At 45.9% G+C, this 72,089-nt stretch overlaps 1 protein-coding gene across 1 annotated transcript; it reads right to left on the bottom strand.

The window, feature by feature from the left end:
• Positions 1-20,370: 20,370 nt before the first annotated feature.
• RNF19B (ring finger protein 19B) lies at positions 20,371-54,216 on the bottom strand. Its single transcript, XM_056556564.1, has 9 exons — positions 53,701-54,216; positions 40,084-40,289; positions 39,685-39,829; positions 36,808-36,970; positions 34,561-34,675; positions 34,346-34,483; positions 32,949-33,171; positions 31,444-31,575; positions 20,371-22,010 (listed from the first exon to the last, which is right to left on the bottom strand). Exons 1-9 carry the CDS (start codon positions 54,192-54,194, stop codon positions 21,617-21,619), a joined length of 2,010 nt encoding a protein of 669 aa, XP_056412539.1. The 5' UTR covers positions 54,195-54,216; the 3' UTR covers positions 20,371-21,616.
• Positions 54,217-72,089: the final 17,873 nt, after the last annotated feature.

A 72,089-nucleotide genomic window follows, 5' to 3' on the forward strand; every position in this document is an offset into this window, starting at 1 on the left:
ATGACTACTACATTTTTTGGTGCAGCGTTAATCCTTGCCTGGATGGGGTACCAGCAAATCTAGCGCGCCATATCTCGGAAACCAAAGCGACACAAGCGCTCATTTTTGAAGCACATACCAACACACATGCGGCACAAACGAATGGTGTATTTGTTTTTAAAATTTAACAACATGGTGTGGAAAGTGGGTGGGGCTTCATAAAAATCTAACGCGCAATATTCCAGGAACCAAATCGGCACAAACGCTCATTTTTCTGGCACAAACAAATTGTGTATTTATATTCATCTTTTGCAAACATGGAGTGCCAACTTCACACAGGTCCAAGCACCAGGTTCTGATTCTCCTTGTCTGAATAAGGGTGCATGCACACCACGTTTTTGCTATACAGTTCCCATATACGATTTCAAGTTAAAATATGGAACCGTATAGAAAACCATATGCATTGACTTAACATTGTAAACCATATGTCAAACGCATCATCTGGTTTAGTCCGTTTTGCGTCTGGTTTTGTCCGTTTTTTTTACCCGCACCCAAAACCACATTTTTTGGTCCGGGGGAAAAACAGTTTTAAACCGTATACATTTTTTTTTTTTTAACATGGGAGTTAGCATTTTTACTTTGCACAGTTCAGCTTTCAGGTGCTCCGGTGGGCTGGAAAAGGTGGATACAGTCCTAGGAGAGAGTATCCTAGGACTGTATCCACCTTTTCCAGCCCACCGGAGCACCTGAAAGCTGAACTTATTTATGCAGGCAAAGTCAGCAACTGCCAGAAGTTTGTGATGAATGGAATCACTGTAACTTCGCTCATCTCTAGTGCTGAAAACAAAATCACACAAAAGTTATCAATGGATATCAAATTTGTCAACCCATGGAGGTCTGGATATGGAGTCACACTCAAAATCCAAGTGGAAAACCACACTACAGGCTGATCCAACTTTGATGTAAAGTCCTTAAAACAAGTCAAAATGAGGCTCAGTGGTGTGTGTGGCCTCCAGGTGCCCGTATGACCTCCCTACAACACCTGGGCATGCTCCTGATGAGCTGGTGGATGGTCTCCTGAGGGATGTCCTCCCAGACCTAGACTAAAGCATCCGCCAACTCCTGGACAGTCTGTGGTGCAACGTGGTGTTGGTGGATGAAGTGAGACATGATGTCCCAGATGTGCTCAATCTGATTCAGGTCTGGGGAACGGGCGGGCCAGTCCATAGCATCAATGCCTTCCTCTTGCAGGAACTGCTGACACACTCCAGCCACATGAGGTCTAGCATTGTCTTGCATTAGAAGGAACCCGGGGCCAAACGCACTAGCATATGGTCTCACAAGGGGTCTGAGGATCTCATATCGGTACCTAATGGCAGTCAGGCTACCTCTGGCAAGCATATGGAGGGCCGTGCGGCCCCCAAAAGAAATGTTACCCCACACCATTACTGACCCACCGCCAAACTCGTCCTGCAGGAGGATGTTGCAGGCAGCAGAATGTTCTCTACAGCGTCCCCAGACTCATCTGTCACATGTGCTCAGTGTGAACCTGCTTTCATCTGTGAAGAACACAGGGCGCCAGTGGCGAATTTGCCAATCTTGGTGCTCTCTGGCAAATGCCAAACATCCTGCATGGTGTTGGGCTGTAAGCACAAACCCCACCTGTGGACATCAGGCCCTCAAACAGTCAGAAACAGACTCCATGAGGGTGGTATGAGTGGACACATGCACATTTGTGGCCTGCTGGAGGTCATTTTGCAGGGCTCTGGCAGTGCTACTCCATGCACAAAGGCAGAGGTAGCTGTCCTGCTGCTGGGTTGTTGCCCTCCTATGGCCTCCTCCACATCTCCTGAAGTACTGGCCTGTCTCCTGGTAGCATCTCCATGCTCTGGACACTATGCTGACAGACACCGCAAACCATCTTGCCACAGCTCACACGGATGTGTCATCCTGGATGAGCTGCACTACCTGAGCCCCTTGTGTGGGTTGTAGACTCCGTCTCATGCTACCACCACTAGAGTGAAAGCACCACCAGCGTTCAAAAGTGACCAAAACATCAGCCAGGAAACATAGGAACTGAGAAGTGGTCTGTGGTCCCCCCCTGCAGAACCACTCCTTTATTGGGGGTGTCTTGCTAATTACCTATAATTTCCACCTGTTGTCTGTTCCATTTTCACAACAGCGTGTGAAATTGATTGTCAGTCAGTGTTGCTTCCTGAGTGGACAGTGTGATTTCACAGAAGTGTGATTGACTTGGAGTTACATTGTGTTGTTTAAGTGTTCCCTTTATTTTTTGGAGCAGTGTACATATCATATACCCTCTGTATACAACCTCTAATTCACTTATGTGTGCTCACCCTATGCACCCCAAATACACCTGTGCACTTGATACCTACCTAGAGTAAATGTGGTGTGTTATGCTTTCTGCCATGCATCTGGAAGACAATACCTAATAAAGCATGAGCAGTATTTTAACATGGTGGCAACCTGCCCATAATATAATGTGCTACTCACTGTTGAGGTATTGATTGCCATCTTCCCTGGTTCTTTTCGCTTTCTTTAGACAAATTATTAGAATGACAACTGACAAAATTTCCACCATCATCACTAAATATCACATTTATCCTACATTCTATACTTCTGTTTAGGTGCTGGTTTTCATTTGCCATTTTTATATGCAAATCCCATTTTATTCAACTGATTTACTATTGTTCTGTCACAACATTGACTTGTTTTTACCCATTTATTCAGCATTTTCTGTTTTCAGGGCATACTGCTTTACTACTTTGAGTTTTCTATGCTAATGCCTTGCCACCTTCCTTATTGAAAGATATACTATATTAATTGACATTATAATTGTTATATAAAATTAAATTACAATGCAAGCGCCCCAAGCCCCCTCAGGAATACCCTTCTCTATGATGAGTCCAAACATCCACATAATTGGCTTCGGTTTTCTCTGTTGTAGGAAACAGCCCCAAATGTATCAGACAATTCAGCAATAGAACTGCCCAGGGTACTTGGGTTATCTGATTGGCTACCAAAAATAAATCCACAGCCATAAAAAGGTTTAAACGTTTTTAGCACTATAATGGGCAGTGAAGATGAAAGATGGTGAAATGCCTGGGATTCTGTGTACTCCGGGGAATATTTATCAAATCCTGTCCAGAGGAAATGTTGCTGAGTTGCCCATAGCAACTTTTCCTCCGGACATGTTTTGATAAATCTTCCCTTCTGAGCCTTTATAAATAAAGCTACTTTCACACTGCCAATTGTGCCCCGTCGAGAACTGCTGTTAAGCTCTCTTTTTTTGTTGTTGCCTTTAACGGGTCCTGATAGATCCCATGATAGTCAATGGGTTCCGTCGGGTGCTGTTGTTTTCAGCGGGAATAGCACTTGCAGTAATTTTTTCCCCGCTACTCTCCCCTGTGTGACAATGGCAGTGTGAAAGTAGCCTAAATCTGGCTTGTTTATGGTCTCTTCACACGTACAGTATTCTGTGCAGATTTGATGTGCAGGATTTTCTGCTGCAGTTCTCAATGTGAACTGAATGACTGAACACAGCTTCAAATCCTGCGCATCAAATCTGCCAAGAATACTGTACGTGTGAAAAGACCCTTAGTGGTTGTGGTTTTTCTTATAATGCTTGATTACATGGCATTTACACTATTGTGTTTTTTTTTTGTTACATAGTTTACCAATCACTGTTATCATGGTACTGTCATTAAAAAAGTGTGTTAAGAATCTGAGAATGAGATATCATCTACTTTTTAAATATATTCTTTTTTTTTTCATCATGAAGGAATGCCATAATGTACGTAGAGTCACAGTTTTGTTAAGAATTTGCTGGGGTTGGCAGGCAGGTGACATAAGAAGACCCAATGTGCTAAACATTAAAGTGGTCAATCATGTTTATTACAGGTTGGTAACCAAGTCTATCGTCTAGTAATATTATTGGGCAAGTGCCAGAGATGTTGGCAACAAAGATAAGTAGAGGGCGGGAGGACTAGAGCGTGAGGAGGAACAGCAAGATGGATACTGAAATTTATTAGGACATGATTAGTCAGTGCAGTGACGGAGAGCAGGAACTTTCTTACCAAATACATTGATAGATTCTAGACTATTAATATCTAACTACTAAGGAAGCCAACAATGCCTAGAACAAACAGCTGTAGAGACTGGTAATTTGTTTTTTCAGGGTGGGAGAAGCAGATGTAGGTTAAAAGAGGTGAACTGGGAAGAGAATGTGCTGGAATTTTAGGATGTTACTTGGCCTCCACATAGAGCAGACCTTTTTGACCCAGTGTCCCATAGTATTAGGGCAAAGGTAGGCAGATGTAGCTGTTTCTAGGAAAGAGAGAGGGTGATTCACGTGGTGTCTGAAGTATGGTTAACCTACTTTCTTAGTTGAGAGCCAAGGTACTGGTTAGTGGGTTGCACATTAGTGCCTAGGAGGAATGAGAATGTGGATGGTTTTCCCACTGTCCAAAATATCCGAGTTATCTGCTGTCTGGAATAACTGGATAACCCGATGCTTGTGGGTAGAAATATGTTTAGCTCACAACCTGGATAGGGAAGCTGCAAGGTTAACATGCTTTACCAAGCACGTTTAAACATTTTATTGCTGGGTCCCTTACTGGTCTGGACTATCTTAGAGTGCCCAAATGGTAGTAAGTCCACCACTCAAACCCCATGAAGTTGTCTGCTGCAAGCACTAGGACCCTGATCCTTGTAGGTTCCTTAGTGATCACATTCAGATTGTAGAGGAGTAAGGGTTGCTAGAAATCATTTATACTGACGATTTCTTAGAAAAAAATTGTAATGGTGGATACACTTGTATCTATGACAGCACTTGGTTAGTTAGCTCTACATTAAAGTGAAGAAGAATAGAATTAATTAGGCACATTGCTACAAGTTTAGATGCACAGTAATTGATGCCGGCTGTCAGCTAGCAGACGGATCAGTAGGATACTTATTATTCCTCCTGTTTCCTTGGACTGAGTGAACACACATAAGCTTCCTGTAAGCATCTACGCATAAGTTTAGTCAATTCTTTTAACAAACCTTTAAATTGTAATATCACAAACCACCAATTTTTTTTCTTTCAGTTAAGTCCAGAAGATACAAATACAGGACAATGGGGGTTTCCAGGACTATTCAATTAAACTGGTTCCAGAAAGTTAAATAGATTTGTAGATTACTTCTATGAAAAAAATCTTAATCCTTTCAGTACTTATGAGCTACTGAATTTGAGTTGTTCTTTTCTGTCTAAGTGCTCCCTGGTGACACCTATCTCAGGAGCTATCCAGAGAAGAAGGAAATCCCCATAGCTAACTTCTACTCTGTGCAGTTCCCGAGACAAGCAGAAATGTCAGCAGAGAGCACTGTTGCCAGACAGAAAAGAACAACTCAACTTAAGCAGCTGATAATTATTGGAAGGATTAAGATTTTTAAATAGAAGTAATTTACAAATCTGTTTAAATGAGCACTGTCAGATACAAAAACTTTTGATATGTTGTAAAGAATGCAAAACAAAAAGATTTTGTAATTGCTTTCATTAGAAAATGTTCAGTATTTCATACTGAAAAAGCCAGTCAAACAACTGCTCCCCCTGCCTGCTTGGGCACATACTAGTCCTTCTGTGTCCATGCGTCATCACCATGTCATGGACACACTTCCTTGATTGACAGCTGTGAGCTCAGGACTCACAGCTGGAGGAAAAATCCTCCCACTGTCAGCTTGTGTCCCGCTACTGTCAGTGAGGACAAGCTGGGAGTTGTAGTTTTGCTAATGCTAGGGGAGATGTGAGCAGACAGCATACTGAGGGAGGGGGTGGAGACCTGCACAGTGTAGCCACGCCCCCTCTCTTTGAGAGGAATTCAGACTAGTGAGCTAAATTAAAAGTGTAATAAAAAAAATGAATAAAGGTGCTAGAGACAAAAATTAGATGTACATGGTCAGGGTTAGGTACTGAGTAATATATTTAAAAAAAAAAAATGTTGTTGGATCTGACGGGTACGCTTTAACTTTCTGGAGCCAGGTGATATATAAAAAAGAGGAGGAAAAAAAATTCCTTTAATACCCCTTTAAAGGTCTATTCTCAAAATAGAACACCAATATCTGATCTGTGCAGTGTGGACACCTGGTACCCCCACTGATCAGCAGAGCTACTGCACCTGAACAGAGCTGGAAGCTTTGGCTTCATTTGTTGTGTAGTGGCTGTTCTGGGTTATTGCAGCTCATTGTCCATTCACTTAAAGTGAATCGGAAACCCCTTAATGCCCACTACTTTGCAGAAGGCATATGCAAATGTGTAAATATGTTAGTTTTTGTGCTATGCCTGTGACAATATCACCACCACAAAATTTTCTAAGCAGCACTTCACAAAATGATCAGTTTCAATAGTGCAGCATAGGCAATCAGAGAGTAATGTGGATGCCTTGTGAATACTTGTAGTTGCTTTCGAGTTTGTAGGTTGTCTTCCTTTATTACTTTTTGCTTACTACTATGACTCTCCTACATTTCCTATGATGCCTCTGGATTGGCAGAGACAGAGAGAACAGAACCTTATCAGTGTACACGCTTTGATCTAAATCCTAAGTGCAACATGTGATAGATCAGAGATTTAGAACTTCTTATATTCTGACTTGATGAATTATCTAAGTCTGTCTGCTAAAAGCCACCATTAGGAGGAACCAAATGCATTTGGATTCATGCAGCTAATAAAATTAGATGAGTCATGCAGTGAGGTCACCCTGGTGGCAACTCCATGAAATTAGTATAACCGTATCACACAGGGTAGTCAGTGTAAAGGGGCACTCATCTTATACCCTATGCAAAGGATAGGGGATAAGATGCCTAATCGTGGGGGTCCCGCCGCTGGGGACTCCCATAATCTTTCACGCAGCACCCTGTTCCAATCAGCCCCCGTGTGACATCACGCGCCGCCCTCTCAATGCAAGGCTATGGGAGGGGGCGTGACAAAGGTGTGGTCACAGGATCCTTCCATGCCATGATGCATGGGCACAAAATAACAAAAGTCTGATCAGCAGGCGCCTATGGGAGCCAATCTCCAAACCATTAACTAGGCCCAAAAGACAAACCTCAGGGGTCAAGACATATGGAAATTCCAAGTGATCTGAGAGAAAACCCAAAACAGGACCACACAGACACACTCCCAAATAGCATGTAAAAGGGTGCCAACCTCAGACTGACATCTAAAGCAGGCATCTGAAGGGGAAACCCCAATTCTTTTCAGCCTAACTGGTGTATAATAGAGACACAGGATGAAACTAATCTGGATTAACAAGTCCCTTGCACTGACAACAGTAGAGTTATAGGTCAGGGCCACCTTCTTCCACATATCCTCTGAGAGCATACGAATATCCGCCACCCCCTTCAAAGAAGCATTATTAAAAAGGACTAGGACCCACCAATTGAAGGAGAATGTATGACTGTGTGAGAGGTTTAACGAGATCAGTGGTGCCCAGGAGCAACTCCACATGATTAAAAACAGGAGTAACTATCAGGGAGCCAAATTGTGCATGTACCGCATGTCTCAACTGCAGATACCTAAAAAAGAAAGCACTACTGGGGACATCAAAGCGGTCCTGATTGTCAGAAAAGGAAGGAAAGGAGAGACCTTCCCCAAACCTGACTCCATGAGAGTTGCAAAATCCAGCAGCCTCCAACCCCTGCAGGTGAAGCAAATGTGAATTCACCTACCAGAGTGCTAAACACCACTGGCCAAACCACATAAGTCGTGCGCAACGGAGTCAGGAGAGAGGCGGATGCAGTGCTCCTATACAGCGTATTAGTGAGAGACTCATAGGAACTTATCAGCGCACCCACTAAGGCTGTAGCCATGTTGGAGAGATCCTGGCTAATCCACCAGGCTGCGTACAGCAACTGCGAAGCAAAGAAATAATCATAGAGATTCAGGGATGCCAACCCACCTTGAGGTTTAGGCGCCTGGAGAATAGCTTGATTGACTCAATCTAGGGGATTTACCCTGCCAATAGCATTTAGGAGGAATAGTAGGGGAGAGATGAAAAGAAATTTAGGAAGATAGATAATTTTAAAGAGTTTAATTCGGCCCAAGAGAGACAAGGGGAGAGAAGACCAGGAGGAAAGCTTAGACTCAATTAGGGAAAGATGAGGTGAAAGATTGAAGGAGTAATAGTCATAAGGAAGCAGAAACCGCAAAACCCATTAACGACCTGTAAAGGAACAGAAAGAATAGGTGGGAGGACCGCATTCAAAGTGAGCGGCGTGAGAGAGGACTTAGTGGGATTGAGCCGAACCAGTCCAGAAAGGCAAACAAAAGGACCTAAGGGAGCCCTCCACATCCGCAAGATAGACTCTGGTATCATCTGCATACATGGACACCATCTCCACCAAAGACCCCCTACTAATACCGTGAATATCACGGGCAGCTCAAATAGCCGCTGCCAATTTTTCAACTGCCAGAGCAAACAGGAGTGGCGAAAGAGGACAGCCCTGTCGAATACCTCTACCAAGGGAGAATGAAGCTGACACATCCAAGTTAGTACGGATTCTAGCCCTAGGTTGGTCATAAAGAACATGAACCCATGAACAGAAAACAGGCCCAAAATGGAAAACCCTCAGCAGAGACCACAAATACTGCCACTCCACCGAATCAAAGGCTATATATCCAAACTGGCCACAAAACCCAGAGTAACATCACCCTCTGCAACTGCAATGTTAAGCTGTAGGCGTCAGACTGGACTGGTCAGGATAAACGAGGGAAGAGACAACTCCATTTAGTCTGTTGGCTAAAATCTTAGCCATAATTGTAATGTCCACGTTAAGCAAGGAAATAGGTTGATAAGAATCAGGTCTACTGGGGTCCTTACCAGGTTTAAGAAGTACCACTATCAATGCCTCTCTCATAGAATCAGGAAGAGCCCATCTCTATAGCAGAATTATACAAACGTAAAAGGAGGGGTATCAATTTCTTCTCCATCCGGTACCATTCCCCAACCATACCATCCAATCCCAGAGTCTTGCCGAGCAGCAGGTCCATGATGCCTTGAGAAACTTCCTCAGCAGAGAACAGATTATCAAGAGCCGAACGCTGGGAGGGAGTAAGGGGAGAGAGGGACAGACTACGTAAAAAGGAAAGTAAGCCGTCAGGGATGGGATAGCAGGAGAGCGAGAAGCATAAAGATCACTATAGAAGTCCCTAGACACCCCGTTAATAGCTACAGGAACAGAAACAAGAGACCCATCCGCACCCCGAAAGCAAGGAATAGAGGCCACTGGGCGACTCTCCCTCACTAGATAAGCAATTTCCTATTTTTATCCCAAATTCAAAGAGGGCTGCCTCCGTATCTACCAGTTTCTTCTGAACTCTGTCTTGCTTAACCACTAATAATGCCCTTAGCCCAAGCACGCTCCCCATCAGGTGAAGGGTCACAAACCACCTCCGCCTCTAATCTACTGACCTCAGACTGCAAGGACCGCTCCTGAGCCAAGTAAATAGCCCTCTGACCTGTCATCCCAGCAATGAAAGCACCCAGAACCACAGCCTTATAGGCATCCCATTGAAGCAAAGGATCAGGATGACTTCCACTATGAGTCCAGTACTCATCATGAGCAACCTCCACCGCCCCAGAAACTGCCTCAAGCGGGAGCCAACAAGGGTGCATCCTCCAGAGCTTAAAAGAAGGACAGGGACCCACAGACAGGGCCGGATTAAGAGCATCATGGGCCTGGTGCTGAAGATTTTGGTGGGCCTAAAGTTGACACGACACAACAGCTGGGTTGCAGCTATTTGTGGGTGGTAGTGCGATGCCATTTACTTACATTATGTGCAAACAGCATGATACACAGAGAGTGACGTAGGTATGTATTTAATTAAGTTGTTGACTAGCTAGGTAGGTAGCTGGGTAGGTTGTAAGCTTGCTGGGTAAATAGTTAGGTAAGTAGGTAGCTAAGTAGCCATGTAGGTAGCTAGCCATGTACGTAGGTAGGTAGATAGGCAGGTAGGTTGCTAGCTATAATGCCTATCAGAGCCGTATTTACACATTGGTGGGCCCAGTGCAAAACTGTAGAGGAATAGTGGTGCAGTTGCCCATAACAACCAATCAGATTGCTTCTTGCCTTTCGAGAAATGAAAGAAGCGATCTGATTGGTTGCTATGGACAACTGAACCACTCTTCCTCTACACAGGTTTTGACAAATCTTCCCCAGAATGTTGATAAATGGGTTTTAAACCCATTCAAGATGCATGTAAAAATGTGTGCATCTTGATCACACAAAAAAATGCAACACATTTTTACATGCACGCTGCAAAGATGCTACATGTAAAAGCTCAAGCTCTTACATTGGTAAAAAGGTTTTGACTCACAGGAGACGTCTTCTCTGATCAGAGTCATCCTCTGTTCTTTTCCATCTGGCTCAAACCATTATGGCAATATCTTCCAGCAATGACTTGTTTCTGCAGAATTGTCAGGCAAACATTTTAGGAGCAGTAGTGCAACCTTGGCACCTCCATAGAAAAACTCCATCTATAGTGCCCAGAAAAGTAACAATGCCCCTTTTGTACCCCCATACAGTAGGTAGGCAGACCACCACATAGTAAATAGACCCCCCCCCCCCCCATTGGGTAAGCAGGTATGAAAAGCCTGGATTATTGATCCCACTGTGCCAATAATTCCGCCATTAAGTAGGCCCTTCCTCCACCTTAATAGTGCCCCCTTTGCAATACCACTTTTCCCCACAAAAGACAGATAGGTAGATCTACACAATGGGGACATTTATCAATGTTGGTGTGAGAGGTAAAACATTGTGATAGCTTTGTGTAAAAATTGTGCACACAAAAAAAAATAAAAACACGAAAGCCGCAACTTTGGCAACTGCGCAGAATTTAGCACTAGAGTTAACCCCTTCCTGATCTATGACGTACCAGTACATTATGGGACAGGTGAGGGGAATATGGTGCAGACCTGCATCGGCAGATTCTCGCTGCTATCAGCTGTGGTAATGGGTAATGATAGCCCCCGGGGGGGGGGGGGGGGGGGGTGCTGTCACTGTAAAACACTGTAAAAAAAATGAAGAAAAATATTTGGTATCAACTCGTGCGTAATTGTCCAAACTATTAAATTATGATGTTTCTGATCCTTGCAATGGATGAGTAAACGAAAAAATTCCAAACGCCAAAATTGCTGATTTTTGGTCACACCATGTCTAAAAAAAAAAAAAAAACGACTAAAAACTGAAGAAAAAGTCACATATGTGCACAAATGTGGCACCATTAAAAACTACAGTTAATGGTGCAATAAATATACCAAAATAAACACACAAAAAAAATACATGCAAAAAAATAAAGTTATAGAGGTCAGAACACGCCATTGAACAATTATTATTATTATTATTATTATTTTTTTCTACCTTAAAAACAAAAAATATCCATGTTTGGTAATTTGCATTAAATTATTGCCCCATAAAATTGCGCAGTTTCATATATTTTTTTTTATTTTGCCATACATATATTTTTTTTTATATGACAAAATAGTGTGGCAATAAAAAGTACAACTTGTCCTACAAAAAAAAGCTCTTGTATAACTTTGTTAGTGAAAAAAAAACTAAAAGTTACAGACTTAGAATGTGAACAAAAAAAATAAATAATAAATTTGCTGGGTCATAAAGGGGTTAACACCAGAAAAATGGTTTACATCCATTTATAAATGTCCCGCATTGTGGCCCTGCTATAAAGATGATATGATATGATATGCACAGAAGCTTGGAAATCACACCCTAGCTTCACATTTAGCTTTTCTATGCTTCCAAATGACATATCTTTTTTTTTTTTTATTATTTTTTTTTTTTTATTGGTTTGTAATAGCTGATCTTTTATAAGCATATATGCCATTCAGGAGCTTGGAAAAGCTAGGGGAGAAATTGTTGCCTAGTTTCTCCTTGCTCCTGAATGACATATCTGATGATAAAAGCTGATCTTTTATAAGCAGATGTGCCATTAAGAAGCGTGGAGGTATATCTGCTTATAGGCATACTGTATGTTTATAATTGATGATTTATGATATGTCATAATAGCTGATCTGTTATAAAACACATGCCTATAAGCAGATATGCCATCCAGGATCATAGAAAAGCTAGGCGAAAATTTTTCACCTAGCTTTTCCAAGTTTCTGAATGGCATATCTGTTTATAGGCATAAATATTTATAATAAAATATATTTTATAAGCAGATATGCCATTTAGGAGCTTGGAAATGCTAGTTGAGAACTTGTTGCCAAGCTTTTCTTTGATCCTGAATGGCATATCTGCTAATAGGCATGAGGTTATAATAGCTGATCTATTATAACATATAATGAATCAGCAATTATAAACATATGCCTATAAGAAGATATATAAGATATTAGTAATAATAGATCAGCTATTATAAACAGATATGTCATTCAGAAGCATGGAAAAGCTAGGTGACAATTTTTTTTAACCTAGCTTTTCCAAGCTCCTGAATGGCTTATTGGCATATATGGTTATAATAGCTGATCTATTATAACTTATAATTCAGCAATTATAAACATATGCCTATAAGCAGATAGGCCATTCAGGAGCATGGAAAAGCTAGATGAAAAATAATCACCTATATTTTCCATGCTCCTGAATGCCGGCATGGTAATAACAGCTGAGCCCATGCTGACATACCTCTCTAGGAGCTTTTCTGGCAGTATCTTCTGTCACAGAAGCGCCACTTCTGGACTCACCGCGATTTCCCAATGACAACGCGATTTCCCAATCGCAGCTTTTAATTTACTGCACGGCAGGGCCCAGGGGAGGAGTATGTACTGCCCGTGCAGTACGGAACGATATGTGGTGGTGCTGCGCACCGCCGCGTGTCATATGACCTGTCACATGGCCTGTAAGTTCTGTATAGCAAAGGGCCGGCCTGCAAGATCTCTTCTTGTGGCGCCGGCCCTTTCATGAGGCGCCGGCCCTTTCATGATAGGATCCCTGTTTAGGGGTGCGGGAAGGGTACTGGGAGCGGCCTATGCAGGGCTGGCACTGGGCCTATTTTCACGTAGGGGCCTGGAGCTGCAGCTCCATCCGCCCCTGCCCACAGAGAGGGTAAGAACAATAGCTAAGTGGTCTGAGATCCCCCTACCGGTGTACAGGATCTCCCTTACCATAGATAGAAGATCCGTTGAGGCAAAGGCTAGGTCTAATCACGGGAAGGCTTTGTAGAGGAGTAGAAGGAGAAAACATTATCAGTCGGATATTTCCACCTCCACACGTGTAAGATTCAACGCCAGGTGGTGAGGATGGAGGATCCTGAATCTACAGCACTGGTGCCAATGGAACAGGAACCTATAAAATCACCTATAAAGAGAACAGGATCAGATGGAAAAGTGAGTAACTTGGCAGTAATAACATCCAATACATCCACACGGAACGGAAGAGGAACATAGACACCAACGTAAAACGGAAAGATCTAAGGGAACAATACAAAATCACAAACCTCCCGAAATGATCACAGACTGAGACACTTCCAGGGGAAGTGATTTAGATACTAGCACTTACCCCCTCGCAATCCAAGCCTGCTTCAATGCCAGCACCTTCTGACCAGTAAAATGCGTCTCCTGCAAACAAATCGAGTGGGGGGAATGACGTTTGACAAAATGAAGGCATAGAGCCCGCTTAAACTTGGAGTTAAGACCCCGGACATTCCAGCTTACAATCTTAAGAGACCCCATCATGGCAGAAATGAAAAGAGAACTCAGGGGAATACATAAAGGGGCAGAAACAATGGAAGTGGGAGGGTTCCAGAGCACACAACTAGCAATCACACAGATAAACAGGACACACATACAAAAATAAAAAGCATGATAACAGCAAATAAAACATGCCCAACAATACCCTGTCTAACACTAAAGGAACCAAGTGTAGACCTATGCTCTAAACGCTAACAGTTAGGAGAACTGGATTGGATTAGCTGAGTAACTGCAAAAACACAACCCATTCTCCCCCCCCCCCCCCCCTGTCCCCCCCCAGCAAGAACGGCCAACTCACCTAAGACCAGAACCCCAAAAAGAGAACCTTAGGGGTTCAGGAACCTACAGAGGCCCTAAACAAAAGAGCACCCTTTCTCCCTAGACTAGCTAAGGCAGGGTAAGGGCAAATAGGTCCCACTGCAAGGATCAGTTCAGTCAGGTGGGCGAGCAGGAGGAGCTGTGAAGCCGGAGATGTGAAGAACTTGGTCGAGGATCCATCCACCACCCTCAAGCGAGCCGGAAACAACATGGCCTACTGGTATCCCTTGGAATGGAGACGCTGCTGGACCTCGTTGAATTGCGTCCTTTGCTTGTAAAGTTCCACAGAGAAGTTGGGATAGAACGCCACTCTGCTGCTGTTGAAGAGAACTTCACCCTTAATCCGCACATCTCTTAGGACAGCATCTCTGTCCTTGAAATTAAGCAGCTTAGCCAGGAAGGGCCTGGGTGGCCCACCCGGGGGGGAGGTCTGGCGGGGACTCTGTGTGCCCATTCTACAGAGAAGTACGGGGTGAATGTATCCGTAGGAAGAATGTCCTTGAGCCAAGTCTCTAGGAAAGCAACTGCATCAGCCCCCTCCGCCTTCTCAGGGAGACCAACCAGTCTGATATTATTTCTTCTCAGGCAGTTCTCCAAGTCATAAGTTCTGTCAACCACCCCCTTCACCTGCCTCTGCAAGGTAGCAGTCTGTTGCAGGATAGGTTGAAGTATGTTATCAATGGTCGAGATACATCGCTCCACTTCAGCGGTGCGTTCCCGGAGTTTTTGAGTCTCTTGCTGGAGGATAACAAAATCCTGTTTCAACTCATTCACCTTGGCACATAGTAATAGCCGCCAGCACTTCAGCAAACTTCAGGGCAATATCAGCAGCATTATACTGCGACCGAGCAGGGCCCTCAAAGAACAGCATAGATGGATCAGGAGACTCCCGTCCAGGGCAGCACTGAGATCTGGAAAATTGACTGAGCACTTTGGCCGCATGAGCTGACACTTTAGAGGCAATAGGAATCTGAACACAGGAGTCTCGCCGGGAGGGGCCACAAGACTGCAGCAAGCAATCATCAGACAACACTTCATCATCAGAGGAATGCCTAGCAGCTTCAGCCGCCACTTTCGTTTTCTTTGCTTTCTTCCGAGAGCCCCCATTGCAGGAAGAAGGAGCAGACAGATAGGTGGAAAGCACACAACAGGGTAGCACAGCCCAAGTCGCTCCGATATAGCTGCACACAGTCCAGCATAAAGGGAAGCAGTCCAGCAACAGGAGTGCACCACAATGCCCAGCAAGCATTACACCCACCACAGCAGGAGCAGCCAGCCAGAACAAAGGGGGGGGGGGGGGGGGGGCTATGGAGGCCCCACAGTATAGAGCACAAGTCCCAGCAAGGCAGATGAGGGCCAGGGGGGGAGGTGTATCAGTCTAATGCAGAGTTAGAAGGGCCCACCTAAGCAGCTCCCCCAGGGGCACACAACCCCGCTTCACCCCCACAGCAGACTGAGGGCAGATAGGCACCGCTCCGGATCCCAGTATGGAGAGGAGAAGAGGGCTGCAGAAGGGGCAACCCCACACACAGCACTGCCTCCGGCAGGAGTCTTCAGAGCAATCGAGGACCAGGGAGGAAGTCAAGCCCAGGAAGGCTGGAATGGCAGCACCCACCGGCGCAATCAGGATCCCAGCTTACCGCCCGCAGCCAACCAGCCCAAGAGAAAGACCAAAGCCTCACCCGACACACCACCAGGCCGGGACAAGACAGGGATTCACGGACAGCACTGCAGCTCTGACAGCCCAATGCAGACACAGCGCGCACCCGCCTGCGGCTGAGACAGGACCAGCCCGGGATTTTCAGGAGACCGGCAGGGGAGTCATGGCTTCCGAGGGTGGTTAATTCAGGGTAATTGTTAGCTGAGGTAGCGGGAGCTCCGGACCACACGTCCGCTCAGCTCTGCATTCAGGCCACGCCCCCCTGGTTGACATGTTTGAACTGGAGATATTAAAAATGATAATTGTGAAAGAGGGTGAACTTATGTCCCTTTTTTTAATAATGGAAAGTAAAAAATAGATGAGAAAAATGGTAAAACTTGTATTAGAAAAACCAAAAAAATTAAGTGTTACTGTCAGTAAGAAAAAACTTTTGGAGGTCTCATACAGTGCTAAGACCCCCCCCAACTGATCTTTAGATATAGCCTGGGGAAGGGCGCAGCAGCAGAGAGATTTTATTGACTATAATGGAGCCTGTCTTCTACAATGATTCATGGGCGCTGGTCACGCAAGCTCTCAGTAGGCACATGCGCTCAAATGACCAGCGCCCATGAATATTCAAATTCATGTGGGTCTGCCTCTTGTGCGCAATTCATCAAAGAAAGAAGCTGACCTTCAGAGGGACACCGCTCCGGGCTGCAGGTACGTATCTTAGTAAGAGACCCCTCATCGGTCTCCTGTTTACCTGCACTACAGCCCAGTGTATTGGGTTTAGTGTGGGTGAACAGGATGACCATTTTCTTTAATTTATTTATGTTCGTAAAGCAATATATTTCATAGTTACATAGTTAGTACGGTTGAAAAAAGACATACGTCCATCAAGTTCAACCAGGGAATTGCAGGGTAGGGGTGTGGCGCGATATTGGGGAAGGGATGGGATTTTATATTTCTTCATAAGCATTAATGTTATTTTGTTCCAGGAATGTATCTAACCCTGTTTTAAAGCTGTTAAATTTTCCTGCTGTGACCAGTTCCTGAGGTAGACTGTTCCATAAGTTCACAGTTCTTATGGTAAAGAAGGCGTGTTGCCCCTTGAGACTAAACCTTTTCTTCTCCAGACGGAGGGAGTGCCCCCTCATCCTTGGGGGGGGGGGGGGGTTTAACCTGAAACAGATTTCTCCATATTTTTTGTATGGGCCATTAATATACTTATATACATTTATCATATCCCCCCTTAAACGTCTCTTCTCAAGACTAAACAATTGTAACTCCTTTAGATGTTCCATGCCCCATATTAGTTTAGTTGCGCGTCTCTGCACCCTTTCCAGCTCCACAGTGTCCCTTTTATGGACTGGTGCCCAAAACTGAACAGCATATTCCAGGTGAGGCTGTACCAATGCTTTATAAAGGGGGAGTATTATGTCCCTGTTCCTCGAGTCCATGCCTCTTTTTATACATGACAATATCCTGCCGGCCTTGGAAGCAGCAGCCTGACATTGCATGCTATTCTGTAGTGTGATCTACAAGTACACCCAGATCCTTCTCTACCAGTGACTCTGCCAGTTTAATCCCCCCTAAGACATACAACGCATGCATGTTATTAGTACCCAGATGCATAACTTTACATTTATCCACATTGAACCTCATTTGCCAAGTGGATGCCCAGACACTTAGTCATCTTGTAACCTATACACATCCTCTATAGACTGTACCGTGCTACAAAGCTTGGCGTCATCTGCAAAGATAGAAACAGAGCTGTTAATGCCATCCTCTATATCATTGATAAATTAAACAGCGGGCCCAGTACTGAACCTTGGGGTACACCACTAATAACCGGGGACCAATCAGTACGAATCATTGACCACCACTCTTTGGGTACGATCCATGAGCCAGTGTTTAATCCAGTTACAAACTAAACTTTCCAAACCCAAAGGCCTTAACTTACCTGTCAGACGTCTGTGAGGGACAGTATCAAACGCTTTAGCAAAATCCAGAAACACTATATCCACAGCCATTCCTCTGTCAAGGCTTCTACTCACATCTTCATAAAAGCAAATTAGATTGGTTTGACAACTTCTATCCTTAGTAAACCCATGCTGGCTATCACTTATAATACTATTATCCCCTATGTATTCCTGTATGTAATCCCTTATAAGTCCTTCAAACAATTTACCCACAATGCACATTAAACTTACCGATCTATAGTTTCCTGGGGAAGACCTAGAGCCCTTTATGAAGATTGGCACCACATTTGCCTTGCGCCAGTCCCTTGGCACAATACCAGACACCAGTGAATCTCTAAATATCATGAACAGGGGTACAGATATTACTGAACTTAGTTCTCTTAAGAACTCTTGGGTGCAATCCATCTGGCCCTGGAGATTTGCTTACATTTATATTACTTAAAAGGCTTATATTACACAGGCTTGTAGCACGGGTGATCCTGATTAAAACGCTTCTTACCTCATTAAAAACTGTGCAGCGGTTCGCCAGATATCTTCATTTTTAGTTATATGGTATTCCCAGGCTTGGGACTCCGTGGGAGGTCCACAGCATCAGCACGGACTCTTACGTCATTTTCGCCGGGCGGTGCGGCTGCCCGGCTCATGAATATTCATGGCTGCCTCATCGCAGTCTTCCTCCTGGTGTAAGTCACGTGGGTTGCGCCACGCGTAAGATAGATAGATATGCAGGAGAATGCCGCTTCTGGGTGTATGGCACGCGGCGCTACCCACGTGACCTACACCAGGAGGAAGACTGCGATGAGGCAGCCATGAATATTCATGAGCCGGGCAGCCGCTCCGCCCGGCGAAAATGACGTAAGCGAGTCCGTGCTGATGCTGCGGACCTCCCACTGAGTCCCAAGCCTGGGAATACCATATAACTAAAAATGAAGATATCTGGCGAACCGCTGCACAGTTTTTAATGAGGTAAGAAGCGTTTTAATCAGGATCACCCGCGCTACAAGGTTAGTGTGGGTGATTCTGATGACAGATTTCCTTTAACTTACCTTGTACCATCTCTACATTAAGCCAGTTCAGTACATTACATGATGTGTTACCAGCACTGACCTGTCCAATGTACGCTCCTTCTTCCATAGTGTATACAGAACTAAAGAACCCATTCAGTAGCTCTGCTTTCTCTATATCGCCTGTGACAACCACCCCATTATCATTATTAAGGGGTCCTACATGCCCTGTCCTTGTTTTTTTTGCAATTATATATCTAAAAAAATATTTAGGGTTAGTTTTGCTTTCTTTGGCCACCTGTCTCTCATTTTGAATTTTTGCTGTTTTTATTACATTTTTACAGATTTTATTAAGCTCCTTGTACTGTTTAAATGTTATAGCTGACCCATCAGATTTGTATTTTTTGAAAGCTTTTTTGTTGTTTATTGCTCTTTTAACATCATGTGTCAGCCATGTAGGATTTAGTTTTAATCGTTTATATTTGTTCCCCTTTGGTATATATTTAGCTGTATAGTTATTTAGAGTTGATTTAAAGATGTCCCATTTACCTTCTGTATCAGTATTTGAGAACACCTCCCCCCAGTCTATGTCCTGTAGTGCAGCCCTCAGCCCAGGGAAGTTTGCCTTTTTAAAGTTATATGTTTTTGCCTTCCCCGCCTGTCTTTGTTTTCTACATTTTAAGTCAAAAGTAACTATATTGTGGTCGCTATTACCAAGGTTTTCCCGCACAGTTACATTACCAACCAGCTCTGCGTTGTTGGAAATGATCAGATCCAACAAGGCATCACTTCTTGTTGGGTCCTCCACAAACTGGCCCATAAAATTATCCTGCAATAAATTTAGGAATTGTCACCCCTTTGTAGTTTTAGCCAGCCCCCGGCCCCAATCTATATCTGGATAGTTAAAATCTCCCATTATTACCACTGTACCTGCCCGAGCGGCCCTCTCTATTTGTTTATACAGCCGACCTTCTATCTCTTCAGTGATATTAGGGGGTCTGTAGATTACACCAAGTATTTTTTCAGTATTTCCCTCCTTTTGTAATTCTACCCACAGTGATTCCACATCCTCAGAATCATCACACATGAACTATGACAAACTCCAATTAGCCAATATAGAATTCCACACTATATAAAATGCAGGGTTATGGCACCCCACTGCAACAGTTCAAGAAAAAAATAACTTTTTAACAACCAGAACACTGACATTTGTGCATGTTTTTCCTCCTACAGTCCAAAATGAGGTCGTAATCTTTAACTGGCATCCCTTGACAATTTGCACACATATATATATATATATGTGGTATATATATATGTGGGGCTGACTGACATAAGTTGTTAAAGTGGGTTTCCAAGATGTTCCATCACAGTGACTAATTTGCCATGTTATGCATGTGAGACAGATCGGATAATCTTTTTCTCACTGGTGGTTAACTTGTGGTTTATAGCCATTCTATTCTTCCTGTAATAGCAACCATCTCTCCATACAATTTTTCCTGGTGGTCATATGAGGCAACTGATCTGGGACAGCATCGAGGAAAGGCAACAGCAACCTGATCTTCCAAAGGGGCAGGCAGTTGATTTAAAGGAGCTGTCCGATGTTCAGGTATGACATGAATAAATACATTCTCAGTAGATTTGTAGTATATGTCATTGCTATTTATTAGCCATTATTTATACATTTATACAAACTCTTAAAAGGTCCTGTTTCTATAGGCCACAAAGCAACATGAAAAAAACTATTTAGATTTTTTCATAAAGTCAGGTTTCTTTAGCAGCATGTGAAATTAATTCAGTTTGTTTCTATGAAGAATCTTATATGAAAAGAGTTTTATGGATAAGGTTCTGATCATTTTTATATTATTTAACATTCAAAATTATTTCAAGTTTACAGAAAGTATATCAAATAGGTTCCAATAACTGTATCTTACTTGCACCTAAATATAAATATTTAAGATGGCAACAATGTACAAGCATATTAATGATCCTAGAAACATTTCTAACATTTGTTACATTATCAAGCTGTTACTATTTTTGATTAGGTTGTAAATCAACATATTTTGTTTCAGGATAAGAAATCTCATACCTCAGAACTTTGATACATAGCAAGTTCTAAGGTAACAATCAGAAATAAAGTGGCTGTATAGAGATCCTTTCCTTTATAGAACCAAGACCACTAAAAACACCATGTGATCAATTTCCCTATAAGTGATGCAATGTTATGTGGAATACGTAAAATGTACTTATCAAGCTTGTCTGTCACCATTATTTCCTGTTAAAGTTATTCACATTGACAGTCATCTTTATGAAACTGCATGGGTTGGCATCTATCATAGGAACTTGTGTTATAAATCAAACAGAGGAGATCCTTGTTACCCAGACAGTATGACATAGATAACTTTTAAAATAAAATCAGGAATTTAGAAGATTTTCTTTATGAATTTTTATTCTTAACAATTCCTTACAAAGGAAAAAAAAAACAGAAAAAAAGAAAACTGATTTACCAAATCCCTTTTAACGTTCCATAGAACCAAATAAATTCTCTATACATCCATTCACAGTCAATAAATTAAAGAAATTTACAGGAGCGATACACAGGCCTTTCACAGTGACAGGCAGAACAGTGGAATATAAAGGTCCAAGACAAAGCATTTGTGGTGTTTGGCAGGGCTGTGCACTGGTTGGCCCTCCATCAACAGCAGAAGAACCATCCCTTAGGCTTCATTCACATCCATATGAACAGCTGCTTGGAGAGCAGTATATTTCTTGACAGAAACAGGATTAGACTCCATCATAGGAGGCATATACCTATGCTTCCATATCTGACAAGAAATACAGAGCTCCCACAGCGACCATTCATATGGAGGTGTTAAGCCTTTTAAGGGGAAAAATTAAAATAGAAAACTGAGAAATCTGAGGTGGGTATAATATCTTCCTTCACACTCTCACCTCTATAAATTCCAGTTTGGAGAGGCCTTCCTCTCGTGTACACAGACCTTCTTGCTGTGCACACATTCGAGGTGGAGGGCTCTCATGCCGCTGTTCAGGAGGAGAAGGTGGAAGGACATGGGGGGAATCATACTCCTCTGATGCCAGGTCAGGCACATCATCAGATTGAGCATCAGAACTTTCCAGGTCACTGCGGATACTCTCAGGTTGTGCTAAAGTGATGTCCCGAGTAGTCACTTGGCCCCTGCAAGCATCATCTTCCTCCCCCTCTACAAGGGGAGCTCCAGTATTCAAAGATTCCTCTGTGCTGCTTTCACTCATCAGCTGGTATCGAGAAGGTTTGGCTTCTATATGAACTTGAATTTCCAGGTTATTAACCTCCCTAAAAAGCAAACAAATGCAAACTTAACATGAGCTAGAGCACACTGCTAGGTATTCCAAACTATTACATAGCATGCCATCTTTCACAGTGTGATGGAAAAATATAATATATATGGAATAAAATAAATGGAAAAAAAAAAAAAAAGTTCATTACTGGTAAAGAGCTCACATGCTCCGATTGACTGAAAAAAACCCAAAATAAAGGTTTCTTTCTGTACTACATCAGCACTTTTGCTTTTGTCTTAAAAAAAAAAAAAAAAAAGGTCACACAAATGGAAAAAAAAATGCTAGCAATAGATAAAACAATGCTTTATTTAAATATATACAAGGTGTCCAACACTAATACTAAGGCTTAACTCAGTGGGAATTCCTTCAAAATACCAGAGCTACTTTCATGTAGCTGTAGACTGCTCCCCTTTATTACCTGATCAGGCTAAAGAGTCATTTGTGCTGCTGCCTTGATCATAGGTACCCTGGACTTTTAAATTATTTCTAGTGTGATTGCAGGATACAAAAAAAAAAAAAAATAAAAAAAAAAGTTTTATATACACACAAATTTTATATCAATAAAAAGTACAGATCACAGCACAAAAAATTAGCCCTCATACCGACGCTTATACGAAAAAAATGAAAAAAAGTTATAGGTCGTCAAAATAAAGGGATTTTAAATGTACTAATTTAGTTAAAACGTTTGCAATTTTTTTTTTAAAGGGGTACAATAGAAAAGTATATAATCATGGGTATCACTTTAATCGTATTGACCCGCAGAATAAAGAACACATGTCATTTTTACCGTAAATTGTAGTGTGAAAACAACTGGTCACGTAAAAAACAAGCCCTCATACTAGTCTGTAGATGAAAATATAAAATAACTATGATTTTTAGAAGATAGCCTTTCGCAGTGGTCTCCAATCTGTGCTCTTCCAGATGTTGCAAAACTACAACTCTCAGCATGCCCATACAGTCCAGGCATACTGTGAGTTTTAGTTCTGTAACATCTGGCCATTCAGATGTTGCAGAACTACAACTCCCAGCATGCCTGGAAAGTCATGCTGAGAGTTGTAGTTTTGAAACAGCTGGAGGAACACAGGTTGGGAAACACTGAGTTAAGTAACAAACTCAGTGTTTTGCAACCAGTGTGCCTTCAGCTGTTGCATAACTGCAACTCCCAGCATGCACAGACAGCCAAAGGTTTGCACTCCCCCCAGTCACACGGGCGGGGGTTTACAGTGAGTTTCTCGCTGCAAGTTTGAGATGCAGCAAATTTTCTGCTGCAGCTCAAACTCCCAGTGGGAAACTTGCTGTAAACCCCCTCCCATGTGAATGTATCCTAAAAACACTACACAAAATAAAAAGTAAAAAACACTACATTTACACATACCCCTACACAGTCCCCTCCCCAATAAAAATGAAAAACGTCTGGTATGGCACAATTTTCAAAACGGAGCCTCCAGCTGTTGCAAAACAACAACTCTCAGTATTGCCGGACATCCATTGACTGTCCAGGCATGCTGGGAGTTTTGCAACAGCTGGAGGCACCTCGTTTGGGTATCACTGGCATAGAATACCGCTATGTCCACCCCTATGCAAATCCCTAATTTAGGCCTCCAATGCGCATGGTGCTCTCTCACTTCGGAGCCCTGTCTTATTTCAAGGTAACAGTTTAGGGCCACATATGGGGTATTTCCGTACTCGGGAGAAATTGCGTAACAAATTTTGGGGGGCTTTTTCTCCTTTTACCCCATATGAAAAGGAAAAGTTGGGGGCTACACCAGCATGTTATTGTAAATGTTTTTTTTTTTTTTTACACTAACTTGCTGGTGTTGTCCCATACTTTTTATTTTCACAAGAAATAAAGGAAAAAAAATGACCCCCAAAATGTGTAACTCAATTTCTCCTGAGTACGCAAATACCCCATATGTGGACATAAAATGCTCTGCGGGCACACAAAAAGGCTCAGGACAGAGCGCACCATGTACATTTCAGGTGATTTGCACAGGGGTAGCTGATCGTTACAGCAGTTCTGACAAACACAAAACAAAACTACAAAAAAAAAAAAGGAAACTACAACCCTTAAAGCGGTACTCCGCCCCTGGCATCTTATCCCCTATCCAAAGGATAGGGGATAAGATGTTAGATTGCCACGGTCCCGCTGCTGGGGACCCCGGGGATCGCCGCTGCGGCACCCCACCATCATTACTGCACAGAGCGAGTTCGCTCTGTGCGTAATGACGGGCGATACAGGGGCCGGAGCAGCGTGATGTCATGGCTCCGCCCCTCATGACATCACGGCCCGTCCCCTTAATGCAAGTCTATGGCAGGGGGCGTGACGACCGCCACGCCCTCTCCCATAGACTTGTATTGACGGGGGCGGGCCGTGACATCACGAGGGGCGGAGCCGTGACGTAACGATGCTCCGGCCCCTGTATTGCCCGTCATTACCTGCAGAGCGATCTCGCTCTGCGCAGTAATGATAGCGGGGTGCTGCAGGAGCGATCCCTGGGGTCCCCAGCAGCGGGACCCCGGCGATCTGACATCTTATCCCCTATCCTTTGGATAGGGGATAAGATGTCTAGGGGCGGAGTACCCCTTTAAGGAATATAACAAGAGGTATAGTGAGCCTTAACACCCCACAGGTGTTTGAAGAATTTTCGTTTAGGTCGGACGTGAAAATGAAAAATTTGCGTTTTTTAATTAAAATGCTGGTGTTTTCCCAAACTTTTCATTTTCACAAGGGGTAATAGGGGGGAAGAGGAAAAAAAAAAAAAAAAAAAAAAAACACAATTTGTAACCCCAGTAAGGAAATACCCCATATGTGGATGCACAGTGCTCTGCTGGCAAACTACAATGCTCAGAAGAGAAGGAGCGCCATTGGGCTTTTGGAGAGAAAATTTGGCTGGAATTGAAGGCCATGTGCATTTACAAAGCCCCCATGGTGCCAGAACAGTGGAACCCCCCCCCCCCCACATGTGACCCCATTTTGGAAACTACGCCCCTCATGTAATGTAATAAGGGGTACAGTGAGTATTTACACCCCACAGGTGTCTGACAGATTTTTGGAACAGTGGTCCATGAAAATGAAACATTTTATTTTTCATTTGCACAGCCTACTGTTCCAAGTCTTTCAAACGCCAGTGGGGTGTAAATGCTCACTGCACCCCTTATTACATTCTGTGAGGGGTGTAGTTTCCAAAATGGGGTCCACTGTTTTGGCACCACGGGGGCTTTGTAAACGCACATGGCCCTCGACTTTCATTCCAAACAAATTCTCTCTCCGAAAGCCCAATGGTGCTCCTTCTCTTCTGAGCATTGTAGTTCACCTGCAGAGCACTTTACATCCACACATGGGGTATTTCCATACTCAGAAGAAATTGGGTTACAAATTTTTTTTTTTGGGGGGGTGGGGGGCATTTTCTCCTATTACCTCTTGTAAAAATGGTATATTTGGGAAAACTGCATTTTAGTGAAGGGGGTTAATAGGTTAATGATGCAGACCAAAAATGAGGTGTCAATAGAGCGTTGTGTGATATTCAGCATATGGTGGGAAAAAATAAATGGGGCATGTTGGATTTTAATATACTGAGCCTTTGTACCCAAGGGAGATGAGCTTACTTCAGAAATGTATGTCTGCTTATTCACCTCTCCCCACTGAACACCTGCATGCTTGGATAAATCAGATATGCATTATTATTGGGAGTTTATTCGGAATAGATAAGGGCTGAAAATTTTTTTGTCCAACAGCTACTCAAAAGTGCACACCCAACTTAACAGAGGAACACTGGCTTCTCAGTGCAGCCTCCACAGAAAATCAGACACATTACAACATTTAGAGGTGAGTCCAAGGGCAAGCGATCTGATGGAGGTTCACAGCACTTGTTGATAAGACAGACTAGGATGAAGTGTATCTTTAGAGAAGGAGCAGTAAATCTACTTTGGGGCAGATGTTGGCAAGCAGCAGTATGTCCACTACGGGCTAGATATTGGGAAGCAGGAAAGGCCAAAAACATACTACTTCTCAGATTGTTATATTCCTACTGTTTGATTTTCAGAAGAGTTTGGAGGTTTCCGGGATTTTAAAATTCAATTTAGCATTATGTTTACAGTACGTAAAATGTGGCGATGCAACTATAAACATGTAGTTAGCAAAAAGCAGTTTCTGCAATTTCAAGCTAGCACCTGCCCCCATGGGCCATAGTGGGTCACCTCCAGAGACTAGAGTAGCCATGCACAAGATAGAGATTGTAGGCACCAGGCAAAAGACAACTTGTACGGTGAAATGTCATCTTTCTTTGCATAGTATTTATTTTGCTTTGCATAAAGTCCGTCCCCCCCCCCCCCCCGCTCTGAAGGATTCCTCGGGCGTCTCTCTTCTTGCTCTCAACCTCAGGAGCGCTTTGTTATAGTTCAAGGGGTCCTGGGTGGGGTCTCCCTTCTGCTCTGTAATATTTACGCCCCTAACAAATTTCAAATCCCGTTTCTCCGTAGGGTCCTGCATAAATACCCCTCTTCTGCTTGGTTGCTGGGGGGGGGGGACTTCAATCAGATTTTTTTCCCCCCATCTATGGATCGCCACTCCCTCGCTGGCTCCCCACTTGCGCCTGGCTACCCTCGTCCGGCAGACTATCCAGGCCTATTGGCTGTATGATTTATGGCGCATAAACCACCCGACGGACCGTTCTTTTCATTTTTATTCCCACCCGCATAGATTATTTCTTCGGTAATCTTCCCATGGTGCGCATGCTCTCTACTGCTTCCCTTGACCCTCTCTCTTGGTCTGACCATTGCCCTATCCTCCTCTCTTTTCCCCCCACTCTCCATACTCAATTAGAATGTGTCACAGGTGTCTGAATGACTCTCTCCTTAAAGCGTTACCTTCCCGGGAGTCGATCCAGGCGTGTATTACTGATTACTTTGCTACCAATGAGGGCTCGGTTGCTTCGCAAGCGGTCCTCTGGGAGGTCCATAAGTCTGTGGTGCATGGTCACTGCATTGCTCTAGGGGCCCGACTTAAACGTGACGTTCTGGCTCACTCCCGGGATTTTCGCGCACTGATTGTCCGCTTAGAGGCTCTCTTGCGCTCTTCCCCCTGTTTCTCCCCTGAGGCGCTTGGTGGCTATGCGCGTTTAGTTGGGTGACCTGGCTCTCCATAGGGTGGAGCGGCAGCTATTCTAAACTAAGCAGCGTTTCTACGAGAAGGGTAATAAATCTCACACTATGTTGGCCAGGCGCCTGCGTAACCATGCTGCTGCCCAATCGCCATGCGCTCTGAAGGATTCTTCTGGAGTCTTGCGCTACCATCCTGCTGACATCTCCCGTCTTTGTCGACTACTCCTCTAACCTTTATTCTCTTCTTTCCCAACTTCCGTCTGGCCTGGGGAAGCGTGCGCTTTTGATTCTCATCTGTCCTGCTGCGGCTTACCTTCTCTGTCGGAGGCCAATCGTGGTGTTCTCAATGCTCCTATTACTGGAGAGGAACTCCTTGAGGTTCTAAAGTCTCTTCCGGCGGGTCGCTCCCTGGGGCCTGATGGTTTCTCTTATCTCTACTATAAGACCTATTCTTCCGTACTTGTACCTAAACTTGTCCCTCTCCAATTCTTTTATGGGGGGTGAGGAGATCCCGCAGTCATTTCTCCACTCATTAATTACCCTCATTACCAAACCGAGCAAAGATCCTCCTGATTGCTCCAGTTACAGGCCGATTGCCCTCCTCAACTCGGACTTGAAGCTATTTTCTAAGGTCTTAGCGGTAAGGCTTAGCTCCTTTCTTCCCTCCCTTATCCATAAGGATCAGGTTGGGTTTATCACCTGTCACCAGGGAGGAGACAACACGAGGAGAGTGGCGAGCCTGGTTGACTTGATCAATCGACGGTCTGACCAGGCGTTGATTCTTAGTCTGGATGCAGAAAAGGCCTTTAATAGGTTGGGGGGGGGGGGGTTACTTTTTGCTACCCTCCAAAAGTTTGGCAGCACTGGCAACTTCCTCGCTGCACTGCGGGGTTTCTATTCCTCTCCTACTGCTTCCCTTAAATGGGCACTGTCACCAACTTTTATTTTTGATATGTTGTAGTACTTATGTACTACAACCTCTCTCTAATATAGTTTTTTTTTTTTTTTTTTTTAATTAACAGTGTATTTTACGTTTGAAAAACAGCCACTAGGGGTCTCCCTCCTAGTAGCCGTCTGCAGCCTGGCGTGACATCACGCCTGAATTCGGACCGATGCCGGCCAAATGATCGGTCATAATTCATTCAGGCTGCGCTCCCTGCCTGTCAATCAGACAGGCGGGAGTGAGCGCCGAGAACAGAAGCAGCGTGCATTGGCTCCCCTGCTCCCTGGCCTCGCACGGCGGCCCTGCCTCCCCGCATCCCGTCGCTGCTGTCCTGCACTTACTTTTCATGCCGGCCCCGTCGCTGCACTGTCCTGGTATGTCGGGGGGGGTAGCGGGTTGGGCAGCAGCCATGTATTGTTTTTAACACAGGGTGCCTCCAGTTTTTTAACACAGGGTGCCTCCAATAGCTGTCAGGGCAAGCTGGGAGTTTTAGTGGGGAAACAGCTGGAGGCACCCTGTATAGGTGAACTAAGGGCGGAAGTTAGAACCAGCAGGCATCAGTGACGTCTGCCTGGTAGTGAGCACACTACCAGGCAGACAAAACTGCATTTTTTATATAGTAAAAAAAAAAAATTAAGGCAGGGAGGGGGGGTTGGGGACAGATGGGAAATAGGCAGGGACAGAGAGGGGAAAAAAAAGGGATGGTGGGAGCTACCCTTTAAACTCCCTCATGCGCCTTCTCCTACTTTCCCTATCTTCAACGGCACTAGAAAGGGTCGTCCGCTGTCCCCCCTGGTGTTTGCATTATGCATTGAACCCCTTGCTGCTATGATCAGGAGGGACCCGGACATCGCTGGCATCCCCATACACGATCAGGAGGTCAAACTTTGCTTATTTGCCGATGATGTTCTCCTTACCCTCTCTCGCCCTTTGCGCTCTCTTCCTAATCTTTATAGGGTCCTTTATGACTACAGTGTTGTATCAGGCTATAAGGTCAATCTCTCTAAATCGGAGGCTCTCCCCCTGAATCTCCCCCCATCAGTCTCCGCTCTAAACTACTCCTTTAAATGGTCTGTCTCTGCTATAAAGTATTTGTGGGTTCACTTTACTAAATACTCCACACTTTACCTTCCCCTTTTCAGCGAACTTAGAGCGCTGATCGAGAAATGGAGGTCGCAGTATATTTCTTTTTTCGGGCAAAATTACGCTTTTACCTAAGTTGTTATATTTTTTTTGAAACGCTTCCGACGCAAGTGCCCCTGTCCGCCCTTCGCTCCTTTCAATCTGCTATCTTTCGCTTTATCTGGGAAGGGAAGAGGCACCGCTTGCCGATGTCAGTCATGATGGCTAGTCAAGCCATGGGGGGGCGGGCTGTTCCTGATGTAGCTAAGTACTATTGGGCTGCTCACCTGCGCTTGGTCTCATGGCTTGGTCCAAGTTGGATGGGAAAACGAAAAAAATAATAATTTTTAACTAAAATGCTGGTGTTACCCTAATAAGCCTCCCAACATTTTTTACCCCATTTCTTCTAAGCAAGAATATACCCCATATGTGGATGTAAAGTGCTCTGCGGGCAACTACAATGCTCAGAAGAGAGGTAGCGCCATTGGGCTTTTGGTGAGAAAATTTGTCCAGAATCAAAGGCCACGTGTGTTTACAAATCCCCCATAGTGCCAGAACAATGGACCCCCCCCCCCCCCCCACATGTGACCGCATTTTGGAAACTACACCCCTCACGTAATGTTAAGTTATTTTCATTTGCTCAGCCCACTGTTCCAAAGATCTGTCAAACACCAGTGGGGTGTAAATACTCACTGCACCCCTTGCAAATTCTTCAAGGGGTGTAGTTTCCAAAATGGGGTAACATGTGGGGGGTCCACTGTTCTGGCACCACGGGGGGGGGATTTGTAAACGCACAAGGCCCCCATTGTCGCTCCTTCCCTTCTGAGCCCTCTAGTGCACCCACAGAGCACTTGACATACATACATGAGATATTTCCTTACTCAAGAGAAATTGGGTTACAAACTTTAGGGCGATTTCTATCCTTTTATCCCTTGTAAAAATTCAAAAACTGGGTCTACAAGAACATGAGAGTGTAAAATAATGAAGATTTTAAATTTTATTCTTCACTTTGCTGCTATACCAGTGAAACACCTAAAGGGTTAACCCACTTACTGAATGTCATTTTGGATACTTTGAGGGGTGCAGTTTTTATAATTTGGTCATTTGTGGGGCATTTCTAATATGAAGGCCCCCTCAAATCCACTTCAAAAGTTAACTGGTCCCTGAAAAATTAAGATTTTGAAAATTTTGTGAAAAATTGCTGCTGAACTTTGAAGCCTGCTAATGTCTTCCAAAAGTAAAAAAAAATGTCAACTTTATGATGCAATCATAAGGTAGACATATTGTATATGTGAATCAATATATCATTTATTTGGGATGTCCATTTTCCTTATAAGCAGAGAGTTTCAAAGTTAAAAAAAATGCTACATTTTCAAATTTTTCATCAACTTTTGGAATTTTTCACCAAGAAATGATGCAAGTATCGACAAAATTTTACCAATAACATAAAGTAGAATATGTCATGAAAAAACAATCTTGGAATCAGAATGAAAAGTAAAAGCATCCCAGAGTTATTAATGCTTAAAGTGACAGTGGTCAGATGTGCAAAAAATGGCCGGGTCCTTAAGGTGAAAATGGGCTGAGTCCTTAAGGGGTTAAAGTGATAAGTAAGGACTGTAAAAGGAACACAGCTAAAGCAGGTTGGGTTTATCTAGCAGATTTATAATTTAGACACAGATAAAGATTATAACCCCAGTTATATATTTGATTATCTGGTTTAAGCATTTCTTCTAAATGATCCATCTGCAAGTAACCAGTGAAGCTGCATAGAGGGGTTGACATACAAGTGCATTACATGGCCGGCCTATCAAACTCAATAGGGACTGTGTAATTCTTCATTTCCCCTGCAGGAAAATTAGCAATTATTGGCAATAACAGCCTTAGCAAATGAGCCCCTCACTGGGAATTGTAATGTCTTGTGCTCTGTGATATAGAGGCTTAGACAGGCCCCCAGGTGACCCGTCATGTGAGTGCTCGATGTAATAATACACAATTAACCTAGCTCAGTGAGCCCATCTGTGAACAAGGACTGCAGTGCCCAGGAGGTACCTACTGTATTATAGCAACAATGCAATGTTTACCATAACAGCAACATAAATCCTATGATTAGAATTACCTACCTTTTATTGTGCACAATTTATGTCCGTTTATCAGCTAAAAGACCTAGCTAGTTGGCACTTTACAAAGACTGAAATGTGGGATTAACATTCGGGTCTGAAAGGTGTTTCTAGGAAGAAACACAATATAAAAAACTGAGGCTTACCTTTCCTGTGGGTTATATGAACTGATGATTGAACCGGCCATTGCCCTGGTGCTTGCACTATCACTTGCGGCTCCAAGGCTGACTGAATCTTTTTGGCAAGTATCTTTCTGTACATCTGCCTGTACTTCCAGCCTGCAAAAAAGTAAGATTAAAAAGGCAGCAAAATCAAACACACATTTACAGCTGTGTTTTGCCTTCCATTTAAGTATGCATTAGGAATATATAGACATAATTAAAGTACATTCACATGTAGAGGATGTGCTGCAGATTTTATTCTGTGTTCAATCTTTTAGTTACATTGAGGTCTGTGGCAGATCCTGTACGTACAAATGTACCCTTAGGCCATGTTCACACGGCAGAAATTCAGAGCGGAATCTGGTGGAAAAATTCTGCTCAGAAATTCAGTTGCAGCAGAGTCCCATTGTTTTCCAAGAGATTCTGTTGCACCATGCACACAGCAGAATTTCTGCGGAATCATCTGTGGCGGAAATCACAATTCCGGCCTCTGCAGAAAGAGCTGACATGGCAATTCTTTCTGCAGAATCAGCACATAAATTTAGAGACAACACATTTATGAGTGGTTCTAGCAGTAGCAAATTCTAATGTGTGCACATAGCCTTAAAGGGGTACTCCGCTGCCCAGTGTTTGGAACAAATTGTTCCGAACGCTGGAGCCGGGAGCTCGTGACGTCATAGCCACGCCCCCTCGCGACCCGTCTCAGACTTCCATTTAGGGGGCAGGGCTATGACGTCACGAGCTCCCGGTGCCGAATCCAGCTTTCGGAACAGTTTGTTCCAAACGCTGAGCAGCGGAGTACCCTTTTAAGGAAAAAAACCTGCGGAATCTGCAGGTATATGGACCTACAGATATTAAAGGGAACCTGTCATGAGATTTTACCATATATAAAAGCATGGAAATGCATTCTATATGGTAAAATCTTCATCACCCTAGGGAGATGTTCCTGGAAGCAGGCATGGTGAGGATATGAAATTATAAAGTGTTTTCCATCAGCCCCATGAGTAGTCCCCTGGGCGGGGAGCTATACTTGCCTAGTCTACTCCGGTTGTAGTCAAGCCCCCTCAGCGTGATTGCTAGCCCGAGCACGTATCATTGCTCTGTTCCATTTGCTTAGAGAGCAGAGCAGTGACAAGGGCTGTCAATCATACTGACTGGTATGGACTAGGTAATTATAGCTCCCTGGTCACTTTGGAGATGCCAAAAAGGCCTTTAGCAGGGTTCACTGGGGTTTCCCCGTAAGTGGCTCCAAAAACAGAAGGTGTGAATCTTTAATTTACATATTTTCTGTGTCAGTTTCACTTCTGGTTTTGACTTAAAAGACCACCTAAGGGACCTTGTGTGAACCCAGCCTAAAAGAAAACTGACTTCCCTATACCAAACAGTCAGAGCTTCATTTTGTTTGGTTATTATAGGCAACAAGGCCAGTTATGATAAACAAGGTCCCATGTATTTTACTAAAAGTGCTAAAAACATACATTAAGAATTACCTGCAGTACTTGGCTCTGCCTCCACTCAGCATGCCACCAGTTAATGTCCCACCAGTTAGAGTACCCCCAGAGAGAGCTGCAAAGCTGGCAGTTTCACTGTAGTTCCCTTGTAGAACACTAAGTCCATCTGTGGGGCTTCCACTGGTGCTTAGTACACTAGTAAGGCCTTCCATACTGCTTTCCCCAATACTTGGGTTTTTCAGTGCTCGCCAAGCATCTGCCACTAAAAACAGAATATAGCAGAGGAAAATAAATCATTTTGACAGGCACTACATAACATGTCTGTTCACAAGTCACTCACTTTAAATGCTTTCTTGGACATTTTGCCACTAAAGATGCCAGATGATGTATTTAAGAGGATTTGTGGCCTGATATGTGGGCTGTTTTAGTAAATATATGCATTTTTCATGAAATAATTCTGGAACATTCTCTTATAGCTTGTGTCATGCTGTTTATTATATTTACTAGAAATGTAGGAGTACAACTGGGTGTGAGCAATGGGAGGAGCCTAACACTATCCAATCAAAGCTGCCGCAGGTCTTTCACACAGTCTGCCATTTACCATATACAGTGGTCTCTCAACATACCATGGTAATCCGTTCCAAACGGACCATCGTTTGTTGAAACCATCGCATGTTGAGGGATCCGTGCAATGTAAAGTATAGGACAGTGGTCTACAACCTGCAGACCTCCGTTAGCTGTCCGGGCATGCTGGGTGTTGTAGTTTTGCAACATCTGGAGGTCCGCAGGTTGTAGACCACTGTTAGAGGAAGTTGTACTCACCTGTGCCCACCGCTCCGGACCGTCACCGCTGCCCTGGATGTCGCCGCGTCCCCGAGGTGTCCCCGACGCTCCGGTATCCGCGCTCTCCATGACACCATCACGTCGATACGCACGCCGCTCCTATTGGATGACAGGACGGCGTGCGCAATGACGATGGAGAGCACAGACGATGCAGAGGATACCGAAGAGGACCCGCCGGAGCCCCGAGGACAGGTACGTGATCGCCAGCAAAGGGCATGGGGCACCGTAAACGGCTATCTGGCGGCAGCTGAAGCAGTCTGCGCTGCCGGATAGCCGTTTATGCGATGGCCCCGACATACAAAAGCATCGTATGTTGATGCTGCCTTCTCTGAGAGGCCATCGCATGTTGAAATTATCGTATGTCGGGGCCATCGTAGGTCGGGGGTCACTGTACTGTATTTGCACAATTATAAGACGAATTCAACCTTGTTGAGCAAACACTGTATTTCTATTCTGACAGAGGAAAGGCACAATATAAGGCTATAAGAAAATATGTTTTAGAATTGTTGTTATCTCATCCAGAATACAAGTGTTTACTAAAACAGATAGGTCAGGAGATGTCACAGGTCCTCATATCTACCCTGCCACCTTACCTGTGATTGGACCATCTTCTTCAAAATCTATTTTGACCCCTTTGCCATTAGCTGTACTAACACCACATCCTCCACCACGACATAATGAAACTGGCACCACTCCATACACATAAGCTAGCATGATGGGAACGCCAATCCCTAAAGAAACACAAAAGTTAATCAGGACACAATTATATAAGGATTTGTATTACTTTTCACCAGCTCCATGTACCTACCAACACTGACTGCTGCCACCACAGGAGATGCTATTACAGATAAGATAACGCCTCCTGTCACAGCCAAATTCTTCTTGTGTTTAGAGGTTTTTTTGTTCTCAAAGCGACCATGAATCTATAGAGAGATCACAGCTAACATGAAATACACAAGTGTCTGTCTGTGAATAAGATTACCAACACCAATAATAGTAAAAATGTGGAGAGAGAGGAGGGAAAAAAAATCTCCCATAAAAAAAAACAAAAAAAAAACACAACACAACAGAAAGTATGACAGTCATGCTAGACATTTATTAAAGGAGTATTCCCATTTGGACATTTATAGCATATCCACAAAAAAACAGAGCAAAGGAGGCGGGGGACTAATCTCAAGGTAGGTGTGGCTCCTAGAGGAAGGACATTCATCTATTCCAGCTAGGAACACTGCTTTAAAATGCATTTTACTATATTTTAACTCAGTATAAAATAATAATTGTTTGTCAGACGTTCAATTTTCCATTAGTGAAAGCTCTGTTCAAAGCCTCCACTGCAGATTCCATCATATGTGATAAGAAATATAGTGCAGCATGCATCACTAATCTTTTTGTCACAACAATGGAAACTGCAAAGGAACCCAACAGGCCACATTATAAATCAAATGGGTCTGTCAGGTGCTGCTGGTGTGACGGATCCAGTATATTGTCAGTTATTTTCATTTTTTTTTATCTTAAAGGACATGTCCGGTGCTCACTTTTCTTATTGTATCCGTTCCGGGCTGCAAAAAAAGAAAAAAAAAAAAAAGAAAATAAGCTTCCTCTTGCCTGCCTACGCTCCCCCGGTACAGGCGTTCGGTCCCTGGGCTGTATTCTTCTTAGTTCCTGTTAGCCCGGCAGGCCACACGGAGCTTCAGCCTATCACTGGCCGAGGCGGGACATCGCTGTGGCCGGTGATAGGTTGAAGCTCCGTGTGACGTGCCGGGCTAACAGGAAGTAAGAAGAATACAGCCCAGGGACCAAACACATGTACCGGAGCACCGGGGGAGCCTAGGCAGGTAAGAGAAAATTTGTTTTCTTTTATTTTTCAGCCCGGAACGGATAAAATAAGAAAAGTGAGAACCGGACATCTCCTTTAATACCGAAACAGAATTAAGGGTGGGTTCACACCACGACTTTGCTATACGGTTTCATTAAAAAAAACGAAAAAAAAAAACGCATGCAACCGTACAGAAAACAGTGATCATAGACTTCCCATTCAAAACCGTATGCACCATAATGTATACGGTTGTCTCCGTTTTTCAAACCATACGGTTCTTTACTTTTTTCTTCCGGACAGAAAACCATGGACTACCACGGTTATTGGTCCGGGTGAAAAACCGTATTAAACCGTACATTTTTTAACATGGGAATCAATGGGAACCGTACAGAACCGTATGGTTCAATACGGTTTTTGACTTAGCACAGTTTTTTTTCTTGGAATTTCAATCAAACAAGTGAAACTTTATTCAGAATAGAGTAAAAAGTTAAAAACTTATACTTTTTCTTAAAATCGGATGCAACCGGACATCATTTTTCAAACCGTATATGTTTTTCAACCGTATACAGATAAAAATTTGTACACACGTTTTGATACAGTTTAATCAGGTTTTGAGGAATCCGTTTTTATTTTTTTTAAATCAAAGACCTGATACAGGAACTGTATTGCAAAAACGTGGTGTGAACCCAGCCCAACAATGTAGGAGTGAACAATTGTCCCAGGAAACATATTAAGTATATTATTCCCGCCAAGTTACACCCCCTGCAAAAGGAAGGTGGCTTCCTGTAACAAATACAGGACTTTTAACTCCTGGTCAGAACATCTACTGCACTTCAGGATAGTTCAAAAGTAGCAGAAAAAAATTTGCTAATGATTTCTTGCACATTGGATTGGAAAATCTGCATCAAATCCACATCACAATAAGCTTGCAGCAGATCTAAACATAAAAAAAAAGTGTGGAATTCACACTGAGAATGCAAGGCAGCCACTTCCACAATGGTCTTTGCAGAAGTAGCGGCCTACCTGGACAGTAATTTGTTGGAAAGATTGAGCCTTATTATTCATTTATTACAGCGTTCTAAGAGAAGCAGGTCTGTTCTTTACTGGAAAAACATCTCTATTATTTGCTTCAGGAAACACATGTAAACCAAATAAAACATTTAAAAAAAAAAAAAGACTGCTTAAAAAGTACACACTTTTTTAAAAATGCACCATAAGAAAAAAAAGAAAACAACTAACCTTTCTGCCCACGTAAACTGGAATTCCTATGACCATGGCAGGAATAGCAATGCCAGCGATCAGAGATATGCCAACGGGAGCACCAATCAGCGTTCCCAATTGCCAAATAATTTTCTTCTTTCTGCTCCATGGCTTTTTACCCCAAAATGTACAACCTGAGGGGCTGAAATATCACATAATGATTTTTAGGATATCAGTAAAAGACTAACGAGGACTACCCAGTAGTCCAAACAGAAATGTTCCCACCCCTGACTAATGAAAGTTGAAAACCTTACAAAAAGGGATGATCTCTTCCCTATATTCCACATTTGATGAGCCCCCCGAGGAAGAAACGGGCCTCAGAAATTTCCCTCCTTTTACCTAGGTGGCACGACTGCTGTACACGGATATCTAAAGGTAGTCACCAAATTAGCTTGGCAGGATTGTCACTGAAAATTCTTCACACTAAAGCATCAGGATACGGATTCAAAGTCCAATGACAAGGGCAAATTCTGATCGCTCTAGTCTTTAGTAATGCTTTCAGGAACTTTAACCCCTTAAGGACAAAGCGTTTTTCTATTTTTTTGCACTTTCGTTTTTTACTCCTTACATTTAAAAAATCATAACCCTTTCAATTTTGCACCTAAAAATCCATATCATGGCTTATTTTTTGCGCCACCAATTCTACTTTGATGTCATTACAGTCATTTTACTAAAAAAAATAAATCATTGTGCGACAAAATGGAAGAAAAAACGCCATTTTGTAAATTTTGGGGGCTTCTGTTTCTGCCCAGTAGGGATTGACCGATTATCGGTTTGGCCGATATTATCAGCCGATATTTACAATTTTCTAAGTTATCGGTATCGGCAATTACCTTGCCGATAATGGGGTCGCTTTAAAATCAATGAACTGCAGCGGCTTTTGCGGGGCCAGAGGCGGCCGCCGCCACCCGCTTCTCTCCCCCTGCCTGCCCCATTGCCTCCCCCATCCCTGGTTTTAGAATCACCTGTTCCCGGGGTCCGTGCTACTTCTGGCTCCTGCGGCGTCCTGCTCCTGTTGCTGTGCGCAATGACGAGTGACGTCCTCAACGCGACGTCACCGCCAGTGGCCCGGCACAGAGTGACAGCTCAGGATGCCGCAGGAGCCAGAAGTAGCGCGGACCCCGGGAACAGGCAATTATAAAACCGGATATGGGGGAGCAGCGGCGGCGGTCTCTGGCCAGAGGAGGCAATCGGGCAGCAGCTGTGGTTGGAATCAGGACAGGCAGGGGGAGAGGTGGGTGGCAGCGGCAGTCTCTGGCCCCGCAAAAGCCGCTGCAGTTCATTGATTTAAAGTGCCCGCATTAAATCATCAGTCTGCAGCAGCTTCTGCAGGGCTAGAAACAGTTTATCAAGGTATACACACACGCACCCTCATTTTACCAAGGATATTTGGTGGGGGGGGTAATAAAATTCACGGAATATCGGTATAAGTTATCGGCTATCGGCCTGAAAGTTCACAGGTTATCGGTATCGGCTCTAAAAATTCAATATTGGTCGATCCCTACTACGCAGTACATTTTTCATTTAAAATGACACCTTCTCTTTATTCTGTAGGTCCATAAGATTAAAATGATACCCTATTTATATAGGTTTGATTTTTTATTACTTTGGAAAAAGGGGCTATAACACTGCACACACTGATCTTTTATACAGATCACTGTAAAGCCATAGCTTTGCATTGATCAGTGTTATTGGCGGTTGATTGCTCAAGCCTGGATTTCAGGCTTGCAGCAATCAATTGCCGTTCGGTAAGGCACCCTTACGTCCTAGCTGATCGGGACATCGCGATTTTATCACGATGTCCCGATCAGCCGGGATGCTTTTACTTTCACTTTTAGACGCGGCAATCAACTTTGATCGCCGCATCTAAAGAGTTGATGCCGGACATCTGCCAGAACGGCGATGTCCGGCATTAGCCATGGGTCCTGGCTGCTGATAGCAGCCGGGACTGTGCGGGTATCACTTCATAACCCTCCCGTGCCGCAGCAATGGGTATACCTGTCGTTCTGAGGCAAGGGGTTAAGGAGTAGCTCCCACGATCCTTTTTTTATTCTCTGTCCCTGCCTATTGCCCAGCTCCCCTCCTGAAAAAGACTAAAGTGCAGGGCAGTCCTAGTGCAGCACTGCTTAGCAGCAGCGGCGCATGAAATTCCACCTCACACCGGGAGCCGGGGTTGGCGTGCGAGGCCAGGGAGCCTGCGTGCATCCTCTTCGTTCAAAGTGCTCTCTCCCGCCTGTCTGATTGACAGGCAGGCAGGGAGCGAGCACAGCCTGACTGAATTCGGACCGATGCCTGGCCGGGATCCGTCTGAATTCATCTGTGACATTACAGCAGGCTGCAGCCAGCCACTAGGAGGGAGACCCCTAGTGGCCGGATTTTAAAATCAAAATAAAAGTGTTTTAATAAAAAAAAAAATTTTTTAAATTAAAGTATATTAGAAATATGTTGTAGTACATCAGTACTACAACATATAAAAAAAAAACAAAAAAGTTCATGACAGTGCCCATTCAATATAAACCACTGCAATTTCAATTTTTTTTTTGGAGGGGGGGGGGGCTATTTAACATATCTGGTAGGAAACAATAACATACTTGTATTATTATCACTTTTAAGCTGCTTTCTGTCTCCTCTCACTACCTCCTTTTGGGCTATGTTTCAAGGCCCGACTATTGTGACATCACTAATCTGAAAGGCAAGGCCAGAATATAACATCATTGCATTGACTACAGCTGTTCTGTAAACTACCCCCTGCTTGGGGAACAAGGGCTTTTATCTCTGAAATTTTGTAACTGATGGCTTTTCTCTTCGATAGAAATAAAACAAGCTTCTGGGCATTTTAGAATGCACCATACTTACCTGAGGTAGTGTAGATCAGAGATCTCCTTCATACAGAGCCAGCAGAATTCACAGCCGCACACTGCACAGGTCATGTGATTACAACTCCCATCATTCATCTTGATGATATAAGCACTACACCTTGGGCATGATTTCATGTCATCGGCTAGGAAACAAAGACATCTGTCAAGATCTCCAGAATAATCCATAACCCCTATTTTTGCTCGTCACCATAATCTACATACAGGGGGAGATTTATCAAATTCCCATAGCAACCAGATAGCTTCTTACACTTTTGAAAAGGCCTCTGAAAAATGAAAGAAGCGATCTGATTGGTTGCTATGGGCAACTCAGCAACAGGTTTTGATAAATATCCCCCACAGTGCTTATATGTGACAAATAAAGCCTAGAAATACATACCAGAACCTGATTCCTGGCCATAGCTGATCCCAGAGGGGTGCTTTCGGCGCACACCAAATAAAGGTGCCCGCTGCTGGCGTGCCATATCACAGGTTTGATTTGGGTGCCACACATGTTTGCAGTGGTAACAAAATTCTGTTTGGCAGCCTTCTCTCTCACAGACTAGCCTGGGGCAGCTGGCACAACCATAGGCAATAACTGCATACCTAAAATACAATAGAAGAGATAGTCAAAACATAGTCCATAATAAGCCCTATTTTGCTTCATTTATCTATACATTCTATACTATACCCAGATGCCCTGATTATATATAAAATATGCTAAAATATTACTAACCCCCCTTGCTCTCCCGCAGCCTCATATCAAGGCAACCAGTCTTTGCTGCATTCCACTTCTTAGAGATATGAATGGGGTGCTAAACCTGGAGGTGCAGGGCAGCAGAGACTGGTCGCCGTAATAACGGAGGCAAGTACAGGTATGGGATTGTTTTTTTTTTGTTTCGTTTTTTTAGCAAGCAGCCTAGGCATATGTATTAAAAATCATCCAGAAAAATGAACCCTTTATATTGGACAACCCCTTTAATGTTATGGATCACACTGTGGGTTCCCAATGAATATAGGCAGTTGCAGACAAGACTGTAGGATATGCAATAAATAATTACAGTTGATAAACACAATGGGAGAGATTTATCAAAACCTGTCCAGAGGAAAAGTTGCCCAGTTGCCCATAGCAACCAATCAGATCGCTTCTTTCATTTTTAAAAAGACCTCTGCAAAATAAAAGAGGCGGTCTAAATGGTTGCTATGGGCAACTTTTCCTTTGCACAGGTTTTGATAAATCTTCCAATATGTTATACAAATCAAAACTTTTATTTCAAGGCAAAGGGACCATGAGAGCCCAAGGGCCAACAAAAGCCACAGTGGCAGTAGCTTCATACATGCTGCTAATGTTGGGCCTTGTATACTTAAGGAAAACTCCTAAATAAACGATCTCTGTGCCGTATGCAAATAAGCAGTCTAAATAGGAGTATGTCAGTCCCCTGCCTAGCAACAAAGGTTGCTCTTGTGCACATACAGCGTTGTCACCCACCCACACAGGGATTAAATACTGGAGGTGTGTATGGAAATCAGTGTGAGGAAGATGGTGGCTGGAACCCAGCACATTGGATTAAGATTTTTCTTTCTGTTTCTAAGTGCCAACAATTAGTCAGCTAGTAGCTGGGCACCACTAGGAGACAGACAGGTCTTTATATCTAACACCACCCTGCACGTGTCTGTCAAAAGGAGATCAGGATGACAGAAAAGCATCTCACCGCGCTACCCCTTTGTTTCTCAACAACACTCTTCCATGACTATAGTCATTGCTTACAGCCAGTAAGGACAATGTCCACAGAAAAAGGTCATGAAATCAAACTTTTAAAGGACTAGCCACTGCTTGGGAAGTCTCTGAGAAAAGGGGGTGCCATTTATCAGTTCTCTATTCAAAAGGTGCTGCTTCAGGAGATCCTCTGACTGGAGACTTTCCTGTCAAGGATCTGTAGCAGCGGTGGACAGTACATGCTGCCCTATGACAGCGCCACTTTGAGAATACGTCAGGCATGTCACTGGGCAACAATTATATTAGAGAAATCCAAAAGCATTTGCTGCATTGTGCCAGATGTAATAGGCAGTGCCCACCATTTTCATAAAGGGTCACTCTTATGACCCTAAGCAATAAATGTGCCCCGTTGTTAATAATATGCTAAATATAAAAGATAGCTATGATATATATATATCAGTGACATATTGCAGCGGACAACATTGGGATGTAAAAGGGGCAAAAACTGATGGAATCCTTTCCAATAACAAAATAATCTAAACATCTAAGGCTAAAGGGAAAATTAGAATGATTTGCTTTCCCGGTGTGTACCTTATTTTAATCTGTAGACTTGGCCAATTCCCTATAGGCAAACTAGGCAGAGTCATAACCAGTGTATTCATAACAGAAGATAAAAAGTACTGAGTTGCAAAAAAGAAAAAGAAAAAATCATGCATTTTCATACTGATTAGAGCTGGGCGGTATGACCAAATATGTGTATCACGGTATTTTTGTAACTTATGGCGGTTCCACGGTATATAACGGTATTTCTTTCACCCCCCTAAAATCATGTGACCTGCCAGCGCTGTTCTGCTCCCCCCCAATTAATGATCAGCCCAGTGGGGTACTACTCACATATGTCAAGCACTGCCCTCCTCCCCTTTGTTGGGGGCCGCTGGCGCTAGAACTTACTGTACGCCAGTGGTCTCCAACCTGCAGACCTCCAGATGTTGCAAAACTACAACTCCCAGCATGCCCGGACAACCAACAGCTGTCCAGGCATGCTGGGAGTTGTAGTTTAGCAACAGCTGGAGGTCCGCAGGTTTGAGACCACTGCTGTACGCTGTATCCCTATGCCCGGGCTGCAAAAGAGCCCACTGTCATGTAAGGAGCCCGCTTCTTACAGGACAGTGGGCTCAGCCTATCACTGGCCGGGGTGGGACATCGCTGACGGCTGTCCGACGTTCCAGTCCCCAGCGTAAGGCCGACGTAGGCAAGTTAAAATTTATTTTCTTTATCTTTTGCAGCCCGGGCATAGGGATACAGCGTACAGCAGTGGTCTCAAACCTGCGGACCTCCAGCTGTTGCAAAACTACAACTCCCAGCATGCCAGGACAGCCGTTGGCTGTCCGGGCATGCTGGGAGTTGTAGTTTTGAAACATCTGGAGGTCCGCAGGTTGGAGACCACTGGCGTATAGTGAGTTCCAGCGCCAGCGGCCCCCAACAAAGAGGAGGAGGGCAGTGCTTGAGTAGTACCCCGCTGGGCTGATAATTAATTGGGGGGGGGGGGGGGGGGGAGCAGAACAGCGCTGGCGGGTCACATATGACTAGTTAGTTCCCCGATGTGGGGACAGTGCAGCTGGGCTGATTCATTCATTCCCGAGGGGGAGGGGCCAAACCGGTATTGTGGTATGGGTTCAAATTCATATCGTGCAGCACAAACATTTCGGTATTCGGTATGAACCGGTATACCGTCCAGCCCCAATACTGATCAGCAAAGTAAGCAAGTGGCCATGTAGAGAAAGTAACAAAAGGCAAAGAAGCGATAAGCTGGTCATACACATTAGGTGCTTGTCCAGTTACCCCACCTACATGTGTCTTCAGTGGGGGCGAGCTGCTTCGAGACGATTCTGCCAAAGGCTTATGTGTTACTTTGGGAGAGTCAGAAAGCCACCGTACACATTGGATTGTCAGCAGGTTGTGATTTTGTATGGCTATTTTTTCTGATCTTAGATAAGCTCAGATAAGGCCATGTATACATGTCTCCTGGTTACTGTGTAGGGATCTGTACTCAATCACTCCCTGCAGACTGTAAAGCTATGGTCACACTAGGTTTCTTTGGGCAACTTTTTGAGAAATAAAAAAAAAAAGGTCATTTAATTCAATGGGAAAACATATTTGTTTCCCTATAGTTTTCAATGTTATGTCCCTAATTGTTACAGTTGTAAAATTAAGTGCTGGGCACAATTTTAAACCGTTTGAGCCAAAATACATCCTTTCATTGCACCTATTTAAGCTTGAGTTTTGGCACAAAAAGTCCAATTTGCAAATAGCAAATATCTTTTGCTTTAGCCAGAACTAAGTGAAAAATCACTCAAGAAAAGCTTTTAAAAAAGTAAAAAAATTATCTCAATTCTCTTGTAAAAGCCATTTCACGTGTTAAAATCTTAGGTTACTCTGTACCTAATCCTGATTATGTACAAAAATTGGGGCAATTTATCAAAACCTGTGCAGAGGAAAAGATGACCAGCTGCCCATAGCAACCAATCAGATCGCTTCTTTCATTTTTCAGAGGCCTTTTCAAAAATTAAAGAAGCAATCTACGGTAATTGGTTGCTATGGACAACTGGTCAGCTATTCCTCTGCACAGGTTTTGATAAATTTGCTGTGCTGGGTCTCTTCATCTAATCACTGCAGGCTGCTCTGTAACCCCCTCCTCTCTGTTTTCATGCTGCAGTCTGATAGGACAGGAGTGAGCACGTCCCACTCTCACTTACAGGACTTTGTCCAAGCCTGTGCTTCAGCTTGGACAAGGATAATGCTGCAGCAGGAGGTTATGTTCTGCATGTAATGTGTACCCCTAGTGGCTTTTTTATAAGCCATGATTTCTATAGAAAGGAGATATTTTCTTATGAAGGAAGGTAATGTTTTGCCAAGATGTACAACATGTAAAAAAAATTTTTGGAATCTGACAGTGCCCATGCACCTACTAAATTAAGATGTATATTTACTTCCGTTTCAGGAATTTTGGCATAAACACAATTGATAGGATTATTCATAGGACATCAAGCACATTATTAGCTATATACATGTATGTAATTATGTAATTGACAAATCTGTTTTTTTTATTTTTCTACCAGTCACCATCAATATACCTGTGGTATAAAAAGCTTGTTTTCCTAGACTATTCCTCCACTATTTCTCTGTTGGCTTACATGATTTGCTCGGACCAGTTGCTCATAAGAGCAGGCACTGTGTTCACCAGAGGTCAGTCTTTTCTGGCACCCCTGACTTCCAGAGAACTACATTATGATCTGTCATCTGAGTAATGATTTCTACCCTCAGCATCACAGAATGCTGGGACTTGTAGTTTTCTGCTCCTGGCATGCCTAAGTGTTAGCATGGGAACTATTAGGCTATGTTCACACGGAAAATCTCTGTGCGGACATTGCCCCTGAATGTGAATGCGCAGTCTCATAGCATGTCTAGTCCGCAGAAAGAATACACATGTCTGTAGACACTAGAATTTGGAAACATCTGGCGTGGAATTTCCGCTATGTGGACAGCGCAGCAGAATCTCATTGAAATCAGTGGGACTCTGTGCTCTATGCTGCTGCAGAATTCTGTGTGGAAATTCTACTGTGTGAACATTGCCTTACTGCTGTGCACCGAGACTGCAGAGAAAATAACAGGATGGTGGAGTGGACTAAGAAATGAATACAGTGGTCCACCAACATACGATCATTTCAACATACAATGCCCTCTCAGAGCCCATCGTGTGTTGAAGGCAGCATCAACATACGATGCTTCTGTGTCGGGGCCATCGCAAAAACAGCTATCCAGCAGCCGCCGGATAGCCGTTTAACATGCCTCCGAAGACCCAGGAGTGGCGAGAATGGAGAAGCCAGACCCTCAGCAGCCGACCTGCAGACTCCGTGGTAACCACCTTGCCAGGCGCAGCTCCCGTGATGACTGTACCATATATAGCTGCAGCAGTGGGGTCTGTAGATGAGTGTGCCAGTTACGTCCCCGCTGTCCACAGTGACAGTGCTCAGGAGTTGGGGGGATGGAGAGACAGCGGAGTCAGTAGCAGAATGTGTCCTCTGTTTCCCCACTGTCCGGAGTGAGAGTGCATGGGGAGCGCTCAGGTGAGCTGCGGCAGCGGGAATAGATTATGCCGTGGGGACAGACACTTTTCTTCAGGAGAGGGTGGGAAGGGGGTGTTGGATGTAACATACAATATAGTTACCTTGCCTGGTCCAGCGGCAGCGCTCGTCAGCCATGGTGCATGTGTTTACTTCCCCTGATGACACACTCTCCCTGCACGGCTGATGACATCCCAAACATACTGAATCCTCAGAACATCGTCATCAGTGTAAGGTAAGTAAACACAGGCACCAGGGCGGACTGGAATGCTGCTGCTGGACCAGGCGTGGCATGTATACTGTAGTTTATTATTTATATTATTTATTATCTTTGCCTTGTGTTTACCTCAATATTGGGGAAAACTGGAATGCTTCCTTAATGCCACAAAAAATAAATGCATTACAGAACAAAAAACAGTATTAAAAAACAAAAACCTTCCTGTAGCAATCTGCAGGTGTGAAGGTTAAATGACATTTCAATTGTAGGTACCTGCTGGTTATTCTTTTATCTTCAGTTCCTTAGTATACAGCAGCTGATAAGGAAAGTTCTCTGTTTATCTAAAGTGACGGAATGTGGATTGTGCGACAACAGACAAATGAGAAGCAGCAGTATTTCTGGACATTATATCATTTGTATATAGAATTTTTTACCAGTTTTCCCGTCTGCAAGCTCCACCTCTAATTTTCAGTTGTCTCTGAGCTAGTGGGTGGACCCTAATGTCTGGTGTCTGCCATACACTGCACACACAGAGGAGAGGATACTGCTTGTCTATATCTCTGTATCACAGGCCCAGTAGTGGCATAGAGGACAATATAGAGCAGCACAGGGCAGTGTATGCTGTAAATATGAATAGAATGTATATGACATTTCCTAGATCTTTCAGCAGGGAAAGTAACATTGGAGGGATACTTTAGGTACCTTTTCTATTTGTTGGCAATGTGGTAGACCACCAAGGCAGAATGGGGAACCACACAAAGTGGGGCAGGTGTACCAGGGATAGCCATAATGGCCTGGCAGCATACTGTAAAAAAAGACCTGCGCCCTCAGGTTCTCGACTAAGGTCTGAGTAGCGTACGTGGTGCAAAAGTGCCTCCGGAAGTGGTGACCCCAGGGTGCCAGAATTCACTTGGGAATAGCGACGCAACTTGAACTTTTTCTCTCACTCTATGGGGCACTCACCCTTTGTATCCCAGCCTTCTGGCCAGGATCAGGGAATTTTTATAGATCCGTTCGGATGTCCAGGCTGTACTTCCCAGCCCATATCCACTTATTTATTGACACTGTGTCCACCTTTGTGATCTTTTTGTGTCACCAAGATTAGATCAGAGTGCGATAGTCCTTCTGGGTGTCCCTCCTGCTGGTCCAGGGGAGGTGTGTGTGGCCATCAGGTTTCCCCACCTCCCTGTCTATCTCCGGGTATCTCTGCTTCAGCAGGCATGCCAACTGGTTTTATCGATTCCTCAGTGGACATCCAGGCAAACGCCTAGTTATACGCCAGGAGCACTTTCGATCCCTAAGTAACTTCGCCGGAATAGGACATTGGGGGAGATTATGAAAACTTGTCCAGAGGAAAAGTTGTCCAGTTGCCCATAGCAACCAATCAGATCTCTTCTTTCATTTTGCAGAGGCCTTGCTAAAAATGAAAGAAGCAATCTGATTGGTTGCTATGGGCAACTTTTCCTCTGCATAAGTTTTGATAAATCTCTCCCTTGGTACCTGAAACCTTGCAGGTGCCTTTTGGCCCAGTGGCGAAGGGTTTGGTTTGTTGAGGGGCCTTTCTAAGTTTACATAGTGCCATTTTCTGATACTACCTTGCCTTTACAAAAACATGCTGCAAACTTTCTTAACAGTGGTGGTGACTTTAAAAAGGGGTCGCTCAGTTTTTAAGAAATATGTAGTTTTTCTTTGTAAAACAAGAAACATGTTGACAGCTGAGCGTTTTTGGTGAAAATGGAAACAAGGATTTACGTTTACTCAGAGGACAAGAGAAAGCTGAAACTCCAAAATGAATCACAGGGGTAGTCCGGCTACAGACCAGAAAACCACCAGAGGGAAATGGATACTTGTTGGGCCGCCAATCAGCAGTACACCCGCGATTAAAGAATGGTCCCAGGAAGATGAAGAACATGTTACCTAGAGTTACACGCATATCCCTTTTTGGAAGGTCAGGGATATGCCCCTCAAAACCCATTGTCTGTAAGATAAATAAAATTAACAATGTTCTTCATCCTCCTGGGACAAGTATCCTTTTTTCCCCTACAGTGGTTTTCTGGTCTCTGGCTGGACTACTCCCTGTGCTTGATTTGCCTGACAGGAAGATTCCAGCAGCAATCGGCATGACCTGGATGAGCAACGCACCTCCTGGAGCCATCATTTCTACATGCAAGGGGTAAAGAATTTCAGGCGAGTTTATAATATATCTCACCTTATACTTCATGTGTCACGTGGTAACAGCACAGACCGCCGACCTGTTTTTTTTTTTTTTTTTTTATCTTCAGATATGATACTCCAGAATGACAATTTTTCATTCTGGCAACATTTTTCTTCATCCACTGACTGACTGTATACAGCATAATAGTGCTTTAAACCACCCAGCAAACTGCACTGTAAAAACTGCATAATGCTGCACTGAGCTGCCTGTGTATATTGTATGAACTGTGCAGCAATGTATGAACTGTAAAGTACAGTATTAACTGGCAGGTGTACAGCACAACATTGCACTAGAGTAACTGGCAGGTGTACAGCACGGTATAGTGCTAGAGTAACCGGCAGGTGTACAGCACGGTATAGCGCTAGAGTAACCGGCAGGTGTACAGCACGGTATAGCACTAGAGTAACTGGCAGGTGTACAGCACGGTATAGCGCTAGAGTAACTGGCAGGTGTACAGCACGGTATAGCACTAGAGTAACTGGCAGGTGTACAGCATGGTATAGCACTAGAGTAACCGGCAGGTGTACAGCACGGTATAGCACTAGAGTAACCGGCAGGTGTACAGCACGGTATAGCACTAGAGTAACCGGCAGGTGTACAGCACGGTATAGCACTAGAGTAACCGGCAGGTGTACAGCACGGTATAGCACTAGAGTAACTGGCAGGTGTACAGCACGGTATAGCGCTAGAGTAACTGTCAGGTGGACAGCACGGTATAGCACTAGAGTAACTGGCAGGTGTACAGCACGGTATAGCACTAGAGTAACTGGCAGGTGTACAGCACAATATAGCGCTAGAGTAACTGGCAGGTGTACAGCACGGTATAGCGCTAGAGTAACTGGCAGGTGTACAGCACGGTATAGCGCTAGAGTAACTGGCAGGTGGACAGCACGGTATAGCACTAGAGTAACTGGCAGGTGTACAGCACAATATAGCGCTAGAGTAACTGGCAGGTGTACAGCACAATATAGCACTAGAGTAACTGGCAGGTGTACAGCACGGTATAGCACTAGAGTAACTGGCAGGTGTACAGCACAATATAGCGCTAGAGTAACTGGCAGGTGGACAGCACGGTATAGCACTAGAGTAACTGGCAGGTGTACAGCACAATATAGCGCTAGAGTAACTGGCAGGTGGACAGCACGGTATAGCACTAGAGTAACTGGCAGGTGGACAGCACGGTATAGCGCTAGAGTAACTGGCAGGTGGACAGCACGGTATAGCGCTAGAGTAACTGGCAGGTGTACAGCACAGTATAGCGCTAGAGTAACTGGCAGGTGGACAGCACGGTATAGCACTAGAGTAACTGGCAGGTGTACAGCACAATATAGCGCTAGAGTAACTGGCAGGTGGACAGCACGGTATAGCACTAGAGTAACTGGCAGGTGTACAGCACGGTATAGCACTAGAGTAACTGGCAGGTGTACAGCACAATATAGCGCTAGAGTAACTGGCAGGTGTACAGCACGGTATAGCGCCAGAGTAACTGGCAGGTGTACAGCACGGTATAGCGCCAGAGTAACTGGCAGGTGGACAGCACGGTATAGCACTAGAGTAACTGGCAGGTGTACAGCACAATATAGTGCTAGAGTAACTGGCAGGTGTACAGCACGGTATAGCGCTAGAGTAACTGGCAGGTGGACAGCACGGTATAGCGCTAGAGTAACTGGCAGGTGTACAGCACAATATAGCGCTAGAGTAACTGGCAGGTGGACAGCACGGTATAGCACTAGAGTAACTGGCAGGTGTACAGCACAATATAGCGCTAGAGTAACTGGCAGGTGGACAGCACGGTATAGCACTAGAGTAACTGGCAGGTGGACATCACGGTATAGCACTAGAGTAACTGGAAGGTGTACAGCACGGTATAGCACTAGAGTAACTGGCAGGTGTACAGCACGGTATAGCACTAGAGTAACTGGAAGGTGTACACCACTAGAGTAACTGGCAGGTGGACAGCACGGTATAGCACTAGAGTAACTGGCAGGTGGACATCACGGTATAGCACTAGAGTAACTGGAAGGTGTACACCACTAGAGTAACTGGCAGGTGGACAGCACGGTATAGCGCTAGAGTAACCGGCAGGTGGACAGCACGGTATAGCACTAGAGTAACTGGCAGGTGGACAGCACTAGAGTAACTGGCAGGTGGACAGCACGGTATAGCACTAGAGTAACTGGCAGGTGTACAGCACGGTATAGCACTAGAGTAACTGGCAGGTGTACAGCACAATATAGCGCTAGAGTAACTGGCAGGTGTACAGCACGGTATAGCGCTAGAGTAACTGGCAGGTGTACAGCACGGTATAGCGCTAGAGTAACTGGCAGGTGGACAGCACGGTATAGCACTAGAGTAACTGGCAGGTGTACAGCACAATATAGCGCTAGAGTAACTGGCAGGTGGACAGCACAATATAGCACTAGAGTAACTGGCAGGTGTACAGCATGGTATAGCACTAGAGTAACTGGCAGGTGTACAGCACAATATAGCGCTAGAGTAACTGGCAGGTGGACAGCACGGTATAGCACTAGAGTAACTGGCAGGTGTACAGCACAATATAGCGCTAGAGTAACTGGCAGATGGACAGCACGGTATAGCACTAGAGTAACTGGCAGGTGGACAGCACGGTATAGCGCTAGAGTAACTGGCAGGTGGACAGCACGGTATAGCGCTAGAGTAACTGGCAGGTGTACAGCACAGTATAGCGCTAGAGTAACTGGCAGGTGGACAGCACGGTATAGCACTAGAGTAACTGGCAGGTGTACAGCACAATATAGCACTAGAGTAACTGGCAGGTGGGCAGCACGGTATAGCACTAGAGTAACTGGCAGGTGTACAGCACAATATAGCACTAGAGTAACTGGCAGGTGTACAGCACGGTATAGCACTAGAGTAACTGGCAGGTGTACAGCACAATATAGCGCTAGAGTAACTGGCAGGTGTACAGCACGGTATAGCGCCAGAGTAACTGGCAGGTGGACAGCACGGTATAGCACTAGAGTAACTGGCAGGTGTACAGCACAATATAGCGCTAGAGTAACTGGCAGGTGTACAGCACGGTATAGCGCTAGAGTAACTGGCAGGTGGACAGCACGGTATAGCGCTAGAGTAACTGGCAGGTGTACAGCACAATATAGCGCTAGAGTAACTGGCAGGTGGACAGCACGGTATAGCACTAGAGTAACTGGCAGGTGTACAGCACAATATAGCGCTAGAGTAACTGGCAGGTGGACAGCACGGTATAGCACTAGAGTAACTGGCAGGTGGACAGCACTAGAGTAATTGGCAGGTGGACAGCACGGTATAGCACTAGAGTAACTGGCAGGTGTACAGCACGGTATAGCGCTAGAGTAACTGGCAGGTGGACAGCACGGTATAGCACTAGAGTAACTGGCAGGTGTACAGCACAATATAGCGCTAGAGTAACTGGCAGGTGGACAGCACGGTATAGCACTAGAGTAACTGGCAGGTGGACAGCACGGTATAGCACTAGAGTAACTGGCAGGTGGAAAGCACGGTATAGCACTAGAGTAACTGGCAGGTGTACAGCACAATATAGCGCTAGAGTAACTGGCAGGTGGACAGCACGGTATAGCACTAGAGTAACTGGCAGGTGGACAGCACTAGAGTAATTGGCAGGTGGACAGCACGGTATAGCACTAGAGTAACTGGCAGGTGGACAGCACGGTATAGCACTAGAGTAACTGGCAGGTGGACAGCACGGTATAGCACTAGAGTAACTGGCAGGTGTACAGCACGGTATAGCACTAGAGTAACTGGCAGGTGTACAGCACAATATAGCGCTAGAGTAACTGGCAGGTGGACAGCACGGTATAGCACTAGAGTAACTGGCAGGTGGAAAGCACGGTATAGCACTAGAGTAACTGGCAGGTGTACAGCACAATATAGCGCTAGAGTAACTGGCAGGTGGACAGCACGGTATAGCGCTAGAGTAACTGGCAGGTGTACAGCACAATATAGCGCTAGAGTAACTGGCAGGTGTACAGCACAATATAGCGCTAGAGTAACTGGCAGGTGGACAGCACGGTATAGCACTAGAGTAACTGGCAGGTGGAAAGCACGGTATAGCACTAGAGTAACTGGCAGGTGTACAGCACAATATAGCGCTAGAGTAACTGGCAGGTGTACAGCACGGTATAGCGCTAGAGTAACTGGCAGGTGGACAGCACGGTATAGCACTAGAGTAACTGGCAGGTGTACAGCACAATATAGCGCTAGAGTAACTGGCAGGTGGACAGCACGGTATAGCACTAGAGTAACTGGCAGGTGGAAAGCACGGTATAGCACTAGAGTAACTGGCAGGTGTACAGCACAATATAGCGCTAGAGTAACTGGCAGGTGGACAGCACGGTATAGCGCTAGAGTAACTGGCAGGTGTACAGCACAATATAGCGCTAGAGTAACTGGCAGGTGTACAGCACAATATAGCGCTAGAGTAACTGGCAGGTGTACAGCACAATATAGCGCTAGAGTAACTGGCAGGTGTACAGCATGGTATAGTATTGTACGGCAGTAAGGGGCTGATGTACAACAATGTACAGTATTTAAGAGGCCAGTGTACAGCACTATGGAGGGAGATTAAAACCTGTCCAGAGAAAAGTTGCTGAGTTGCCAATAGCAACCAGATTGTTTCTTAAATTTTTTAACAAGGCCTCTGAAAAATGAAAGAAGCAATCTGATTGGTTGCTATGGGCAACTCAGCTACTTTTCCTCTGGACAGGTTTTGATAAATCTCCCCTTATATGAATTGTATACTATAAAACTAACTGGCAGATGTACAGCACTACAGTAAGTGAAAGATGTACAACAATGCACAATACAACAGTAAATAACAGGTGTACAACAACATATACACTGTGCTGTACAGTACTGCAGTAAATAAGTGTAAAGCAATATATGAGCTGAACAGTACAACAATATACACGCTGTACTGTATGACAGTAGATAAGGGTACAACAATATACGTGCTGTACAGTATGACAGTAGATAAGGGTACAACAATATACGTGCTGTACAGTATGATAGTAGATAAGGGTACAACAATATACGTGCTGTACAGTATGACAGTAAATACGTGTATAACAATGTATGGGCTGTACAGTATATCAGGTAACAAGACTATGTGCTGTACAGTACAACAATATACGTGCTGTACTGTATGACAGTAAATAAGTGTAACAATGTATGGGCTGTACAGTATGACAATAGATAAGGGTACAACAATATACATGCTGTACTGTATGACAGTAAATAAGTGTAACAATGTATGGGCTGTACAGTATGACAGTAAGTGTACAACAATGTATGGGCTGTACAGTATGACAGTAGATAAGGGTACAACAATATATGCGATGTCCACATTGACAGGCTACAACAATATATGTAATGTACAGTCCAGCAGGAGATAACTGTACACTATATGAGCTGTACAATATGACAGTAAACAAGTGTGCAAACATATGTGCTGTACAGTACCTCAGGTTACAATAATATATGTGCTGTATAGTCAATAAAAGGTGTACCACACTGTATAATACTGCACATATTCACTAGAACCTAGAATAATATTTATGCACCCATTACTAGTGGCATACTTCTATAGGGGCTGTGTACTACTCTGGTCCATGGCACGACCCCCAGGAGAATGCCTGTAAAGCACAGTCTGCACTGACTCTAGTATACAAGTCCCTGTTCACACATGAGAGAGGAGACGCACAGCTCACCCGCAGTCTGGGGCAGGACACCACCTGCAGTCGGGGTCGGCGGCCAGGCAGCGGCGCAGCAGGAACTCCTCGTACTTGCGGGTGAGTTGGGGGTCCCGCAGGATCGCCCGGACATGTTGGGGGCTCAGTCGCTCCGCGCACTCCGGACACCGCAGGTTCACCCGGCTCTCAGTGATCTCGATGCGAAGATACTGACGCAGGCAGCGTAGGCACGAGCGATGTCGGCAGCTAAGTAACTCAGGGAGCTCCTCGGGGGGCTGACGTACCAGACATAGCGGGCACTCGAGGAGCGAGTCCTGGCCTCCTGGGGAAGAGGGGGGCTGGGGGGCACAGGCCGGCACTGCAGGCAGAGGGGGGGGAGACGGAGGTGGTGAGGGGACTGATGGCTCTGGTACTGCTCGAGTCCGTCCTGGGAACACATTGGGCAGGGACAGGAGAAGCCGGCGGCGCCGGGCCCCGGGGCAAGGGGGAGGCTCCGCGGAGCCCTCTGTCATGGTACCAGTACCGGTCACTACAAACCAGGAAGTGAGATGCGTCCGGGTATGCACTGCGCTTGCGTGGATGACACGGTTTGCGAATACTACGCCCTGCACCTGGGAATGTCCATGCGCGAATGGGCGTGGCGAAGAGAATTTTACGAGCTGTCATATGGAAGCAGCAAACCCCGCCCTGGTGAGGGCGCGGAGCATGCGCAGAAAGTTCCAGCTGATTCCTAACTCCTTGGCGGATGTGTATGTTCAAAAACGTGATGCGTACTTGTGATGCGTACTTGTGGACATGACAGCTGTCTGCCTAGAAGGGGAGGAATGCTAGTATCACTAAGAAATGACAAAATTATATTGTAGGTAGTGTTAGGGTCTATTCACACATACAGCATTCTGCGTACATTTGATTCGCAGATTTGATGTGCAGGATTTGAAGCTGTGTTCAGTCATTCTGTTTACATTGAGATCTGCATCACAAAATCCTGTGCATCAAATCTACGCAGAATACTGTACGTGTGAATAGACCATTATGGTAGTGTTTTATAAACAATGTGTCTCCAGCTGTTGCAAAACTAAAACTCCCAGTATGCCCAGACAGCCAGGCTGCAACACTGTGATAAGGTAATACTCCTCTATAAATCAGAATTAAAGGGGTATTCCAGGAATATTTATTTATTTGACTATGCTACAGGGGCTGTAAAGTTAGTGTAGTTCATAATATAATGTCTGTACCTGTGTGTGACGGTTTTCTCACTATTCTTATGTGATTTTTCACCCCAATATTTTATTTTTAAAAGCATACAAAATGACTGTTGTCTCAGATTTTTCCCAGGTTGCAATGCGGCAGAGACCTGACTCACTAGTCAGCTGATGACAGAAGCCTGTCTGCTTCAATGGGTGGAGCTGATGCAACAGCTGTAGGCACCCTGATTGAAAACCACAGGTCTTTTGAATGGATGCAGCTAATTTATGTTTCAATGGGTGGGGTGGCTGATGTGTGGGAGGGAGGAAAATGGAATTATGGGATTTGTAGTAAAAAAAAAAAAGAAAACTGAAACAGGAAATGCCAGTTCACAAAAAACTAGCTACAGTGTTATGGTAATCTCACAACATAGCCATTTAGCCCCAAGACAAGTGCAGATCCTTCCTAAGCATGTCCATTACTGTCTGCCAGGTACGTACTAAAATCACCTTATGGTGGATAAAACCTTTAAAAATAGCTTACAGGGTAGCATGAAGATCCTCCTCCTGGGTGGCTTCGGGGAGACCGCGTACCCGGATATTGTTACGGTGTCCCCTATTATCCAGGTCCTCCATATGGCTATGCAAATCACAAAGGAACTCCGACTGTGAGGCAACAGTTGATTGAAGCTGAGCGATATACGCCCTGGTAGAATCGTGGCCTCCTCCAGCCTCTCCACTCTGTCTGAAACATGCTGCAAGTCCTGGCGAAGAGAGGTGAATTCAGCACGGCAAGTATCCTTAACCTCTGAAATTAAAGAGCAGAAGTCCTCCTTAGTAGGAATCTGCGATAGAAGCTGACTCAAATCAAGGGACATAGGTGTAGGAGCATTCCAGGTCCGCCTCAGATAGGGTGTCCCAAGAAGACCCACCGCCCGCCAGAGCAGGAATGTCAGGAGCTGCAGCTGTAGACAATGGGCCCATCAGGGACACAGAGCTGGGTGCCCCAGCATTCGATTTAACAGTGGACATGCTCCTAGGAGGCTTGGGAGCACAGACTGGGGAGTGTGAAGATTGCACAGGCGGGAAGAGCAAGGTGACCCCAGGGGTGGTGGGGGGCGAGGAGGCAGGGCGAGAGGTCCAATCCAGTGCGGCAGGTAGGGGGCCCAAAGGCGAGACCTGGGGAGCCTAGAAAGCAGTATTAGCAGGTAGTCCTTGAGGAGGGGGGGAAAGAGGGTGAGCCCCTCACTAAGGCCGCCCAGGAGGTCAGCTGGGTATCTGGAGACCCTTTATGAAGAGGGCCCAGTGATTGGAGGCAGATGAGGAGAGGTAGGGTTCGCCCTGCAAGGTGGCAGGCAGAAAAGTCCAAGGTCTGTGTGGTCAGGAGGGCCCTGCACCGTACCTGAGAAGGTGTCAGCGCAGGCTCTGGAGTCCTTCCTGTGACCGCCGGGTGATGAGGCTGCGCTGGTGGTTGCAGCACAGGCGTGCAGGTCTCGCTTGGGGCCGCCGGCACTCAAGAGTCTAGATGGCTTCCCGAACAGCAGCATGCTGTTAGTGCTGGGAGCCGACCAAGGCCGGAGAAACCTCTGGATTCCGCCAGGTACCGGAGGAGGAGGTTACGGGAGGTCCTCCACCTAAGGCAAGCGGTCAGGGCTTAATGTAGCAGGCAGAGGGCCTCGTGGTGTAGGAGCTCAGGCACTAAGCGGCCATCTTCCATGGCGCCTCGCCATGCCCCCTGCAGGGTTAAGATTTTTAAATAGAAGTAATTTAGAAATCTGTTTAACTTTCTGACACCACTTGATTTGAAAAAAATGTTTTTGCCGCCAGAGTACCCCTTTAAGAAGAGTTGCAAAAAATTGTGTAGCCCTGCAAGCTACGCTGTTTACATTACTCTGGGACTTATAATAGCAGAACTTGTGGGATAAAATAGCGTTGCCTGTTAAAAAAGCAGAACTTGCAGGATGCCCAATTTAGGAGGGAACACTCCTTTAAGTTATCAGCGGGTCATACAGTGTATGAAATTGGCTATTGTATCTGAATGTAATCCAATGGCTAATTCTGAGCAACTTCTTCCTGATAGTCTCAAAAGATTTGCTCATCTTTACCTGTTAGGAACCAAGATGACATGCTGGGAAATACAACTATTCATTTTAGGTTCTACATATATATATATATATATATATATATATATATATATATATATATATATACATATATATATATACATATATATATATATATATATATATATTGTGACGATCCGTCTTGGGGATTAGCTCTGGGATCGTCCTGGACCACGCTACAGGATGCGTTTCTTCTCAATAAACCAGCAAACAAACGCTTATAATGCAAATCTGGCACCTTGCCAGTTTTATTAGACAGGTTGCAGGGAAAGAAATAAACAAAAAGCAGGAACAAAACAAAATCCTAGACCGTCTGGTCACTGACTAAACAGATCAGCTTGTCCTGACTAACAACCGCTGAGCTTCCCTCAGCCGGTTAAACTTATGTCCCCTGCAACCTTCTACTCACAATGTCACTCTCTTTGAGCCCCTCATAGCTCGGGCTGTGTACTCCTCAGCAGGCTCTGTCTCTTCCCTACAGCCCACATGCTGTCTCCTAGGAAGAGCCTAGATTAGACTGAGTCTCCATCTCATATACACTTCCCTTCCTTCCTGCCTCATTACTTAAGAAGCAGGTGAGAGCTTCTGCAGGGTGAGCCAAGGAAATACACCCTTTCCTTGCCACACTGCCACAATATATAATGCAAAATGTAAAACCTATGATGACACACAAACACTGTTTCTTATACTGAGCACACTGAGTAAACATCCACAGGGCAGGGAGAAGAAGTTAGTGAATGTCTGTCTTCATGATTCCAAAAGCTGATTGGAAAAAGCTTTCTTAACCCTTTCCCGTAAATGGACGTATATGTAGGTCCACTGCGGGCTCCCTCTGTATGACGCATGCTCAGCAGTTGAGCGCATATCATACCCGGTGGCTCTCAGCAATTGGGACCCACGGCTAATGCCAGACATCGCCGATCAGGCTGATGTCCGGCATTAACCCTTTAGACGCTGCAATCAAAGTTGATTGCAGCGTCTAAAAGCGGTTAATTTTGTTCCCGGCTAGCTCAGTGGGCTGATCGGTACTGACACGGCGAAACCGCAGCATCCCGATCAGCTGAGAGGACGGTGGGAGGTCTCTCACCTTCCTCCCTGCCATCCGATGGTGCTCCAGGATTGCATTCAGCTTTGCCAGGCTGAAGCAATGGAGCACCGATAACACTGATTAAAACGGGGGCATATGGATATGCCCGCCGTCCTTAAGGAGTTAAAGTCCTTAAGGACTGAGGGTGTATGGATACGCCCGTGGGAATTCCGGTCCCCGCCGCTCGCCGGGCGGGGACCGGACCGGGGTGACTGCTGATATCTACCAGCAGGCACCCCGTTCGAACCCCTGGGGGGGGTCGACCCCCCCCCCCCCATGTCGGCGATTGCTGCAAATCGTCGGTCAATTCAGGCCAACGATTTGCGGCTTTTCCGGGTCAATCGGGTCTCTGGTGACCCGGAAAAAAAGGGTGAATGGGGCTGTCCGAGACAGCCCCATTCACCCTTACCCAGCAGGAGTGAGGTGGCACGGGTGCCGCCTCACGATCATGTGATTGATCGGTCGGAACGACCGATCAATCACAACCCTGCTGGGCGGCGATCGGTACGGCGAAGATGGCGGAGATCGGCGCGGGCGGGGGTCTCCTACCTTGCCCTGGTCCGGCAGGGGTCCCCTTGGGATCGGTGGCGGCGACAGGAGCAGCAGGATCGGCGGCAGCAGCGGTGATGGTCCCAGCGGCATGATACAGCAGGAGGTGAGGCCTGTTCACTTCCTGCTGTTGCTTAGCAACAACTCGCAGCATGCACAGCCAAAGGGCATGCTGGGAGTTGTAGTTTTGCAACAGCTGGAGTTCCAAATACAACTCCTAGCATGCCCTTTGGTAGTCTGTGCATGCTGAGGGTTGTAGTTTTGCAACAGCTGGAGGCACATTTTTTCTATGAAAAAGTGTGCAGCCAGCAGTTGCATAACTACAACTCCCAGCATGCACAGACTACCAAAGGGAATGCTGGGAGGTGTAGCAGTGTGCCTCCAGCTGTTGCAAAACTACAACTGCCAGCATGCCCTTCGACTGTCAATGCATGCTGATTGTTGCAGTTTTACAACAGCTGGAGACACATTGGTTGTGAAACCGAGTTTGTTACCTAACTCAGTGTTTTGCAACCAGTGTACCTCCAGCTGTTGCAAAACTACAACTCCCAGCATGCTGACAGACTGTACGTGCTGGGAGTTCTAGTTTTGCAACAGCTGGAGGCATACTGGTTGCGAAACACTGATTTAAGTAACAAACTTTGTTTTGCAACCAATGTGCCTCCAGCTGTTGCATAACTACAACTCCCAGCATGTATTGTCTGTCAGTGGATGCTGGGAGTTGTAGTTTTGCAACAGCTGGAGGTTTGCCCCCCCCCCCCCCCCCCCCCCATGTGAATGTACAGGGTACATTCACATGGGCGGGTTTACGGGTTTACAGTTTGCTGCAAGTTTGAGATGCGGCAAATTTTCTGCCGCAGCTCAAACTCCCAGCGAGAAACTCATTGTAAACCTCCGCCCGTGTGAATGTACCCTGAAAACACTACACTAACACATAATAAAGGGTAAAACACTACATATACACAAACCCCTACACAGTCAACCCCCCACCCCCTCTCCAATAAAAAAAAAATACATATTGTACGGCAGTGTTTCTGAAACGGAGCCTCCAGCTGTTGAAAAACAACAACTCCCAGTATTGCCGGACAGCCACTGACTGTCAAGGCTGAAAGTTTTGCAACAGCTGGAGACACCCTTTTTGGGAAACACTGCCGTAGGTTTTTTTTTGTGGCGGATTCCAATCCCCAATTTAGTCCTAAAATGCGCATGGTGCTCTCTCACTTCGGAGCCCTGTCGTATTTCAAGGAAACAGTTTAGGGCCACATATGGGGAATCTTTGTACTCGGGAGAAATTGCGTTACAAATTTTGGGGGGCTTTTTCTCCTTTTACTCCTTATGAAAAGGTAAAGTTGGGGTCTACACTGGCATGTTAGTGTAAAAAAAATTATTTTTACACTAACATGCTGGTGTTGCCCCATACTTTTAATTTTCACAAGCGGTAAAAGGAAAAAAAGACCACCAAAATTTGTAACGCAATTTCTCCTGAGTGCAGAACTACCCCATATGTGGGCGTTAAGTGATCTTCGGGCGCACAACATGGCTCAGAAGTGAGAGCGTGCCATGTACATTTGAGGTCTAAATTGGTGATTTGCACAGGTGTGGCCGATATTACAGCGGTTCTGACATAAATTCAAAACAATAAATACCCAGATGTGATTTTTGAAACTACACCCCTCACGAAATGTAACAGGGGGTAAAGTGAGCCCTAACACCCCACAGGTGTTTGACAAATTTCCGTTAACGTTGGATGTGAAAATGAAAAAAATATTTTTTTTTCACTAAAATGCTGGTGTTACCCTACATTTTTCATTTTCACAAGGGAGAATTGGAAAAAAGCCCCCCAAAATGTGTAGCCCCATTTCTTCTGAGTAAGAACATACCCCATATGTGGATGTAAAGTGCTCTGCGGGCGAACTACAATGCTCAGAAGACAAGGAGCGCCATTGGGCTTCTGGAGAGACAATGTGTCCGGAATTGAAGGCCACGTGTGTTTACAAAGCCCCCATAGTGCCAGAACAATGGACCCCCACCACATGTGACCCCATTTTGGAAACTACACCCCTCACGTATTGTAATAAGAGGTACAGTGAGCATTTACACCTCACAGGTGTCTGACAGATTTTTGGAACAGTGGTCCGTGAAAATGAAAAATTAAATTTTTCATTTGCACAGCCCACTGTTCCAAAGATCTGGCAAACACCAGTGGGGTGTAAATGTTCACTGCACCCCTTATTAAATTCTATGAGGGGTGTAGTTTCCAAAATAGGGTCACATGTGGGGGGGTCCACTGTTCTGGCACCATGGGGGGCTTTGTAAACGCACATGATCCCTGTTTGGACTTCCATTCCAAACAAATTATCTTGCCATAAGCTCAATGGCGCTCCTTCTCATCTGATCATTGTAGTTCGCCCGCAGAACACTTTACATCCATATATGGGGTATTTCCTTACCGAAGATGGCTGGCTGATATAGGAGCTCTGCACCTCATGGCCGTAATTTCAGCTCCATTAGCTACCCAGAGTGCACTTACCTATGCCGAGAGGTGCCCGCCAGCGTAAGAGGACCCTGCAGACCGGTATCCCCTCTCAAGCAGCAACCGGAGGGATCACGCGGTATTTCTCGGGGTCTCCTTCCTCGGCCCTGGCCTCCCCGCCGTCTTCACCTACTCCCGTGCGCACGCTGCGCTCCCGTTCTGCGGGCCTGCGCCGTGCTCAAGACGGTGCCGTGGCGCTGGACGGAACCCCTGTGCTCCGAGGTACCTCCCCTGACTCTCTCCTCCGGCAGGACCCGGGATCGGGTAGCCTGTACGGCGATGCTGCTCCTCCTAGCCCTGCAGCGGTCCTGGTAGATCCTGCAGCAGCTCATCTGAGGGAGTCCCAGCCTTGTAACAGCACAGCGCCCTGTGCCCCCTTGCTAGTGTCTGGAGCCAGTGCCTGCCCGCCCCGTGTCTGGGATCCCTTGCTGGGGCAGTCTTCTGGGGATACCCTACAAGCTGGTGACAAGGGGTCCCCCTCAGCTGCGGTGCAAGCTGTTGCACGCCGCTCAGCTCTCCCCTCCTGTGAGTGTGCTCCTGGAGCCCAAGCTCTCTGGACTGTCCCTCCCACCCTGTCCCCCTCTACGGTGGACTGCTGGCCGCCTGTGACTCCTGCTGGCTGCACTGTCTCATCCCCCAAGCCGCAGAGGATTATGGCCACGCGAGATCCTTCGGGGGAGCCCCTGGGGTGTTGCCCTTGCTGGACCCCCCCTGACCCAGGGGTCGCTGGGGTCCCCACGCCTGGTTGGTAGCCGCCCTGACTGGGATAGTGGCCCGGAGATTGCTTGCTCTGGAATCCCTGCCTCTGCTCCTTTGTCTATGGACTTTAGTCAACTACTCTCTCATCTGCCTTCTAAAGAAGATTTTAAAGTTCTCATTACTGAAGTTAAAGATGCCTGCAGGGCTGAGATTGCCGTGATGTGCAAAGATCTTCAACATGTCTCTGACAGGGTGAATGATTTAGAGGGGGCCCATGATTCCACTAGATCCTACATAGCACAGCTCCAGGGGTCGATGACCGCACAGACGGACTTTCTCAATGATATGCACTCTCATCTAGAAGACCTTGACAAAGGGGTCGGCGTAACAACATACGGGTGCGGGGGCTCCCAGGGGCCACCCAGACTGAGGATCTTCACATTACCCTGGAGGCTATATTCAACATGGTACTGGGAGAACCCCCGTCTCACAAGATTAAGTTGGATCGAGCGCATCGGGCTCTCAGACCACGCCCGACCAATGGTCCACCTAGGGACGTTGTCTGCTGTGTGTCGGATTTCCAGCTTAAAGAGAGGATTATGGCAAAAGCCCGCGCTCTATGGAACTTTGATTTTGACGGAGCTCCCATTCAGCTATACCAAGATCTCTCCTGGATCACCCTATGCAAGCGGAGGCTGCTCCAGCATCTTTTATCGGATCTACGTTCAGCTCAGATCCCGTACCGATGGGCTTTCCCCATTTGCTTTACAAGCCAGGAGGGATCCGCAGTATTGAGGTCCTTTGCAGATGTACCTGACTTTTGTGCTACCTTAGACATCCCTGTCCCCCAACTCCAGGACTGGGGCTTAATCTCCCCGCCTCCTCCTCTGCCACCGGTGTGGCAGCCTGTTCGTGGGAAGCGCTCTAGAGGGGGCCGAGCGACTCCTCAGGGTGGAACATCGGGTGGTGGAGCTGACCCCCCTTGAAGGGATTACTTGGAACTCTTGAGTTGTTGCTGAGTTGGGGAAATTGACGTTTAACCTGCCTCTCTTTTCTAGTGCTAGTCAATTTATTGCATTATGTTTGGAGTGCTATTTTGTGCTACTTGCTCACCTCTACAGATGTGAATGTTGGGTAAACTTTAGTACGGCCTTGGAGCGGGACCTCTTTTCTGGTTGGCGCTCCCTTTGGTGTGTTCTTCCGCACCCCCTCTGAGGCCATGGTACTTGTTACTGTCTTATGGTTAAATTGTGTTTGGATGTCTAATTTTGCCGATTTGGTCTCCCCTCTGGCACTTATGCCATTGGTTTATTTTCAGTTTTATTTGTTGTGTACTCATACCCTAATGTCTCTGTTTGTCTGTTTTGTCTTTCTCCTGTTTTCCCCTCCTTTGGTCATTCAAGTTTCTTCCCTTCTTTTTCTTTTTTCTCCTAGGTCACAGGGAAGTCGGTGGATTACTCCCATACTGTCTCGGTCGCCCTGGGAAGCCCCTATGGCCCTGAGTGAGTACCCTGACATACCGCAGTTTCACACCTCCCTGATCCCCCATGGCTAAGTGCGTCTCCCTGAATGTGAAGAGTCTAAACACCCCTACTAAACGTCGCCTGCTTCAGAGGGAGCTTGTGGCTCTAAAGGCTGACATTGTGTACCTTCAGGAGACGCATTTTGACAAGACTGGATCATTTCACTTCCTCACACACATGTACCAACAGGCTTATGTTGCTTCCTCTGATAGAAAAGTAGCGGGGGTGGCCATTCTGATTTCTAGATCGTGTTCTTTGTAAGTTTCCTCCACTTATGCTGACCCGTTTGGTCGGTTTGTGATAGTGCAGGGGTCTATGGGGGTAAGCAGATGCTTCTCTGTAACATATATGCCTCTAACACTGCCCTGATCCCGTTTATGCGTCGGGTTCTTGCACGTCTTCATACCTATCCTCCTGTGGCCTGGCTATTGGGTGGGGATTTTAATTTAGTTTTTTCTCCCTCTGCAGACCGCCACTCGTTTTCGGGTTCCCTGCCGTCTCCCCCTCAGTTACGCTTATCCAAGCTTTTTGGGCGGCTGATTCGTTCAGCCCGACTCTACGATTTGTGGCATATTAACCATCCCTCGAACCATTCTTTTTCTTTTTACTCACACCCTCACAAGACTCACACCCGTATTGATTACCTTTTTGGGAACCTCCCTCTAGTGCGTATGCTCTCTTCTGCCTCCCTGGAACCTATCTCTTGGTCAGATCATGGCCCTGTCCTAGTCTCTTTCTCTCCCCCTGTCCGTCTCTGTCATTGGCGCCTCAATGACTCTTTGCTAAAATCCCTTACTTCTCGGGACTCGATCTTGACGAACATCACTGATTACTTCGCAACTAACGAGGGCTCTGTGACCTCTCCTGCTATTCTATGGGAGGCTCAAAAGGTGGTGGTCAGGGGCCATTGTATAGCCTTAAGCTCTAAACTGAAGCGTGACGCATTAGCTCGCTCCCAAGAATTGAAGGCGGAGATTTCTACCTTGGAAACCCTCCTATTGGCGGCCCCCTCTCTCTTGGTGTTGAGGCGCTTAGTCGCGGCGCTGTCTAAACTAAAAGATCTAGCCCTTCATAAGGTGAAAAGGCAATTGCTTTTTGCTAAGCAACGATTTTATGAAAAAGGTAACAAAGCTCACACTATGCTTGCTAGGCGTCTGCGTGACCGTGCGGTGGCTCAGGCCCCCTCTGCTCTGAGAGACTCAACGGGCATCTCTTCACTATCATCCAGACTCAGTCTCCCGCCTCTTCCGGGAATACTACTCCAACCTGTACTCTCTACCTTCTCAGCTCCCTGTGGACCCGGGGGAGAGGGCCAGGGCATTGGACACTTTCCTTTCCAAGTGCAGCCTGCCGGTTCTCTCGGCAGCTGACCGGGAGACCCTCAATCCCCGATCACTCTCGAGGAGTTGACAGAAGTGCTTAAGTCCTTGCCGGCGGGGCGCTCCCCGGGCCCGACGGTTTAACTTACCTCTATTATAAGAACTATTCTTCGGTCCTCTTGCCTAAACTACTCCCTCTATTCAATTCCTTCTTGAGTGATGGTGGTGTCCCACAGTCCCTCCTGCATTCCTTAATTACGCTGATCCCTAAGCCCGGGAAGGATCCTCATGATTGCTCAAGCTATAGGCCCATAGCTCTCTTAAACTCTGACCTGAAGCTGTTTACTAAGGTGCTGGCAAACCGCATTTGTGCGTTTATGCCTACCCTCATACATAAGGATCAGGTCGGTTTCATTCCCTGTAGACAGGGCAGTGACAATACGAGGAGAGTAATAGACCTTATAGACTTGGTGAACCGGAGGTCTGAACAGGCCTTGATTCTGAGCTTAGATGCTGAAAAGGCCTTTGATAGGTTGGGTTGGCCATTTATGTTCGCTACTCTTCAGAAGTTTGGGATCACTGGCAATTTTCTTACGGCACTGCAGGGTCTCTATGCCACTCCCACTGCTTCCCTTAAACTCCCGTCTGCTTCTTCCTCTCCCATTACTATCCATAATGGCACCAGACTGGGCTGCCCGCTGTCCCCCCTGATCTTTGCCCTATGAATTGAGCCGCTGGCTGCTCTGATCCGGGGGGACCCGGATATTTCTGGGGTGACCCTTCATGACAGGGCCTTCAAGATTTTCCTCTTTGCGGACGATATCTTACTTACCCTTACTAACACCCTGATGTCCCTGCCTTCATTGTATAAACTCCTGCATCTGTGTGGGCGGGTTTCGGGCTATAAAGTCCTTTTCCATATACGTGTGGACTTACTGTTCGCGACGGTTTGGTCTCGCTTCTGCCTATGCAGTCCTTTCTCTACCACCCAGACTTCCCCCCGGGGGTTACTTCTCCTATGGTTAGGACCTGGGGTGTTAGAGGACTCTTCTGCTGGGCTGATGTTGTAGATCCCACCACGCGCACTCTCCTTTCGTTCGATCGGATGGTTGAGCGTTGGGAGCTCCCGACCTCTGAATTTGCCCACTATGCTCAGCTTCGGCACTACTTATCATCGAGACGGGGCACGCTGACTGTGTCACTCCCATCAAGCTTTGAGAGGCTGTGTAGGAGTGGGCCTCAGACTAAGGGACTACTCTCGAACATATATGCCCTGCTTAACTCCCAGGGCCAGATGAAGACTGCCTGGAAGACGGCACCCACCGCGGCCCCCCCCCCCCCCCACAAACATAAAATGACTCACAGGAGACGTCTTCTCTGTTGTCTTTCCTTTTCTTCTTCATCTGGTCCAGACGCCAGGTCTTCTTCCAGCTCCATCTTCCTCTGTAAAGTTTGACGCCTGGACATCATTGGCTCCTCACTCTGCCAGCCGATCCTCATCCTCTGTATAAAGACAACAATCATTATAATACTACAAGAGACTGTGCTTCCTAAATATAATGCTGCCAAACCCTGTGTACCCTGTATATTATACTGCCAAACATCATGCCCTCTACAAATAATACTACCACACACTGTGTCTTCCGTAGTGTGCACAGAGCAGCAGCATCCCATTGAAAACAAGCAAAATTCTGCTGGCGGAAGTTCGTAGTGTGGACGAATTCCCCCAGACCCCCAAGTCCTCCTCCGGACTCCTGCTCCCAGAGACCCCTAAAGCTAGGTTTCCCCCTTTTTTTACCTGCAAAAACACAGCAAAACTGCTACTGCTTTTTCCTGTGTTATGGTAATTTTTTGGCATTTATTTCTTGTGCTTTTGCCTTCTCTGGAAACTTAGCCTTAGTCCTCCCCTGGTCCTTAAAGGGGTAGTCCACCCCTAGACATCTTATCCCCTATCCAAAGGATAGGGGATAAGATGTCTAGGGGTGGAGTACCCCTTTAAGTCCCCCCCTTCAACACTCCTGGTCCTTCTCCACTATTCCACTTTTCTGAACCCCCTACCCCCCCTCAGTCCCCTTGACACTCCTCTGCCCCCTTTACCAAACCCACACTTACCTTACCTCACCCCCCCCCCCCCCCCAAACAACCTCACTTCAGCCCCCCATGCCCTCCTGGTCCTTCTCCACTACACTTTTCTCCACCAACCCCACCCCCAGTTCCCCTACATTAGGTTGTAGTTCCCCCACAGTAGGTTGCAGTTCACCCGCATTAGTTTGTAGATCCCCCACATTACGTTGGCAGTGTCCCCCACAGACATAGAGCCTCCGATCATATACAGTGTATGGCTGGAGAACTGTATGTCTGTTTACTGCCCCACTTCAGTGCTCCGACCAACGCTCCTCTGGTCCGGGGTCATGATCTACTGCTATGGCCTAGGGGCCATAGCAGCAGGTCCCAGGACCGGAGGAGCAGTGGTCGGAGCACTGAAGATGACGTGTAGGTAACTCACCATGCGTGTATCCTCGCTGCTCCGCTCGTATGGGCACACGCACGGGACGTCAGTGATGTCCCTGCGTGCGCTACCTCCCTGCGTTTTTAAAGTTATCGCGGGGCAACAGAAAGGTAACCGGGACATCCTTGTGTCCCGAAAGGTTCTTTCAGGACACAGGGATGTCCTGCTGAATGTGGGGGGGGGGGGGGAAATTCCAGTATTTATCTGCGTATAACACGCACCGGCATATAAAACACACCCTCATTTTCACAGGAAAATTTGAGGGGAAAAAATAAATGTAAAATAAATGACTATAACTCTGAACTATATGCCTCATCATCCCCCCAACTTTGATTCCCCTTGATCATCAGTTCCCCCCCCCCCCATCCTTCCTCCCCCTTTTATCAGCCTTGGTGCCATATTTACCCCCCCCCCCCCCGCCTTCTTTCCCACGTTTTCCCCTGCTCATCATTCCCCCCCCCTCCTGCTCATCATCCCCCGTACTCATCATTCCCTGCCCCTGCTCATCATTTCCCCCCCCTGCTCATCATTCTCCCTCCTGCTCATCATTGCCCCGCTGCTCATTATTACCCCCTCTGCTCATCATCCCCCCCCGCTCATCATTCTCCCCCCTGCTCATCATCCCCCCCCCCCCGCTCATCATTCTCCCCCCTGCTCATCATTCCCCCCCCTGCTCATCATTCCCCCCTGCTCATCATTAGCCCCCCCCTGCTCATCATTAACCCCCCCTGCTCATCATTAACCCCTCCTGCTCATCATTAACCCCCCTGCTCATCATTACCCCCCCACCCCCGTTCATCATTCCCCCCTGCCAATCATTCCCCCCATCATTGCTCCCCCCCCCCCTTCCTCCTTTTTCTATTTTTCATATTTCCTTACCTGGCTGCGCTCAGCAGGATCAGGTGATGCGTCGGGTCTTGTGGGCTGTGACGAGTTACGTCTCCTGCGGCTCCTCTGCACAGCGTCAGGGGCGTCACTCGTCATTTCCTGCAGCGCTGGGGTGTAATGAAGAAAACTGTGCCCTGCAGGAAATGATGAGTGACGTCCCTGACGCCGTGCAGAGGAGCCGCAGGAGACGTCACTCGTCACAGCCCACATGACCCGACGCATCACCTGAGCCTGCCGAGCGCGGCCAGGTAAGGAAATATGAAATATAGACAAAGAAGGAGGAGTCCAGGGCGGGCCCACAGGAGCCGCCGCTGGTCACTGTTTTAAAGTGGCCGCGGACGGGCTATCGGGGGCCCCGATCCGCAACTCAGCAGCCCGCAGGGATGTCCAGAATATGACGGGGCCACCTGCGGGCACGGGGCCTGGAGCAGGTGCTCCATGAGCACCAATCATGATCCGGCACTGTTAACTCCCCTCCAGATGGTAGCCCCCCTTCACATCGGTACATGGCCTGGTGGGAGGAAGCGCTTGATACTACTATTACTCTTCCGCAGTATAAGATCATATGGGAGCGGGCCTCTCGGGCCTCTATTTGCACTGCATACAAGGAAACACAATATAAGATGCTGATGGGATGGTACCACACCCCTGTCCTACTCAATAAGTTGAATCCTGATATCCCCCCCAGTGCTGGCGATGTGGGGTGGGTCACGGTGATGTTCTCCATATATTTTGGTCCTGTCCGCTCATACGTCCATACTGGGGGGTGGTCCAAAGAGTGCTCCGGGAGGTGCTGGGGGTTATGGTTCCATTGGACCCTTTAGTTTATCTATTATACCTTTCGACCAGAGCCCTGTTTAAACGGCCGTTCAAGCTGTTTATGCATGTGGTCTTGGCGGCCAAGACCCTCATTGCTAAACATTGGAAGGGGACTCTGCACTCGTCGGAGGATGAGTTGATTGCAAGGGTGAGGGAGATTCGCTCCCTGGAGTAGCCAACGGCCTCCCTCAATAATGCTACACAACAGTTCTTTCTGATATGGGATCCATGGGACAGATTTACTGATAGACAACCTCCCTGACTTCCCTAAATAGACTTTCTCTCTTCGCTCCTTTCTTTTCTGTCACTTCTTTTCTCTGTACCCCTCTTCCTTTTGTGTTTCCCATTATTGTGGTAAAAATAAAAATTCATGACCTTATTGACCGCTCTTGCCTTACGGGAGTGGTTCCGTACCACATGACATTGCTGGGCTAATACTATTTTCCATGTTACCTGTGTTCACTCATGCCCTCACTGGAAGCCTGCTTTAGTCACATATATGCTTTGACCATACCGATTGAACTCTCTTGTATTTACATCGTGTAACATTGCTATGTGACCCACTATATAATAAAACCTTTTGTTTTGAAAGTAAAAAAAAAAAAAAAAAATCATTTATACATCGAACTTTAACGAAAAGTCGTCAAACAACTGTGGGGTGTTAAGGCTCACTGGACCCCTTGTTATGTGCTTTGAGGGGTGTAGTTTCCAAAATGGTATGCCACGTGGGGTTTTCTGCGGTTCTGGCACCATAGGGGCTTCCTAAATGTGACATGCACCCCCAAAACCATTTCAGCAAAATTCACTCTCCAAAATCCCATTGTTGCTCCTTCCCTTCTGAGCCCTCTACTGCGCCCTCTGAACACTTCACATACACATATGAGGTATTTCCTTACTCGAGAGAAATTGGGGTACAAATTTTGGGGGGGCTTTTTCTCCTTCAAAAACTGGGTCTACAAGAACATGCGAGTGTAAAAAATGAAAATTTAGAATTTTCTCCTTTACCTTGCTGCTATTCTTGTGAAACAGCTAAAGGGTTAACACACTTTCTGAATATCATTTTGAATACTTGGGGGGGGGCAGTTTTTATAATGGGTATTTCTAATATGAAGAAGCCTCAAATCCACTTTGAAACTGAACTGGTCACTGAAAGATTCCGATTTTGAAAATTTTGTGAAAAATGTGAAAATTGCTGCTGAACTTTGAAGCCCTCTGATGTCTTCCAAAAGTAAAAACATGTCAACTTTATGATGGAAATATAAAGTAGACATATTGTATATGTGAATCAATATATAATTTATTTGGAATATTCATTTTCCTTACAAGCAGAGAGTTTCAAAGTTAGAAAAATGTAAAATTTTCATGAAATCTTGGGATTTTTCACCAAGAAAGGATGCAAGTAACAACGAAAATTTACCACTGTGTTAAAGGAGAATATGTCACGAAAAAACAATCTCGGAATCAGAATAATTGGTAAAAGCATCTCAGAGTTAATGCATAAAGTGACAGTGGTCAGAATTGCAAAAAAGGGCTCAGTCCTTAAGGTGAAAAAGGGCTCAGTCCTTAACCCCTTAACCTGTTGGGGACGAAGGGCGTATGCATACGTCCTTGCGTCCTGGTACTTAAGGACGAAGGGCGTATCCATACGCCCGTGGGAATTTCGGTCCCCGCCGCGCGCCGGGCGGGGACCGGACCGGGGTGGCTGCTGATATCTATCAGCAGGCACCCCGTGCAAATGCCCAGGGGGGTCCCCCCCCATGTCGGCGATCGGCGCAAATCGCAAGTGAATTCACACTTTCGATTTGCGCCGATTCCGGGTCATTACGGGTCTATGGTGACCCCTTGACCCGCAGTATAAGGGGGATCGTGGGTGTCTAAGACACCCACGATCCCCGGAAGCGATAGGAGTGAGGTGGCAGGGGTGCCACAATAGGCGGGCCAGAACGGGGAAAACGAAGAGGAGCGGCGCCGAAGATCACTTACCCGTCCGGAGGCAGCGGAGCGACGGTGATCGGCGGGCGGCGACGGAGATCTGCAGGCGGCGTGCGGCAGAAGAGGACGGCTCCCTGGATGCGATGGAAGCCGGTGAGTTGCCTAACAACATCTTAAGGTCTACAGTCTGAGACCATTATGGTGGTCTCTAGACTGTAGCCCTCCAGATGTTGCAAAACTACAACTCCCAGCATGCCCACACAGCTGTTTGCTGTCTGGGCATGCTGGGAGTTGTAGTTTTGCAACAGCTGGAGGTCTACAGTTTAGAGACCACTGCACAGTGATCTCTATACTGCCCTCTAGATCTTGCAAAACTACAACTCCTAGCATGCCCACACAGCTGTTTGCTGTCTGGGCATGCTGGGAGTTGTAGTTTTGCAACATCTGGAGGTCCACAGTTTGGAGATCACTGTTCAGTAGTCTTTAAATTGTAGCACTCCAGATGTTGCAAAACTGCAAATCTCAGCATGCCCAAACAGCAAACAGCTGTCTCGGCATGCTGGGAGTTGTAGTTGCGTACCTCCAGCTGTTGCATACCTACATCTCCCAGCATGCCCTTCTGTGATCAGTACATGCTGGGAATTGTAGTTTTGAAAAAGCTGGAGGCACACTGGTTGGAAAATACTGAGTTAGGTAACAGAACCTAACTGAAGGTTTTCCAATCCAGTGTGCCTCCAGCTGTTGCAAAACTACAACTCCCAGCATGCACAGTCTGTCAGTACATGCTGGGAGTTGTAGTTTTGCAACAGCTGGAGGCACACTGGTTGGAAAATACTGAGTTAGGTAACAGAACCTAACTGAAGGTTTTCCAACCAGTGTGCCTCCAGCTGTTGCAAAACTACAACTCCCAGCATGTCCTGACAGACTGTGCATGCTGGGAGTTGTAGTCTTGCAACAGCTGGAGGCACACTGGTTGGAAAATATTGAGTTAGGTAACAGAACCTAACTGAAGGTTTTCCAACCAGTGTGCCTTCAGCTGTTGCAAAACTACAACTCCCAGCATGTACTGACAGACCGTGCATGCTAGGAGTTGTAGTTTTGCAACAGCTGGAGGCACACTGGTTGGAAAATACTGAGTTAGGTAACAGAACCTAACTAAAGGTTTTCCAACCAGTGTGTCTCCAGCTGTTGCAAAACTACAACTCCCAGCATGCACGGTCTGTCAGTACATGCTGGGAGTTG

This window comes from Hyla sarda, chromosome 2, assembly GCF_029499605.1.
Source record: "Hyla sarda isolate aHylSar1 chromosome 2, aHylSar1.hap1, whole genome shotgun sequence".
NCBI lineage: Eukaryota > Metazoa > Chordata > Amphibia > Anura > Hylidae > Hyla > Hyla sarda.

Bases quoted from the DNA above. Each gene is read 5' to 3' on its own strand.
- RNF19B (XM_056556564.1), bottom strand. From the start codon at position 54,194: ATGACAGAGGGCTCCGCGGAGCCTCCCCCTTGCCCCGGGGCCCGGCGC. The intron at 34,484-34,560 runs GTAGGTACATGG...GTGTTTCTTTAG, and splicing joins GGTGGCAGCAGTCAGTGTTG to GGATTGGCGTTCCCATCATG. The intron at 33,172-34,345 runs GTAAGGTGGCAG...TTCTGTTTTTAG, and splicing joins AGAAGATGGTCCAATCACAG to TGGCAGATGCTTGGCGAGCA.